The sequence below is a fragment of the Leptodactylus fuscus genome, chromosome 1, assembly GCF_031893055.1.
Source record: "Leptodactylus fuscus isolate aLepFus1 chromosome 1, aLepFus1.hap2, whole genome shotgun sequence".
In the NCBI taxonomy this organism is placed as follows: Eukaryota; Metazoa; Chordata; class Amphibia; order Anura; family Leptodactylidae; genus Leptodactylus; species Leptodactylus fuscus.
In genome coordinates this window covers 369674840-369746928 of record NC_134265.1, presented here as the reverse complement: position 1 = coordinate 369746928, position 72089 = coordinate 369674840, and the positions used below count along the sequence as shown (strand labels likewise).

The window sequence follows — 72089 nt, the reverse complement described above, 5'->3', positions numbered from 1 at the left end:
GCCGAGAAAATACAATCCTGTAACACATGGGGGCGTCATAGTCAGTCAGGTCAGAGGTCAGGGCTGTCTCTTGGTCCCCACTTAACCCTTTCTCAACATGTTTCCATATTCTATCATCGACCGCCAAACACCTCCACTTGATGGACTTTAATTCTTCTTCCTCGTAAAGTAACTGATATTATACTTCGATAGTATCCTTTCTCCAAGTGCCGTCGTATTGGCGTCCTCCGAATTGTGTAACCTACTGTATGTTATACTTGTTTGTCTGTTATTATGAAAATTAATAAAAGAAAGTGAAAAGAAGTCAGAGCTGCACCCCCAGGGGATAATGACACCAAAGATTACAGAAAACACTTGTAAAGATACCTATAGCTGTGAAACCGCCATGTGTGCGCCTCTATGTGTGGAGAAATATTACCGCTATACAGACAATTACCAGACAATACACAATATAAAGACTAGAGATGAGCGAACGCCGTTCCATCGAATATCATGGCGTTCGGTGTATTTGTTCACAATCAAAAATTCGTGTCCCCTCCCACCTTCCCTGGCGCGTTTTTTGCACCAATAACTGTGCAGAGGAGGTGGGAGAGGAACTACGACAACGGAGGCAGTGAAAAAAATGGAAAAAACCCATTGGCTGCCGAAATCAGGTGACCTCCCATTCATAAGAACGGCCGCCGCCCTATTCGTGTCATTTCAGTGTTGCAGTGATAGGGAGAGTGCGGTGTCAGACTGTCAGGGCGATACAGGGCTGCGGTGAGGCCGGAATTGGGAATAATAACAGCTCAATAATCGCTAGCTAGCAAATCATACAGCAGCAGTGGACGTGGACGTGGATACCCAGCTGTATATCCAGTCCACAGTCCAGGTACTGGAGAGGGGCTGCCAGCACCCAATTCACTCTTCCTCCTCCTCCTCCTCCTACAACCCCAGCCCCTTCACCCTAATGTAATAATAAAAAAAACATATTTTTTTTATTACAATGAATTTTTCACCTCAAGGGCCAAAAACTCTGCTGTCTAAAGGCTCCACTCACCCAAAGAACCAACAAATCTCTGCAGGTAGAGGCTGAACTAAGTGACAGGGCCCCAATCTCTGCAGGTAGAGGCTGAAGTCACCTGAAGGGCCCCAATCTCTGCAGGTAGAGGCTGAAGTCACCTGAAGGGCCCCAATCTCTGCAGGTAGAGGCTGAAGTCACCTGAAGGGCCCCAATCTCTGCAGGTAGAGGCTGAAGTCACCTGAGGGGCCCCAATCTCTGCAGGTAGAGGCTGAAGTCACCTGAGGGGCCCCAATCTCTGCAGGTAGAGGCTGAAGTCACCTGAAGGGCCCCAATCTCTGCAGGTAGAGGCTGAAGTCACCTGAAGGGCCCCAATCTCTGCAGGTAGAGGCTGAAGTCACCTGAAGGGCCCCAATCTCTGCAGGTAGAGGCTGAAGTCACCTGAAGGGCCCCAATCTCTGCAGGTAGAGGCTGAAGTCACCTGAGGGGCCCCAATCTCTGCAGGTAGAGGCTGAAGTCACCTGAAGGGCCCCAATCTCTGCAGGTAGAGGCTGAAGTCACCTGAAGGGCCCCAATCTCTGCAGGTAGAGGCTGAAGTCACCTGAAGGGCCCCAATCTCTGCAGGTAGAGGCTGAAGTCACCTGAAGGGCCCCAATCTCTGCAGGTAGAGGCTGAAGTCACCTGAGGGGCCCCAATCTCTGCAGGTAGAGGCTGAAGTCACCTGAAGGGCCCCAATCTCTGCAGGTAGAGGCTGAAGGGCCTCAATCTCTGCTGGTAGCTCAGTTTAAGGGCCTGGAACTTCATTTGTTAGGGCTCATGTTAAGGGCCATAAAAGTGAATTTTGGAAGGTCTCACCACATCACACACATCCACAATGACAGGTCAGGGGGGACGGAAGGATTTCCCATTGTCTATTCCATCTGTGGTTGTCATGCGGAACGTGATATAAAGGGGGGCTTGGTAATGTTTGTGGAGCTTACATTGGGGTTTGTGTCCCTCCATTTGGGGAGTAAAGAAGGTTTCCAGGTATTTCCCCCACTGTGATAGAGGTTGTAGTGAGTGTGTATAGTGTGTAGTTGTTAGGCTGTGATAGTGGGGTAATAGAGGGGCTTTGGTGTGTTAGATGCCCCCAGACATGCGCCCCCTGCTGGCCCAGTTACATTGCAGAGGTGTTGCATCATTTCCTGAGGTGTCATAGTGGACTTGGTGACTCTCCTGTGGTGAATGGTGGGATCCCCTGGAGTGAAGCATTGTCTCCCATAGACTATAATGGGGCTCCATATTCCTTCCAATAGTCACATAGTGAGATGATATTCGGAACGAATAACGGACATGGAATATTTTACTGTTCACTCATCTCTACTCAGTATGTTACAGCAGCCTAGTAATGCAGATACAGGATAATACACAGGAATATATTACAGAAGGAGACACATAATCTCAGAATAGCAGAGAGGAGAAAGATAATAGGAATCAGAGCAGCTAAAGAAGAAGGAAAAAGAAGACTCAGGACCATTTAGTTCTGTGTGCGGAGTGATCTCCCCTTATCCTGATGTAGATTATAAGTAGTGAAGCATCGCTAGGTTTCGTCAAACCGCCCACTTCCTTTGATCTTGACAGGTGGCCACGCCCCTTAGTGCCCAAAACACCTCACGTCAACCCTCCCCTTTCCGCCCCGTTACGCCCCTTTCCTTTGTGCGTTGACAGGCGTCCCCACCCATACACGCCCCTATCCGGCCTACATAGGCAGGTCTGGACAAGTCCCCTCGCACCCCTCCCTTCCGAGGGACCAGATGTGCACGTTCCGGAGCTTGAGGAATGCGATGTGATCAAGAATGTTAATTGGTCCAGGTCTGATAATGTGCGAGGCTTTTATATAAAGGTGTGTAGCTATAGGCTGCTGGAATTAGATGATATGATATACGGAGGCCTCTCTCATATCGCTTATTAGCAGTATACAGAGACAAGGGCCTTATATAGGTCTTATATAGTTTCGCTCACTCGGACTGATGGAATTAGAATGATGATGACAATGTATTTGTTAGTTATTAGGCTGTATACGGATTATACACAGTAAAACAGAGAATGTTTCAATAACTTTATTCACCAAATCCGAGGTACATTATATAATAACATCTACAGGCTGCATAAAGACTTAATAAAGTAATATCACGCGCTAATACATCGCACCAAACAATGAAGGGACAGCGCGCCCCTTCATTGTATCATCCAAACAGATTAGCTAAATCATCCTACATAATACTATCTCACAGCCTGATATCATAAGACTATTGTATTACATTTAGCCATACGCAAAGAGATTCCAATACAGCATTCCAGCACAAGCCAGGAATTCATCCCAAACCGGCGTGTCTACCACATGCACGCGTGTCAACCTGTTTCTCAGATTGACTAAATAGACGCACACGCCGGCCCGAGCGGTCAATGTTTCCAGAGGTTGTCTCGGCCACTCCTCCTGATTACAAGGCGGCGGCCTTTCACAACGTGCTACAGACGTGTTGTGTGTATAAGTGTTTGGTGTGTGTTGATTGTAGCAAACCCGACTATAGTTTGAATTTAAGACTTGTCGCTTACCGGCCTTGTCTTGCGCGGTTCCGCTTTCCTCCACTTCAGAGATCGTCGCTAACGTTGTAGGATTATTATTATTAAAGGGGTTCTCCTCAGGGAACAATTCTTGTGCTAGGGCTGAATCCTCCAGAGTGGTAAGTGTAATGCGCCGCTTGTGGCGTGATTTACGTGTAACGTCATTTTTGGCTCGGGCGCAGGCTCTAGATAAGGGTGTAGAATTGTATCGCTGGTGAAATGGCGTTGGTGTTGTATCACTCTCTTTCATCGGGGTGAATTTGTACGGGTGGTTCGTCTGGTTACGGCGTGCCGGCACTTTACCTTTTACTTTTTTACCTAAAATAGAATTAGACGCTGTATCATGTATGAATTAGAGATGAGCGAACACTAAAATGTTCGAGGTTCGAAATTCGATTCGAACAGCCGCTCAATGTTCGTGTGTTCGAACGGGTTTCGAACCCCATTATAGTCTATGGGGAACAGATACTCGTTAAGGGGGAAACCCAAATCCGTGTCTGGAGGGTCACCAAGTCCACTATGACACCCCAGGAAATGATGCCAACACCTCTGGAATGACACTGGGACAGCAGGGGAAGCATGTCTGGGGGCATCTAACACACCAAAGACCCTCTATTACCCCAACATCACAGCCTAACAACTACACACTTTACACACTCAATACCACCTCTCTGACAGTAGGAAAACACCTTGAAACATGTGTATTTGGCCCTTGGAGTGAGGAGAGCTTGTCACCAGCAGTGAATTTGGCCCTTGTAGTAAGTTGAGGTTGGCACCAACATTTGTTTTGAAAATCAGGGTGGATTGAGCCTCTAACCAGCAGAGTTTGGGCAAATTCATGGTGGAGGGAGCCTCTAAACACCCCAGTTTGGACCAATTCATGGTGGAGGGAGCCTCTAAAACCCCCAGTTTGGACCAATTCATGGTGGAGGGAGCCTCTAAAAACCCCAGTTTGGACCAATTCATGGTGGATTGAGCCTCTAACCAGCAGAGTTTGGGCAAATTCATGGTGGAGGGAGCCTCTAAAAACCCCAGTTTGGACCAATTCATGGTGGAGGGAGCCTGTAAAAACCCCAGTTTGTACCAATTCATGGTGGAGGGAGCCTCTAACCAGCCCAGTTTGGACCAATTCATGGTGGAGGGAGCCTCTGAACAGCCAAGTTTTGGGAAATTCATGGTGGAGGGAGCCTCTAAAAACCCCAGTTTGGACCAATTCATGGTGGAGGGAGCCTCTAAACAGCCAAGTTTTGGGAAATTCATGGTGGAGGGAGCCTCTAAAAACCCCAGTTTGGACCAATTCATGGTGGAGGGAGCCTCTAACCAGCCCAGTTTGGCCAAATTCATGGTGGAGGGAGCCTCTAAAAACCCCAGTTTGGACCAATTCATGGTGGAGGGAGCCTCTAAAAACCCCAGTTTGGCCAAATTCATGGTGGAGGGAGCCTCTAACCAGCCCAGTTTGGACCAATTCATGGTGGAGGGAGCCTCTAACCAGTAGAGTTGTGGGAAATCAGGGTGGAGGGAGCCTCTAACCAGCAGAGTTGTGGGAAATCAGGGTGGAGGGAGCCTCTAACCAGCAGAGTTGTGGGAAAGCAGGGTGGAGGGAGCCTCTAACCAGCAGAGTTGTGGGAAATCAGGGTGGAGGGAGCCTCTAACCAGCAGAGTTGTGGGAAATTCATGGTGGAGAGAGCCTCTAAAAACCCCAGTTTGGACCAATTCATGGTGGAGGGAGCCTCTAAACAGCCCAGTTTGGGCAAATTCATGGTGGAGGGAGCCTCTAACCAGCCCAGTTTGGCCAAATTCATGGTGGAGGGAGCCTCTAAAAACCCCAGTTTGGACCAATTCATGGTGGAGGGAGCCTCTAAAACCCCCAGTTTGGCCAAATTCATGGTGGAGGGAGCCTCTAACCAGCCCAGTTTGGACCAATTCATGGTGGAGGGAGCCTCTAACCAGTAGAGTTGTGGGAAATCAGGGTGGAGGGAGCCTCTAACCAGCAGAGTTGTGGGAAATCAGGGTGGAGGGAGCCTCTAACCAGCAGAGTTGTGGGAAAGCAGGGTGGAGGGAGCCTCTAACCAGCAGAGTTGTGGGAAATCAGGGTGGAGGGAGCCTCTAACCAGCAGAGTTGTGGGAAATTCATGGTGGAGAGAGCCTCTAAAAACCCCAGTTTGGACCAATTCATGGTGGAGGGAGCCTCTAAACAGCCCAGTTTGGGCAAATTCATGGTGGAGGGAGCCTCTAACCAGCCCAGTTTGGCCAAATTCATGGTGGAGGGAGCCTCTAAAAACCCCAGTTTGGACCAATTCATGGTGGAGGGAGCCTCTAAAACCCCCAGTTTGGCCAAATTCATGGTGGAGGGAGCCTCTAACCAGCCCAGTTTGGACCAATTCATGGTGGAGGGAGCCTCTAACCAGTAGAGTTGTGGGAAATCAGGGTGGAGGGAGCCTCTAACCAGCAGAGTTGTGGGAAATCAGGGTGGAGGGAGCCTCTAACCAGCAGAGTTGTGGGAAATCAGGGTGGAGGGAGCCTCTAACCAGCAGAGTTGGGGGAAATCAGGGTGGAGGGAGCCTATAACCAGCAGAGTTGGGGGAAATCAGGGTGGAGGGAGCCTCTAACCAGCAGAGTTGGGGGAAATCAGGGTGGAGGGAGCATCTAACCAGCAGAGTTGGGGGGAAATCAGGGTGGAGGGAGCCTAGTATTAGCAGAATTGTGCAACGCTTATGGTGGATGAGTATGAGGATGCGGAGGAATTGGAGAGGTTGAGCACAGACATGGAGTTTCATGTTGGGGTGCTTTACACAGGTGGGCACAAAAATGAAGGCTCTATCCAGTGGTGGTTCATTTTTATCAAAGTGAGCCGGTCGGCACTCTCAGCTGACAGACGGGTGCGCTTGTCAGTGATGATGCCACCGGCTGCACTGAACACCCTCTCAGATAGGACGCTGGTGGTAGGACAGGACAGCACCTCCAAGGCATATAGGGCAAGTTCAAGCCACAGGTCCAACTTCGACACCCAATACGTGTAGGGCGCAGAGGGGTCGGAGAGGACAGGGCTGTGGTCGGAAAGGTATTCCCGCAACATGCGCCTATACTTCTCACGCCTGGTGACACTAGGACCCTCCGTGGCGGCACTTTGGCGAGGGGGTGCCATCAAGGTGTCCCAGACCTTAGACAGTGTGCCCCTCGTTTGTGTGGACCGGTGAGAACTTGGTCGCCTACTGGAGGAACTGCCCTCCCTGCCGCCAACGTCACATGCTGGAAACATCTCCATCATATTCTGCACCAATTGCCTGTGGCAAGCATTGATGCGATTGGCCCTCCCCTCTACCGGAATAAAAGACGACATGTTGTTTTTATACCGGGGGTCAAGGATAGCAAAGATCCAGTACTGGTTGTCCTCCATGATTTTGACAATACGCTTGTCGGTTGTAAAGCACCCCAACATGAACTCAGCCATGTCTGCCACAGTGTTAGTTGGCATGACTCCTCTGGCCCCACCGGAAAGTTCAATCTCCATTTCCTCCTCATCGTCCATGTCTACCCATCCGCGCTGCAACAATGGGACGATTCGAAGTTGCCCGGAAGCCTCCTGTATCACCATCACATCATCGGACAACTCTTCTTCCTCCTCCTTCTCCTCCTCCTCCTCCTCCATTAAACGCGATGAAGTGGACAGATGTGTGGACCTACTCTCCAGCTGTGACGGATCGGATGCTATCCCTAACTCCTCTGTGTGATCTGAGTTATCCCTGATGTCAATCAGGGATTCTCTCAGAACACACAAGAGCGGGATTGTAAGGCTCACCATCGCATCCTCAGAGCTCACCCTCCTTGTGGACTCCTCAAAGACCCGTAGGATGTCACAAAGGTCTCTCATCCATGGCCACTCATGGATGTGAAACTGAGGCAGCTGACTTTGTGGCACCCTAGGGTTTTGTAGCTGGTATTCCATCAAAGGTCTCTGCTGCTCAACCACTCTATTCAACATCTGAAACGTTGAGTTCCAGCGTGTGGGGACGTCGCACAAAAGCCGGTGTTGTGGCACATGCAGGCGTTGCTGGAGAGATTTTAAGTTAGCAGCGGCTACTGTCGACTTGCGAAAGTGGGCGCACATGCGCCGCACTTTCACCAGTTGCTCTGGAACATTGGGGTAGCTCTTTAGGAAACGTTGCACCACTAGGTTGAAGACGTGGGCCAGGCATGGAACATGTTGGAGTCCGGCAAGCTCCAGAGCTGCTACCAGGTTCCGGCCGTTATCACAAACGACCATGCCTGGGCCCAGGTGCAGCGGCTCAAACCATATTGCCGTCTCATCGAGGAGGGCATCCCTCACCTCGGAGGCAGTGTGCTGTCTGTCCCCCAAGCTGATCAGCTTCAGCACGCCCTGCTGACGTCTACCAACGCCAGTGCTGCAACGTTTCCAACTCGTAGCTGGAGTCAATCTAACAGCGGAGGAGGAAGCGGTGGCGGAGGAGGAGGCGGTGGAGGAGGAGGAGGAGGGGGGTGTTCTTCTCGTGTCCCTGCCAGGAATGTTAGGCGGGGAGACGAGGTACACCGGGCCAGTTTGGGAAGCAGTCCCAGCCTCAACTACATTCACCCAGTGTGCCGTCAGTGAAATGCAGCGTCCCTGTCCGCATGCACTTGTCCACGCGTCGGTGGTCAAGTGGACCTTTGTGCAAAGCGCGGAACTAAGGGCCCGCCTGATGTTGAGTGACACGTGCTGGCACACCGGGAGAAGTAGTGACGGCTAGGGACGGCATAGCGAGGTGCCGCAGTTGCCATCAGGTCCAGGAAGGCGGGAGTTTCAACAAGCCGGAACGCCAACATCTCCTGGGCCAGCAGTTTAGCGATGTTGGCGTTCAAGGCTTGCGCATGTGGGTGGTTAGCGGTGTATTTCTGCCGCCGCTCCAATGTCTGAGAGATGGTGGGTTGTTGTAAAGAAGCGCCTGATGGTGCCTTTGATGGTGCAGGAGAAGGAGATAAGACAGGAACAGGGGAGGATGAGGAAGAAGTCAACAAAGTGGTGGAGGCAGATGAAGTGGTGTCCTGGCTCGTTCTCTGGAGTGCATCGCCAGCACAGTCAGCAGTGGCAGTGGCAGAGGCAGTGGCAGTGGCGTGAACGGCAGGCGGCCTTTGTCCTGCCGTTGCTGCCTGCCACTGATTCCAGTGCTTGGATTCCAAATGACGGCGCATTGAAGTGGTGGACAGGTTGCTCTTCTCAGAGCCCCTAATCAATTTCGAGAGGCAAATTGTGCAAACAACACTATATCTGTCCTCGGCGCATTCCTTGAAAAAACTCCACACCTTCGAGAAACGTGCCCTCGAGGTGGGAGTTTTTCGGGGCTGGGTACGAACTGGAACATCTTGGGAGATTCCGGGTGTGGCCTGGCTTCGCCTAAGCTGCTGACCTCTGCCTCTGCCTCTAGCTACCCTTTTTGGTGCTGCACCTGCCTCAACATCCACACTACTTTCCCCGCTTGACATCCCCCCTGTCCAGGTCAGGTCAGTGTCCTCATCATCCACCACTTCCTCTTCCAACTCCTGTCTCATCTCCTCCTCCCGCACAATGCGCCGGTCAACTGGATGCCCTGACGGCAACTGCGTCACATCGTCGTCGATGAGGGTGGGTTGCTGGTCATCCACCACCAAATCGAACGGAGATGGAGGAGACTCTAGTGTTTGAGCATCTGGACACAGATGCTCCTCTGTTAGGTTCGTGGAATCGCGACATGGAGGGGCAGGTTGAGGGACAATGAAAGGAGCGGAGAACAGCTCTGGGGAGCAGGGACAGTTGGGGTTATTGTTCTGTGAAGCTTGGGAATTTTGGGAGGAAGGAGGACAAGACTGTTGGGTAATAGGAGGAGAGGAGGCAGAGTCTGACTGGCTGCTGGACAATGTGCTGTAAGCGTTATCCGACAGCCATTGCAAGACCTGTTCCTGGTTCTCGGGCCTACTAAGGTTTGTACCCTGCAGTTTAGTTAATGTGGCAAGCAACCCTGGCACTGTGGAGTGGCGCAATGCTTGCTGCCCCACAGGAGTAGGCACGGGACGCCCTGTGGCTTCACTGCTACCTTGCTCCCCAGAACCATTCCCCCGACCTCGCCCACGTCCCTTTCCGGGAGCCTTGCGCATTTTGAATTCCCAGTCAGAAACTGGCACTATATACCAGTAGCGAAAATTGTGGGTGCACGTAACCCCAATATATTCTTTGAATTCCCAGTCAGACAATGGCACTATATACCAGTAGCAAGAAATGAGGGTATTTATAACCCCAATATATTCTTTGAATTACCAGTCAGAAACTGGCACTATATGGCAGTAGCAAGAAATGAGGGTATTTGTAACCCCCATATATTCTTTGAATTCCCAGTCAGAAACTGGCACTGTATACCAGTAGTAAAAATTGTGGGTGCACGTAACCCCAATATATTCTTTGAATTCCCAGTCAGACAATGGCACTATATGGCAGTAGCAAAAATAGTGGGTGTATATAGCCCCAATTCTATTGCTAGGGGACTTGCAGGGTATTTCTGGGGTGAAGGTGGGGGGGCACACCGTTGGAACGGGTATCGGGGGTATATATCGGGTATACGGGAATACACTGACAGTGTATTCCATTCAGGATCCTGGGAAAGCTGGGTTGCGGCGATTGAGCCCGTCAGTGCCACGTTACACTGACAAGCTTCTCCCTGGAATTTAGCTCTTATAAGAGCTGTTGGTTGTCTTCTCCTTCCTATCCTAGCCTGTCCCTGCCTACCCAGAATCTAAGCCCTAGCTAACTGGACGGAAACCTCCGTCCTCGGTGAATTGCAAGCTCAGAATGACGCGAACCTGGGCGGCGCTGTTCTTTTAAATTAGAGGTCACATGTTTTCGGCAGCCAATGGGTTTTTCCTACTTTTTTCAACGTCACCGGTGTCGTAGTTCCTGTCCCACCTACCCTGCGCTGTTATTGGAGCAAAAAAGGCGCCAGGGAAGGTGGGAGGGGAATCGAGTAATGGCGCACTTTACCACGCGGTGTTCGATTCGATTCGAACATGCCGAACAGCCTAATATCCGATCGAACATGAGTTCCATAGAACACTGTTCGCTCATCTCTAATAGTGATGTAATAATAGCGATGTAATAATAGCGATGTAATAATAGTGAGGTAATAATAGTGAGGTAATAATAGCGATGTAATAATAGCGATGTAATAATAGTGATGTAATAATAATGATGTAATAATAGCGATGTAATAATAGTGGTGTAATAGTGAGGTAATAATAGCGATATAATAATAGTGAGGTAATAATAGCGATGTAATAATAGTGATGTAATAATAGCGATGTAATAATAGTGGTGTAATAGTGAGGTAATAATAGCGATATAATAATAGTGAGGTAATAATAGCGATGTAATAATAGTGATGTAATAATAGCGATGTAATAATAGTGATGTAGTAATAGTGATGTAATAATAGCGATGTAATAATAGTGGTGTAATAGTGAGGTAATAATAGCGATGTAATAATAGTGATGTAATAATAGCGATGTAATAATAGCGATGTAATAATAGTAATGTAATAATAGCGATGTAATAATAGTGATGTAATAATAGTGATGTAATAATAGCGATGTAATAATAGTGGTGTAATAGTGAGGTAATAATAGCGATGTAATAATAGCGATGTAATAATAGCGGTGTAATAGTGAGGTAATAATAGCGATGTAATAATAGCGATGTAATAATAGCGATGTAATAATAGTGATGTAATAATAGCGATGTAATAATAGCGATGTAATAATAGCGATGTAATAATAGTGATGTAATAGCGATGTAATAATAGTGATGTTATAATAGTGATGTAATAATAGCGATGTAATAATAGTGGTGTAATAATAGCGATGTAATAATAGTGATGTAATAGCGATGTAATAATAGTGATGTTATAATAGTGATGTAATAATAGTGATGTAATAATAGTGGTGTAATAATAGCGATGTAATAATAGTGATGTAATAATAATGATGTAATAATAGCGATGTAATAATAGTGGTGTAATAGTGAGGTAATAATAGCGATGTAATAATAGTGAGGTAATAGTAGCGATGTAATAATAGTGATGTAATAATAGCGATGTAATAATAGTGATGTAATAATAGTGATGTAATAATAGTGATGTAATAATAGCGATGTAATAATAGTGGTGTAATAATAGTGATGTAATAATAGCGATGTAATAATAGTGATGTAATAATAGCGATGTAATAATAGTGATGTAATAATAGTGATGTAATAATAGCGATGTAATAATACTGGTGTAATAATAGTGAGGTAATAATAGCGATGTAATAATAGCGATGTAATAATAGTGATGTAATAATAATGATGTAATAATAGCGATGTAATAATAGTGGTGTAATAGTGAGGTAATAATAGCGATATAATAATAGTGAGGTAATAATAGCGATGTAATAATAGTGATGTAATAGTGAGGTAATAATAGCGATATAATAATAGCGATGTAATAATAGCGATGTAATAATAGTAATGTAATAATAGCGATGTAATAATAGCGATGTAATAATAGCGATGTAATAATAGTGATGTAATAGCGATGTAATAATAGTGATGTTATAATAGTGATGTAATAATAGCGATGTAATAATAGTGATGCAATAATAGCGATGTAATAATAGTGGTGTAATAGTGAGGAAATAATAGCGATGTAATAATAGTGATGTAATAGCGATGTAATAATAGTGATGTAATAATAGTGATGTAATAATAGTGATGTAATAACAGTGAGGTAATATTAGCGATGTAATAATAGTAATGTAATAATAGTGATGTAATAATAGTGATGTAATAATAGCGATGTAATAATAGTGGTGTAATAATAGTGGTGTAATAGTGAGGTAATAATAGCGATGTAATAATAGTGATGTAATAATAGCGATGTAATAGTGATGTGATAATAGTGAGGTAATAATAGTGATGTAATAATAAAAGGGGGTGGACAAAAGTATTGGCACTGTTTGAAAAATCATGTGATGCTTCTCTAATTTGTGTAATTAACAGCACCTGTTACTTACCTGAGGCACCTAACAGGTGGTGGCAATAACTAAATCCCACTTGCAGCCAGTTGACATGGATTAAAGTTGACTCCACCTCTGTCCTGTGTCCTTGTGTGACCACATTGCGCATGGAGAAAAGAAAGAAGACCAAAGAACTGTCTGAGGACTTGAGAAGCAAAATTGTGAGGAATCCTGAGCAATCCCAAGGCTACAAGTCCATCTCCAAAGACCTGAATGTTCCCGTGTCTACCGTGCGCAGTGTCATCAAGAAGTGTAAAGCCCATAGCCCTGTGGCTAACCTCCCTAGATGTGGACGCAAAAGAAACATTGACCAGAGATTTCACCGCAAGATTGTGCGGATGGCGGATAAAGAACCTCGACTAACATCCAAACAAGTCCAAGCTGCCCTGCAGTCCGAGGGGACAACAGTGTCACCCCGTACTATCCAGTGTCAGCGTCTGAATGAGAAGGGACTGTATGGTAGGAGACCCAGGAAGACCCACTTCTTACCCACAGACAGAAGCCAGGCTGGAGTTTGCCAAAACTTACCTGAGAAAGCCAAAACCGTTCTGGAAGAATGTTCTCTGGTCAGAGGAGACAAAAGTAGGAGAAGGCCTCAACATAGAGATTACAGGAAAAAAGAGAAGAAGACGCCCCCTACAGTCAGACATGGCGGAGGTCCCTGATGTTTGGGGTTGCTTTGCTGCCTCTGGCACTGGACTGCTTGACCGTGTGCATGGCATTATGAAGTCTGAAGATGACCAACACATTGTGCAGCATCATGTAGGGCCCAGTGTGAGAAAGCCGGGTCTCCCTCAGAGGTCAGGGCTCTTCCAGCAGGACAAGGACCCAAAACACACTTCAGGTCAGCACTAGAAAATGGTGGTGAGAGAAAGCCCTGGAGACTTGTAAAGTGGCAGCAATGAGTCCAGCCCTGAATCCCATAGAGCACCTGTGGGGGAGGGGGAGAGATCTCTTGGTGGCAGTTTGGAGAAGGCCCCCTTCACATCTCAGGGGGGACCGCGAGCAGGAGCCAAAGAAGAAGGGTCTAAGATTCCAGCAGAGCCTTGTAAGAAACTCATTGCTGGTTAGCGGAAGCGGTTGTGCGCAGTTATTGTGTCTAAAGGTTGTGCTACCAAGTATTAGGCTGAGGGCGCCAATACTTTTGTCCGCACCAGTTCTGGAGTTTTGTGTAAAATGATCAATGATGTGACTTTTTTTTCATTCTCTTTTGTGTTTTTTCATTGCAAGCAAAATAACTGAAGATATTACCAAAGAGTTTGTGCTGGTAATCATTATCTGGGGGACAGCGAGGATTATCTGACAGGACTGCAGGGGGCGATACTTATACTGTATATACCCTGTGTCACTTATATACTATATAAGAGTTTGTGCTGTGTAATCATTATCTGGGGGACACCGAGGATTATCTGACAGGACTGCAGGGGGCGATACTTATACTGTATATACCCTGTGTCACTTATATACTATATAAGAGTCTGTGCTGTGTAATCATTATCTGGGGGACAGCGAGGATTATCTGACAGAACTGCAGGGGGCGATACTTATACTGTATATACCCTGTGTCACTTATATACTATATAAGAGTCTGTGCTGTGTAATCATTATCTGGGGGACACCGAGGATTATCTGACAGGACTGCAGGGGGCGATACTTATACTGTATATACCCTGTGTCACTTATATACTATATAAGAGTCTGTGCTGTGTAATCATTATCTGGGGGACACCGAGTATTATCTGACAGGACTGCAGGGGGCGATACTTATACTGTATATACCCTGTGTCACTTATATACTATATAAGAGTCTGTGCTGTGTAATCATTATCTGGGCACAGCGAGGATTATCTGACAGGACTGCAGGGGGCAATACTTATACTGTATATACCCTGTGTCACTTATATACTATATAAGAGTCTGTGCTGTGTAATCATTATCTGGGGGACAGCAAGGATTATCTGACAGGACTGCAGGGGGCGATACTTATACTGTATATACCCTGTGTCACTTATATACTATATAAGAGTCTGTGCTGTGCAATCATTATCTGGGGGACAGCAAGGATTATCTGACAGGACTGCAGGGGGCGATACTTATACTGTATATACCCTGTGTCACTTATATACTATATAACAGTTTGAGCTGTGTAATCATAATCTGGGGACAGCGAGGATTATCTGACAGGACTGCAGGGGGCGATACTTATACTGTATATAACCTGTGTCACTTATATACTATATAAGAGTCTGTGCTGTGTAATCATTATCTGGGGACAGTGAGGATTATCTGACAGGACTGCAGGGGGGCGATACTTATACTGTATATACCCTGTGTCACTTATATACTATATAAGAGTCTGTGCTGTGTAATCATTATCTGGGGGACAGCGAGGATTATCTGACAGAACTGCAGGGGGCGATACTTATACTGTATATACCCTGTGTCACTTATATACTATATAAGAGTCTGTGCTGTGTAATCATTATCTGGGGGACACCGAGGATTATCTGACAGGACTGCAGGGGGCGATACTTATACTGTATATACCCTGTGTCACTTATATACTATATAAGAGTCTGTGCTGTGTAATCATTATCTGGGGGACACCGAGTATTATCTGACAGGACTGCAGGGGGCGATACTTATACTGTATATACCCTGTGTCACTTATATACTATATAAGAGTCTGTGCTGTGTAATCATTATCTGGGCACAGCGAGGATTATCTGACAGGACTGCAGGGGGCAATACTTATACTGTATATACCCTGTGTCACTTATATACTATATAAGAGTCTGTGCTGTGTAATCATTATCTGGGGGACAGCAAGGATTATCTGACAGGACTGCAGGGGGCGATACTTATACTGTATATACCCTGTGTCACTTATATACTATATAAGAGTCTGTGCTGTGCAATCATTATCTGGGGGACAGCAAGGATTATCTGACAGAACTGCAGGGGGCGATACTTATACTGTATATACCCTGTGTCACTTATATACTATATAACAGTTTGAGCTGTGTAATCATAATCTGGGGACAGCGAGGATTATCTGACAGGACTGCAGGGGGCGATACTTATACTGTATATACCCTGTGTCACTTATATACTATATAAGAGTCTGTGCTGTGTAATCATTATCTGGGGACAGTGAGGATTATCTGACAGGACTGCAGGGGGGCGATACTTATACTGTATATACCCTGTGTCACTTATATACTATATAAGAGTCTGTGCTGTGTAATCATTATCTGGGGGACAGCGAGGATTATCTGACAGGACTGCAGGGGGCGATACTTATACTGTATATACCCTGTGTCACTTATATACTATATAAGAGTCTGTGCTGTGTAATCATTATCTGGGGGACAGCGAGGATTATTTGACAGGACTGCAGGGGGCGATACTTATACTGTATATACCCTGTGTCACTTATATACTATATAAGAGTCTGTGCTGTGTAATCATTATCTGGGGACAGCGAGGATTATCTGACAGGACTGCAGGGGGCGATACTTATACTGTATATACCCTGTGTCACTTATATACTATATAAGAGTCTGTGCTGTGTAATCATTATCTGGGGGACAGCGAGGATTATCTGACAGGATTGCAGGGGGTGATACTTATACTGTATATACCCTGTGTCACTTATATACTATATAAGAGTCTGTGCTGTGTAATCATTATCTGGGGGACAGCGAGGATTATCTGACAGGATTGCAGGGGGTGATACTTATACTGTATATACCCTGTGTCACTTATATACTATATAAGAGTCTGTGCTGTGTAATCATTATCTGGGGGACAGCGAGGATTATCTGACAGGACTGCAGGGGGCGATACTTATACTGTATATACCCTGTGTCACTTATATACTATATAAGAGTCTGTGCTGTGTAATCATTATCTGGGGGACAGCGAGGATTATTTGACAGGACTGCAGGGGGCGATACTTATACTGTATATACCCTGTGTCACTTATATACTATATAAGAGTCTGTGCTGTGTAATCATTATCTGGGGACAGCGAGGATTATCTGACAGGACTGCAGGGGGCGATACTTATACTGTATATACCCTGTGTCACTTATATACTATATAAGAGTCTGTGCTGTGTAATCATTATCTGGGGGACAGCGAGGATTATCTGACAGGATTGCAGGGGGTGATACTTATACTGTATATACCCTGTGTCACTTACAGTCCTATGAAAAAGTTTGGGCACCCCTATTAATCTTAATCATTTTTAGTTCTAAATATTTTGGTGTTTGCAGCAGCCATTTCAGTTTGATATATCTAATAACTGATGGACACAGTAATATTTCAGGATTGAAATGAGGTTTATTGTACTAACAGAAAATGCGCAATATGCAGTAAACCAAAATTTGACCGGTGCAAAAGTATGGGCACCTCAACAGAAAAGTGACATTAATATTTAGTAGATCCTCCTTTTGCAGAGATAACAGCCTCTAGTCGCTTCCTGTAGCTTTTAATCAGTTCCTGGATCCTGGATAAAGGTATTTTGGACAAACAATTCCAGTTCAGTTAAGTTAGATGGTCGCCGAGCATGGACAGCCCGCTTCCAATCATCCCACAGATGTTCAATGATATTCAGGTCTGGGGACTGGGATGGCCATTCCAGAACATTGTCATTGTTCCTCTGCATGAATGCCTGAGGATTTGGAGCGGTGTTTTGGATCATTGTCTTGCTGAAATATCCATCCCCGGAGTAACTTCAACTTCGTCACTGATTCTTGAACATTATTCTCAAGAATCTGCTGATACTGAGTGGAATCCATGCGACCCTCAACTTTAACAAGATTCCCGATGCCGGCATTGGCCACACAGCCCCAAAGCATGATGGAACCTCCACCAAATCTTACAGTGGGTAGCATGTGTTTTTCTTGGAATGCTGTTTCTTTTTGGACGCCATGCATAACGCCTTTTTTTATAACCAAACAACTCAATCTTTGTTTCCAAAATGAAGCTGCCTTGTCCAAATGTGCTTTTTCATACCTCAGGCAACTCTATTTGTGGCGTACGTGCAGAAACGGCTTCTTTCTCATCAATCTCCCATACAGCTTCTATTTGTGCAAAGTGCGCTGTATAGTTGACCGATGCACAGTGACACCATCTGCAGCAAGATGATGCTGCAGCTCTTTGGAGGTGGTCTGTGGATTGTCCTTGACTGTTCTCACCATTCTTCTTCTCTGCCTTTCTGATATTTTTCTTGGCCTGCCACTTCTGGGCTTAACAAGAACTGTCCCTGTGCTCTTCCATTTCCTTACTATGTTCCTCACAGTGGAAACTGACAGGTTAAATCTCTGAGACAACGTTTTGTATCCTTCCCCTGAACAACTATGTGGAACAATCTTTGTTTTCAGATCATTTGAGAGCGGGCTGTCCATGCTCGGCGACCATCAAACTTAACTGAACTTGAATTGTTTTGTAGAAAGAAATGGTCCAAAATCCCTTCATCCAGGATCCAGGAACTGATTAAAAGCTACAGGAAGCGACTAGAGGCTGTTATCTTTGCAAAAGGAGGATCTACTAAATATTAATGTCACTTTTCTGTTGAGGTGCCCATATTTTTGCACCGGTCAAATCTTGGTTTAATGCATATTGCACATTCTCTGTTAGTACAATAAACCTCATTTCTATCCTGAAATATTACTGTGTCCATCAGTTATTAGATATATCAAACTGAAATGGCTGTTGCAAACACCAAAATATTTAGAACTAAAAATGATTAAGATTAATAGGGGTGCCCAAACTTTTTCATAGGACTGTATATACTATATAAGAGTTTGTGCTGTGTAATTATTATCTGGAGGACAGCGAGGATTATCTGACAGGACTGCAGGGGGCGATACTTATACTGTATATACCCTGTGTCACTTATATACTATATACAGAGTCTGTGCTGTGTAATCATTATCTGGGGAACAGCGAAGATTATCTGACAGGACTGCAGGGGGCGATACTTATACTGTATATACCCTGTGTCACTTATATACTATATAAGAGTTTGTGCTGTGTAATCATTATCTGTGGGACTCCAAGGATTATCTGACAGGACTGCAGGGGGCGATACTTATACTGTATATACCCTGTGTCACTTATATACTATATAAGAGTCTGTGCTGTGTAATCATTATCTGGGGACAGCGAGGATTATCTGACAGGACTGCAGGGGGCGATACTTATACTGTATATACCCTGTGTCACTTATATACTATATAAGAGTTTGTGCTGTGTAATCATTATCTGTGGGACTCCAAGGATTATCTGACAGTACTGCAGGGGGCGATACTTATACTGTATATACCCTGTGTCACTTATATACTATATAAGAGTCTGTGCTGTGTAATCATTATCTGGGGGACACTGAGGATTATCTGACAGGACTGCAGGGGGCGATACTTATACTGTATATACCCTGTGTCACTTATATACTATATAAGAGTTTGTGCTGTGTAATCATTATCTGTGGGACTCCAAGGATTATCTGACAGTACTGCAGGGGGCGATACTTATACTGTATATACCCTGTGTCACTTATATACTATATAAGAGTCTGTGCTGTGTAATCATTATCTGGGGGACACTGAGGATTATCTGACAGGACTGCAGGGGGCGATACTTATACTGTATATACCCTGTGTCACTTATATACTATATAAGAGTCTGTGCTGTGTAATCATTATCTGGGGGACAGCGAGGATTATCTGACAGGACTGCAGGGGGCGATACTTATACTGTATACACCCTGTGTCACTTATATACTATATAAGAGTTTGTGCTTGCAATCATCATGGTCTTCATGGTGGCCCTTGGTCTGGAGCTTCAGCTGAGAGCTCGTTTTGAGAGTGTGCAGAGCTTCCCTGCACCCCAACTGGACTCTGGGCCAATGGTTGGCCATTACAGCCCCAAGGAGGATTACCTTCTACCCCGGCTCATCTAGAGACAGCCCTGCAACAAGGGAAGAGTTTGCCTGGTCTTTTCTCAGCCATGGCAGGTGGAACTACGGAGGACTGTGACAGGAGGAACCTATTTGGGCCGAGTATCCAGGTACCCAGATTCCTGTTAGAGATCCCTGTTCTATTACTAGCCCCAACATCCCTGGCTAGGAGTGGCATGAGAGGAGGAGGAGTGGAGAATTGCCTGAATATCCCTGGGGAATCTCCTGTGACCAAGGCTGGGGTTTGGACAGTGGACTTCTGCCCCCATCGTCAAGCTGCAATTTTGCCTCTGTTCAGTAGCATGAAAATAAACTGCCACCTGGTTTCACAGCACATCTGGACTATCTGGTCCTCTGCGTTACCCCAGAACCTTTCTGAACAGCACCACACCGGCTCAGAGAGGAGAGGTCCCCTCTCCCAACTAGAAGTGCCCTGGGGAAATACAGTCCTATGAAAAAGTTTGGGCACCCCTATTAATCTTAATCATTTTTAGTTCTAAATATTTTGGTATTTGCAGCAGCCATTTCAGTTTGATATATCTAATAACTGATGGACACAGTAATATTTCAGGATAGAAATGAGGTTTATTGTACTAACAGAAAATGCGCAATATGCATTAAACCAAAATTTGACCGGTGCAAAAATATGGGCACCTCAACAGAAAAGTGACATTAATATTTAGTAGATCCTCCTTTTGCAAAGATAACAGCCTCTAGTCGCTTCCTGTAGCTTTTAATCAGTTCCTGGATCCTGGATAAAGGTATTTTGGACAAACAATTCAAGTTCAGTTAAGTTAGATGGTCGCCGAGCATGGACAGCCCGCTTCCAATCATCCCACAGATGTTCAATGATATTCAGGTCTGGGGACTGGGATGGCCATTCCAGAACATTGTCATTGTTCCTCTGCATGAATGCCTGAGGATTTGGAGCGGTGTTTTGGATCATTGTCTTGCTGAAATATCCATCCCCGGCGTAACTTCAACTTCGTCACTGATTCTTGAACATTATTCTCAAGAATCTGCTGATACTGAGTGGAATCCATGCGACCCTCAACTTTACCAAGATTCCCGGTGCCGGCATTGGCCACACAGCCCCAAAGCATGATGGAACCTCCACCAAATCTTACAGTGGGTAGCATGTGTTTTTCTTGGAATGCTGTTTCTTTTTGGACGCCATGCATAACACCTTTTTTTATAACCAAACAACTCAATCTTTGTTTCCAAAATGAAGCTGCCTTGTCCAAATGTGCTTTTTCATACCTCAGGCAACTCTATTTGTGGCGTACGTGCAGAAACGGCTTCTTTCTCATCACTCTCCCATACAGCTTCTCCTTGTGCAAAGTGCGCTGTATAGTTGACCGATGCACAGTGACACCATCTGCAGCAAGATGATGCTGCAGCTCTTTGGAGGTGTCTGTGGATTGTCCTTGACTGTTCTCACCATTCTTCTTCTCTGCCTTTCTGATATTTTTCTTGGCCTGCCACTTCTGGGCTTAACAAGAACTGTCCCTGTGGTCTTCCATTTCCTTACTATGTTCCTCACAGTGGAAACTGACAGGTTAAATCTCTGAGACAACGTTTTGTATCCTTCCGCTGAACAACTATGTGGAACAATCTTTGTTTTCAGATCATTTGAGAGCGGGCTGTCCATGCTCGGCGACCATCAAACTTAACTGAACTTGAATTGTTTTGTAGAAAGAAATGGTCCAAAATACCTTCATCCAGGATCCAGGAACTGATTAAAAGCTACAGGAAGCGACTAGAGGCTGTTATCTCTGCAAAAGGAGGATCTACTAAATATTAATGTCACTTTTCTGTTGAGGTGCCCATACTTTTGCACCGGTCAAATTTTGGTTTACTGCATATTGCACATTCTCTGTTAGTACAATAAACCTCATTTCTATCCTGAAATATTACTGTGTCCATCAGTTATTAGATATATCAAACTGAAATGGCTGCTGCAAACACCAAAATATTTAGAACTAAAAATGATTAAGATTAATAGGGGTGCCCAAACTTTTTCATAGGACTGTATTACTACTGCCCCCCCCCCCCCAGTAGTGCTGCAGGACTCTTCTCCACTGTGTCATGGCCCTGGAGTGGGATTGGGGTGTATGAGGAGTGTCTTCAGCCCTCAGGTGGCACAGCCAATGCCACTACAACTCCCATCCTCCAGTCTCCTCCATCTGGGATACGGCACAACTATTAATAATAAAGATGGTGGAATGATTATTAATGAGGGGGGTCAGTTCCCATAGCTTTATTAGAAATAGATCCTACTCACAAATACCCCCCCCCCCCTCTATATATTTGTATATTTATGAGAAGAGACTATTGCTAATAAGGCTGGAGGATCTATTATATACTGTAGGTGGCTATTAATATAATTGATAGGAAATCTAGTGGGAGAACCCCCCCCCCCCCTTTTTTACTTATATTTCTCATGAAATAATAAAGCTTTTCCATCCCTTACCCCCTTATCCCGCTCCCCCGCCGGGTCCTGGGGTCTCTCTCTGCCCGTGGTCTCCTGACAAGGCGCGATGCAATGATGTTATCGCGTCCCATCCCGTCTTCTACATAGTCATCTATGTCAGGGCAGGGACTGTATAGCTCAACATACACAGCACGACAATAAACTTGTTATTGAGGCTGCCCTGATCTGGGACACCAGACCAAACATCTGCAGATGCTGTGGATCCCGGGGCCCTTAGGAGATGGGGGCCCGGGGCATTTGATCAGTCGCCCCTCCATCTCTGCCCCCAGTTTCATGTCCCTCCATCTCTGCCCCCAGATTCATGTCCCCCCATCTCTGCCCCCAGATTCATGTCCCCCCCATCTCTGCCCCCAGTTTCATGTCCCTCCATCTCTGCCCCCAGATTCATGTCCCCCATCTCTGCCCCCAGATTCATGTCCCCCCCATCTCTGCCCCCAGATTTATGTCCCTCCATCTCTGCCCCCAGTTTCATGTCCCTCCATCTCTGCCCCCAGTTTCATGTCCCTCCATCTCTGCCCCCAGATTCATGTCCCCTCCATCTCTGCCCCCAGATTCATGTCCCCCCCATCTCTGCCCCCAGATTCATGTCTCCACATCTCTGCCCCCAGAATCATGTCCCTCCTCCATCTCTGCCCCCAGATTCATGTCCCCCTTCCATCTCTGCCCCCAGATTCATGTCCCCTCCATCTCTGCCCCCAGATTCATGTCCCTCCATCTCGGCCCCCAGATTCATGTCCTCTCCATCTCTGCCCCCAGATTCATGTCCCCTCCATCTCTGCCCCCAGATTCATGTCTCCTCCATCTCTGCCCCCAGTTTCATGTCCCCTCCATCTCTGCCCCCAGATTCATGTCCCCTCCATCTCTGCCCCCAGTTTCATGTACCCTCCATCTCTGCCCCCAGATTCATGTCTCCTCCATCTCTGCCCCCAGATTCATGTCCCCCATCTCTGCCCTCAGATTTATGTCCCCTCCATCTCTGCCCCCAGATTCATGTCCCTCCATCTCTGCCCCAGATTCATGTCCCCCATCTCTGCCCTCAGATTCATGTCCCCTCCATCTCTGCCCCCAGATTCATGTCCCCTCCATCTCTGCCCCCAGATTCATGTCCCTCCATCTCTGCCCCCAGATTCATGTCCCCCATCTCTGACCTCAGATTCATGTCCCCTCCATCTCTGCCCCCAGATTCATGTCCCTCCATCTCTGCCCCCAGATTCATGTCCCCCATCTCTGACCTCATATTCATGTCCCCTCCATCTCTGCCCCCAGATTCATGTCCCCCATCTCTGACCCCAGATTCATGTCCCCTCCATCTCTGCCCCCAGAGTCATGTCCCCCCTCCATCTCTGCCCCCAGATTCATGTCCTCCATCTCTGACCCCAGATTCATGTCCCTCCATCTCTGCCCCCAGATTCATGTCCATCCATCTCTGCCCCCAGATTCATGTCCCCTCCATCTCTGCCCCCAGATTCATGTCCCTCCATCTCTGCCCCCAGATTCATGTCCCCTCCATCTGTGCCCCCAGATTCATGTCCCCTCCATCTCTGCCCCCAGATTCATGTCCCCACATCTCTGCCACCAGATTCATGTCCCCCATCTCTGCCCTCAGATTCATGTCCCCCCATCTCTGCCCCCAGATTCATGTCCCCATCTCTGCCCTCAGATTCATGTCCTCTCCATCTCTGTCCACAGATTCATGTCCCTCCATCTCTGTCCCCAGATTCATGTCCCTCCATCTCTGCCCCAGCTTCATGTCCCCCATCTCTGCCCCCAGATTCATGTCCCCCCATCTCTGCCCCCAGATTCATGTCCTCTCCATCTCTGCCCCCAGATTCATGTCCCTCCATCTCTGTCCCCAGATTCATGTCCCTCCATCTCTGCCCCAGCTTCATGTCCCCCATCTCTGCCCCCAGATTCATGTCCCCCCATCTCTGCCCCCAGATTCATGTCCTCTCCATCTCTGTCCCCAGATTCATGTCCCCTCCATCTGTCCCCAGATTCATGTCCCTCCATCTCTGCCCCTAGTGTCATGTCCCCTCCATCTCTGCCCCCAGATTCATGTCCCCTCCATCTCTCTCCCCAGATTCATGTCCCCCCATCTCTGCCCCCAGATTCATGTCCTCTCCATCTCTGTCCCCAGATTCATGTCCCCTCCATCTGTCCCCAGATTCATGTCCCTCCATCTCTGCCCCTAGTGTCATGTCCCTCCATCTCTGCCCCCAGATTCATGTCCCCTCCATCTCTGCCCCCAGATTCATGTCCCCTCCATCTCTGCCCCCAGATTCATATCCCTCCATCTTTGTCCCCAGATTCATGTCCCTCCATCTCTGCCCCCAGATTCATGTCCCTCCATCTCTGCCCCCAGATTCATGTCCTCTCCATCTCTGCCCCCAGCTTCATGTCCCCCATCTCTGCCCTCAGATTCATGTCTTCTCCATCTCTGCCCCCAGATTCATGTCCCCTCCATCTCTGTCCCCAGATTCATGTCCCCTCCATCTCTGCCCCCAGATTCATATCCTCTCCATCTCTGCCCCCAGATTCATGTCCCTCCATCTCTGCCCCCAGATTCATGTCCCCCCATCTCTGCCCCCAGATTCATGTCCCCCCATCTCTGCCCCCAGATTCATGTCATCTCCATCTCTGCCCCCAGATTCATGTCCCTCCATCTCTGCTCCCAGATTCATGTCCCCCCATCTCTGCCCTCAGATTCATGTCTTCTCCCTCTCTGCCCCCAGATTCATGTCCCCTCCATTTCTGCCCCCAGATTCATGTCCCCCCCATCTCTGCCCCCAGATTCATGTCCCCCATCTCAGCCCCCAGATTCATGTCCTCTCCATCTGTCCCCAGATTCATGTCCCTCCATCTCTGCCCCTAGTGTCATGTCCCCTCCATCTCTGCCCCAGATTCATGTCCCCACATCTCTGCCCCCAGATTCATGTCCTCTCCATCTCTTCCCCCAGATTCATGTCCCCACATCTCTGCCCCCAGCTTCATGTCCCCTCCATCTCTGCCCCCAGATTCATGTCCTCTCCATCTCTGCCCCCAGATTCATGTCCACTCCATCTCTGCCCCCAGATTCATGTCCACTCCATCTCTGCCCCCAGATTCATGTCCCCCATCTCTGCCCCCAGATTCATGTCCTCTCCATCTCTGCCCCCAGATTCATGTCCCCTCCATCTCTGCCCCCAGATTCATGTCCCCCATCTCTGCCCCCAGATTTATGTCCTCTCCATCTCTGTCCCCAGATTCATGTCCCCACATCTCTGCCCCCAGTGTCATGCCGTCCTCTCCTTCATCTGCCCCCAGTTTCACGTTCCACCCCACATTACACTTACCTTCTTCTCGTTCCCTCGCCACTCTCTGCGCGCCTCTCTCTCGCTGACACAGTTGTAGATGCGTTGTGACGTCATCACATCGTGTCTACAAGCCAGTAGCCGGCGGCAGCGGCGAAGCAAGGAGCTCACCTGTGTCAGCTCCTTGCTTCAGCCGTGTATGTATTCAACTCAGATCTGCGTTCTCTAGACGCAGATCTGAGTTGAAATCGGGACATACCTTCCTCCAACCGGGACCGCGGAACATGTCACCGGAATTGCAAATGTCCTATGAAAATCGGGACGGTTGGGAGGTATGTATACAATAGATATACTATGAAGCTGTATTCACCTATATTATATTTAACCCCTTCCCGACATCCGCCGTAATAGTACGCTGCATGTCGGGTGTGTAAGGGTGTGTAACTATGGCGACCGTTCGGGAGCCAGGCGGCCGCCATTGCCGCTGGGTGTCTACTGCTGTGTACGAAATCGCCCGCTCTACAAATCTATAAGAATATTTCTCCTGTACGGTAAACGCCGTAGCAGGAAAAATAGTCAAAAAAGCCAAACCGCCGTTTCTTCACTGTTTTGATCAAAAGTGAAAGTGATCAAAGCAATAGCATTTTCTGAAAATGGTAGAACTAAAAAGTACACCCGGCCCCGCAAAAAAAGACGCCCTAAGCATCCCCGTACACGGACGTATAAAAAAGTTACGGCTGTCAGAATATGGCGACTTTAAGAAAAAAAAAAATTAACACAGTTTTGGATTTTTTTTAAGGGGTTAAAATGTAAATAAAACCGTATAAATTTGGTATCCCTGGAACGGTACCGAAACACAGAATATAGGGGGCATGTCATTGTGGTTGCACAGTGAACGCCGTAAAACCAAAGAAAGGTGTAAGAAAGTCGCAGAAATGCAGTTTTTTTTCAAATCCACCCCATTCAGAATTTTTTCCCTGCTTCCCAGTACATTATATAGAATGATTCATGGCGGCATCATGAAGAAAAATTTGTCCCACAAAAACTAAGACCTCATATGACTCTGAGAGCGGAGAAATAAAAAAGTGATGGGGTTTAGAAGGAGGGGAGTCAAAAACGAAAAACGAAAATCAAAAAAATGCCATCGGCGGGAAAGGGTTAAAGAAATGTTGAAACTTGATGTTTGTATTTTGTGTAATAAAACGGCTGCTGTGGCCAATTTATCCGACTGCTCTGGTTTGTTTTATTTAGGTAAGAAGCGGAGGGAAGGTGGGGAGGAGAGGGAAGGGGTTAGGGCTGCAGCAGTGGTAAGTATGGAGATCAGGAGAGAGAGCGCGGACATCCTCAGTGCCAATGTCAAGTCAATTCAAAGGAGAGAAAACATTTCCAAATGAAACAGAATCTCCTTGACCTTAAAGAGGGAGAAGTCTTTGATTTCTCTTCCGGAGATGGATGAGTCATCTATAAGCAGAGAGTGGCCTTCAATCTCTGCGCCTTGCTTATCTGGAATAGCTTGATCCGTGTTCTGCTTCAGAGCTGAATTCCACATATGAAACCACGTTGTTACTATTTCCTTCTTCTCCTGTAAAAAGGTGAAATTCTTTGATTTCTTGTAAATCTTCATCACTTGTGCTATTAGGCGAATCCTTCACAAACAGAGTCCATGCAGCCCTGGATTTTTTGGCAGGAGTATTTGCTTTCTCTATTTTAATCTCCCCCCCCCCCCCCGGCCAGTCTAATCGCTTTCTCATCCTCTTCCACAGAAGTGAACTCCACATGGCCAAGTTTCTTTGACGCCCCAATACGGGAATCCTGCAGCGGTAGACTCTTCTTTGTGGACACTCCCTCAGAGCAGGAGCTTTAGCTCATCAAATTCCTTAGTAGAATTCAAGTCGGCAACAAAAACAGTCAAGGCTTCAGATCATTTACTTCGCTGCTTTATTTCTGGAGTAGCTTTATTTTTCGGCATTTCTTCCTCTACAGATTCTTACTCCTCTTCATCCTCGTCCTCATCTTCCTCCTCATCTTCAGATTCTTCCTTTTTAGGAGCAGCTTTCTGTCCTTTAGCTTCAGGAGGTGCCACTTCCATTGGCTCCTCTTCCTCATCTCCATCCTCAGATTCTTCCTTGGATGGTTATTTTGCCGGTGTTTTCTTGGCAATAGGTTTATTAGCAGCAGGCGTTTCCTCTTCAGACTCTTCATCATCCTCTTCTTCCTCCTCTTCTTCAGATGACTCCTTTTTAGCTACAGGTTTCTTGGTAACTGGCTTTTCCTTCTCAGATTCTTCCTCCTCCTTCTTGGCTCCTGCAGGAGTAGCGCCCTTCTTGCCAGGTGTGACTGCTGTTTTGGCTGGAGCGGCAGCTTTCTTTCCTGGTGTTTACCTTCCTATCTGGTGTCTTCCCAGGAACCACAACTTCTTCACTTTCATCCATTTCTTCATCACTTTCTTACACCTCCATGGAGGAAGGGGCCTTCTTGTGCCTTTGCTCCCTTGGCTAGTTTCACCGTGCCTATGGTCGATATGTAGTACCAGTCAATGGATAAATCACGTGTCTGAACTGCTCAGAAGGACACAAGGAAACCTGTAGCTAAAAAGGAGGAATCTGAAGAAGAGGAGGAGGAGGAGGATGACAATGATGATGAAGAGTATGAAGAGGAAAAGCCTGCTGCTAAGAAACCTACTGCCAAGAAAACACCAGAAAAAAAGCCATCCAAGGAAGAATCTGAGGATGAAGATGAGGAAGAGGAGCCAATGGAAGTGGCACCTCCTGTAGCTAAAGGACAGAAAGCTGCTCCTTCTAAAAAGGAAGAATCTGAAGATGAGGAGGAAGATGATGATGAGGATGAGGATGAGGATGAATAGGAGGACGAAGACGAGGAAGAATCTGTAGAGGAATCTGGAAGCGCAAAAAAGAAATGCTCTAGAACTGAAGGATCCGAGACGGATGAGGCAGGATCTTAAGACTGAGCCTTCTTCATCTGAGTGTGAAAGTTCAGATAATGAACAGTCCAGATCAAATAGTAAGAGAAGGGGAAGATATCACACTAATAGGAATATAGATGGGGAGAAGCTGGGGCAGATCCCAAATGGCCCTGGACAATCTAGTGATCACAGATAGACCGGGCTACATCAGGACGTGTACAGCTATACCTGAAGACACTAGATGTTATACAATCTTTCTTAGTGACCCTACTAATGTCTATCTGTTAGAACTTAAGGTAATCTTGATGGTGGCAAAAAATGATCACCTTATCAGTGAGAGTGAAGTGTCTTTCATGTTACCGCAACACCCGACTAGGGTAACATTTTATTCATTGGACAAGATACATGAAAGGTTGTTACTAGAGATGAGCGAATAGTGAAATATTCAACATTTCAAAATTCAATTCGAATAGACCTCAATATTTGACCAAATATTGAATCCGATTATAGTCTATGGGGGAAAAAAAAAGCTTGCTTCAGGGAAATCAAAATTCAACCAATTGGAGTCACCAAGTCCACTATGACACCCCAGGAAATGATGCCAACACCTCTGGAAACAGCTGGGACAGCAGGGGGAGCATGTCTGGGGGCATCTAACAAGCCCAAGTCACTGTATTACCCCACTATCACAGCCTAACAACTACACACTCCACACTCAATAGAACCTCTATGGAAAGTGGAAAAATACCTGGAAACCTTCTTTCCTCTACATTAGGAACACAAATTTGAAGCTGAAGAAACATTAACAAGCACCCCTTTAAATCACGTTGCCCATCAAAACCACAGATGGCATAGACAATGGGAAATCCAATAGCCCCCACCCTTAACTGTCATTGTGTATGTGTGTGATGTGGCGAGACCTCCAAAAATTACTTTTCTGGCCCTTCTCGTGATCCCTCCAAATTAAGTTAGAGCTATTATTTTTATACCAGTGGTCGAGGATTGCAAAAATGCAGTATTGTTTGCTCTCCATGATGTGTACAATGTGTTTGTCACTAGAAAAGCAACCCAACATGAGGTCAGCCATGTGTGCCAGAGTGTTACTTGGCATGACTTCGCTGCACCCACTGGAAGGCTCACTCTCCATTTCCTCCTCTTCCTCCTCATCCCCTTCGCCCCATGCGCGATGAAGCAATGGGACGCACTGAACTTCCCCGCTAGCCTCCTGTGTGACAATGACATCATATGCCACTTCATCCTCCTCCTCTCCTCTTCCTCCGTCATTCCACACTGAGAAGCGGACAGGAATGTGCTCTGACTATCTAGCTGTGATGGATCTGCTGCTGTCCCTGACTCCTCAGTGTGATCTGCACTATCCCTGATAGCAATGAGGGATTCTCGCATCACACACAAGATTGTGATTGTGACACTCACTAATGCGTTGTCACAGCTGACCCTCTTGGTGGACTCCTCAAAGATGCGTAGGATTTCACATAAGTCTCCCATCCATGGCCATTCATGGTGCAGAAACTGCGGGTGCTGACTCTGAGGAACCCTTGGGTTTTGGAGATGGTACTCCATCAAGGTTCTCTGCTGCTCATACACCCTGCTCAACATATGGTATGTTGAGTGGCAGCATGTGGTGACCTCGCACAACAGCTGGTGCTTCAGGCAGATGGAGGCATTGCTGGAGGGTTTTCAGGCTAGCAGCAGCTACTGTGGACTTGTAAAAGTGGGCGCACAAGCGCCGCACTTTGACCGGTATCTCGTGCACATTGGGGTATGTTTTTTAAAACCGTTACACCACTAAGTTGAAAACATGGGCCAGGCATGGAACATATTGGAGGCTGGCAAGCTCCAGAGCCGCTACCAGGTTCCAGCCATTATCACACACGACCATGCGTGGGCCCAGGTGCAGCGCCGAAAACCACATTGCCATCTCCTCTAGGATGGCATCCCTCACCTCGGGGGCAGTGTGTTTTCTGTTGCCCAAGCTGACGAGCTTCAGCATGGCCTGCGGATGTCTCCCCACACCAGTGCTGCAGCGTTTCCAGATCACAGCTTGGGTTTATGTTACAATGGCGGAGGAAGAGTAGGAGGGTGGTTCAGAACCCCTGCCAGGAAACTTGGGCGGGGAGAGGAGGTAGGCCGCTCCAGTTTGTGACCCTGTCCCAGCTTACACTAAATTCACCCAGTGTGCCGTCAGTGAGATGTAGAGTCCCTGTCCGCATGCACTTGTCCACGCATTGGTGGTCAAGTGGATCTTTGTGCAAAGTGCGGAACTCAGGGCCCGACTGATGTGATGGGACACGTGCTGGTGCAAGGCAGGGATGGCACACAAGGAGTAGTGATGGCTAAGGATGGCATTGCGAAGTGCAGCAGCTGCCATCAGGTCACAGAAGGCCTGACTCTCCACGAGCCTAAATGGCAACATCTCCAGGGCCAGCAGTTTGGAGATGTGGCTGTTTAAGGCTTGGACATGTGGGTGGCTTGCGCTGTACTTCTGCCTACGATCAAACGCCTGAGAGATGTTGAGTTGCTGGGAAGAGGCGCATGATGGTGCAAGCCCAAAGGGCGGATGAGGGTAAACTCCACAAACTGTCAGAGGCAGATGTTGGTCTGGACTGGCTGGTGGTCTGGACTGCAGCACCAGCACTGGAAACAGTGGGAGAGGCAGTGGCGGCAACGCCGGATGACGCTTGTCCTGTGTTTGCTCTTTCCCATTGAGCCCAGTGCTTGCCTTTCAAATGACGGCGCATGGCTGAGGGGGTAAGGTTGCTCTTCTCAGAGCCCCTACTCAGTTTTGAGTTGCACAGTGTGAAAACTGCATTCAGTTTGTCCTGCGCGCATACCTTGAAAAATCTCCACACCATTGAGGAACGTGGTCTCAATGGGGGAGTATTTCGCGAGTGGCTAGGACAGGGAACATCTTGAGCCTTGCTGGCTCTGGCCTGGCTTCTCTAAAGCAATTGTCCTCTGCCTCTGGACATGCCTCTGCCTCTAGCCACATTTTTTGGTGCTACGCTTGCCTCCACATCTACACTGCTTTCCCCACTAGACATCACTCCTTGTTGTCCACCAACTCCTCTTCCAATTGCTCCTCCTCCTGCACACCGCACATAACCACAGCTTGCCCTGATGGCAACTGTGTATCGTCATCATCACTGTAGGTGAGAAATGCTGGTCGCAGGTCCACAATCACGAAATCGCTAGGAGATGGCGGATGCTCCAATGTTTGGGCATCAGGACACACAAAGTTTTGTTAGCTCCTGGGATTCAGGAAGTGGTTGAATAGAGTCGAAGAGTGGAAAAAAGACCCGAAAACAGCTCCTGGCTGGGGGCAAGGGTGGGATGACTCTGCTGGGAAGAATCTGCATGTTGGGAGGAAGGAGGGGCAGACTCTTGGGTAGGAACACGACTGGAGGTAGTGGCTGACTGCTGGTGGAAAAGCAGCTGTAAGCATTATCCGCTAGCCATTGTAAGGCCAGGTTCACACGGAGTTACGTGCCGCGAGATTTGGCACGTAGACGCCGCGTGACCCTTTGCGTGCCGTACACGCTCCCATTCATTTCAATGGGAGCGGGGAGCGTATGCGCCGCGCTAGTTTGCGGCCGTGAATAAATGCACGGCCGCAAACTAGCGCGGCGCATACGCTCCCCGCTCCCATTGAAATGAATGGGAGCGTGTACGGCACGCAAAGGGTCACGCGGCGTCTACGTGCCAAATCACGCGGCACGTAACTCCGTGTGAACCCGGCCTAACACCTGTTCCTGGTGCCTCGGCCTCGTCAGCGTTGTACCCTGCACCCTGCTTAACATTGCCATCAAGCCCGGGATTGTGGATGAGCGCAATGCTGGCTGCCCCTCACCAGTAGCCATTGGATCTGCAGTAGCTTGACCGCGGCCTTGGCCCCCAGCTGCATTTCCACGCTCCGTCCTCGTCCCTTTGCACTAGGCTTACGCATTTCTAGTATATAACAGGAGATGGGCAAATACCTCTGTATGTTAGAAGTATATACTGAGCTGAAAACACGTATATAACCGGAGATGGGAAATGTAGATTGGGGGAAAAGTGGTACGGAATTGGAGCCCTAACAAGGACTATTGGGAAAATTAATTGCAAAAAGATTGTATATACAGATGGAGTACAGATGGTGTATATACAGATGGTGTATATATACTGATGGTGTATATACAATCTTCAAGCAGTGGTAGATGTAGGTTTATCTCCTATAAGAGCTGTTGGTGTGATATTCCTGCCTGTATACTGCTATTCGTCGCTCCCCCTGCAGAGCGTCTCTCCCTGTCTATTTCACAATCACATCTGAGCCGAAACTGACTAAGGAGAGAACTAAGTGTCATAAATTAATGAGTAGTAAGAATCAGTTCTTGGAGGTCAAGCAGAGGTTAAATAGCGGTGAGTCAGAGGTGGCCGTAGCCTTCCATGTAACAGTATGAGATCACCATCATTACACTGGCGAGCCTGCCATATACACAGTTATCCGTCTTCTCATTATATTGCAGTGCACTGATACGGGTTATGGTTTCTGATTTCTCAGCATTGCCTCAGATCTGCATAACTTGACCTAACAAGGACCTTTCACCACCTGGGCACACGCGGTTTTATGCACCTCTAGAAAGCTGAATTCAGGGCACTATTGGCTTTGCCGCTGTATGACCCCGTGAAGAGCCATCGGTGCCAGTACTGCAGCTCTTCTCTGTTAGAAGGACGTTCCTCACAGCAGTGTCTATAGGCCTGTACTGTGAGAGCGGTCATTGCTTACCGCCCAGGGATGAGGCTGAGCGGTGAGGACCCCCCCCAGTACTCATCTATGGAGGAGTATTATTAGGAGGGGTTGGGTCGTTCCTCCCCGCTCTCACAGTACAGCGCTATAGGCACGGTTGTTAGGAAGGGCGTTCCTGACTGACAGTGCAGAGCTATGGTACCGGCACCGATAGCTCTTCACCGGGGGCACAGAACAGGAATAGTGCGCTGAATTCAGTGCACTGTCGTCTTTCCAGCGGTATATAATACCGCATGTGCCGCAGGTGGTGAGAGCTCCTCTTTAAGTCATTGTTGGTGGATATACCTACCTGTGGACCGGTTCCCCTGTGATTATTGCAGATCAGCTCATCATTGTATACTGCACTAGCTGACCGAGTGACGTCCTCTGAGAGGGGTCTCTTGTAATATCCCAAATAAGCCCTGGTAATAGGACAGTGCTGCGCATGCACAATACACTTATGGCTAATGGAAATGCCCTTCCTCCGATAGTTGGATCAAGGGAGCGGCTTTAGCTTGTATATACGGCGTCTTTGCTCTCCCTCATGGATGTGTATCAGTGCCAAGGGACAGTAGAAAATACTGAAGATCTCTACTTTTTAAGGCAATTGTTTTCTAAAATGGTGATGTAATAGTCGTTGCTCCGTGTGGAAACACATCAAGCTGCAGGGCCGCTCGCACCAGTCGCTGCACCTTCTAAGATATAGGCTCTCTGACGTATGAGCTGTATCAGCATGTCAGATGACCTCTATGAAAGGAGATTTAGCCCTTGTGTGCCATAACACAGACAGGCAGCAGCACAAGCACATGTCATCTGAAGCCCTCTCCTTTTATGTGAATCATCATTTCCTGGCTGCAGAGACCTGTATGGTGATGTAAAACACTGGGAGGAAGCCATGCAGTGACCCAGAGGCAGAGTGTGGAGGTTGCAGCAGGGTGTGGAGGCCATACAGTGACCCAGAGGCAGAGAGTGGAGGTTGCAGCAGGGTGTGGAGGCCATACAGTGACCCAAAGGCAGAGTGTGGAGGTTGCAGGCGCCATATGAGGCCATACAGTGACCCAGTGGCAGAGTGTGGAGGTTGCAGGCGCCATATGAGGCCATACAGTGACCCAGTGGAAGAGAGTGGAGGTTGCAGGCGCCATATGAGGCCATACAGTGATCCAGCGGCAGAGTGTGGAGGTTGCAGGAGGGTGTGGAGGCCATACAGTGATCCAGCGGCAGAGTGTGGAGGTTGCAGGAGGGTGTGGAGGCCATACACTGACCCAGTGGCAGAGTGTGGAGGTTTCAGCAGCCTTATGAGCGGCAGCGAGCACTGCAATGTGTATTAAGTTTCTTTCTGCTAACAACGCTGCAGCACCTCCCCCATGCTCCTCCCTATACTTTCCCTTCACTATCAATCCTCTTTCCCTAGATTTCTATTTGTTTTCTATCACATGGCGCTGAGCGGTGAGGAAGGCCCCCTCCCATCCTGATAGTACTCGCCCATAGATGAGTAATGGGGAGGCATTCCTCACCGCTCAGTATCATGGCTGGGTAGTAAGCCCCCCCATCACAGTACAGTGCAATAGACCCTACTGTGAGGAGGGGCTCCTAACTGTCTGTCAGAAACACCCTTCTGACAATGAAGAGCTGCGGTACCGGCACCAATCGCTCCTCAGCGGGGGCACAGATCAGGAAAGTCGATAGTGTGTTGAATTTAGCGCATTGTCGGCTTTCTAGCAGTGTATAAAACCACATGTGCCCCAAACCATGAAAGATCCTCTTTAAGGCAGCGAAGACATGGAGACCGCTCTACTGGCTGTAAATGTCCCCACCAACAATTGCTCACGGATAAGAGAAGGTCCACCACATAGCAAAATTCGAGGAATTAATTAGCTGGACGGAGAGAAGACATGACAGATACCTCCAATTGTGGTCAACCTGGCGGCGCTACTGCACATACAGCGCCTTGTGACAGTATTCGCCCCCTGGAACCTTTTGCCACACTTCAGGCTTCAAACATAAAGATATCACATTATAATTTTAGGGGGAAGAATCAACAATAAGTGGGACACAATTGTGAAGTGGAATGAAGTGTATTGGATATTTGAAACTTTATTAACAAATAAAAAACTGAAGCGTGGGCGTGCAATATTATTCAGCCCCTTTCCTTTCACTCTGTTCTGTTCAGTTCCGATCTCTGACTGATCCAATGTCGTCTTAAATGACTGATGATGAGAAATAGAATCCCCCGGTGTAACCAAGTCTCCGTATAATGCACCTGCTCTGTGATAGGCTCAGGATCTGTATAAAGTGTAGAGAGCATCATGAAGACCAAGGAACACGCCAGGCAGCTCCCAGATACTGTTGTGGCGAAGGTTAAAGCTGGATTTGGATACAAAAAGATTTCCCAGGCTTTAAACATCCCAAGGAGCGCTGTGCAAACAATCCTATTGTAATGGAAGGAGGATCAGACCACTGCAAATCTACCAAGACCCGGCCGTCCCTCTAAACAAGGAGAAGACTGATCAGAGATGGAGCCAAGAGGCCCAGGATCACTCTGGAGGACCTGCAGAGATCTACAGCTGGTGTAGAGGGAGAGTCTGTCCATAGGAGAACAATCAGTCCCTGTAAACTGCACAGATCTGCCCTTTATGGAAGAGCGGCAAGAAGAAGTCATTACTCACAGATATCCATAAAATGTCTAAAACTTTGCCACAAGCCCCCGGGGAGACCCCAATCATGTAGAAGAAGGGGCTCTGCTCAGAGGAAACCAAAATACAACTTTCTGGCCACAATGCAAAACAATATGTTTGGCGTAAAAGCAGCGCAGCCCATCCCCCTGAACACCCTCTGATCCCCACTGTCACACATGGTGGGGGCGGCATCAGGGTTTGGGCTTTTCTTCAGCAGGGACAGGGAAGACGGTTAAGATTGATGAGAAGATGGAGCCAAATCCAGGAGCATTCTGGAAGAAAACCTGAGACTGGAGTCTGCAAAAGACCTGAGACTGGGACGCAGATTTATCTCCAACAAGACAATGATCCCAAACATAAAGCAAAATCTACAATGGAACGGTTCCCAAATAATCGTCTCCAGGTGTGAGAACGGCCAAGTCACAGTCCAGACCTGAATCCCATCGAGAATCTGTGGAAAGAGCTGATGCTGCTGCTGCACAAACGTCTCCATCCAACCTCACTGAGCGAGAGCTGTTCTGCAAGGAGGAAGGGGCAAGAATGTCAGTCTGTGCAAAAGTGATAGAGACAAAGCCCGAGCGACTTGTAATCACAGCAACAGGGGGCGCTACAACGTATTACCACAAGGGGGCGCTACAAAGAATTACCACAAGGGGGCACTACAAAGTATTACCACAAGGGGGCGCTCCAACGTATTACCACAAGGGGGCACTAAAGAGTATTACCACAAGGGGGCGCTACAAAATATTACCACAAGGGGGCGCTACAAAGTATTAACATAAGGGGGCGCTACAAAGTATTAACACAAGGGGGCGCTACAAAGTATTACCACAAGGGGGCGCTACAAAGTATTACCACAAGGGGGCGCTACAACGTATTACCACAAGGGGGCGCTACAAAGTATTAACACAAGGGGGCGCTACAAAGTATTACCACAAGGGGGCGCTCCAACGTATTACCACAAGGGGGCACTAAAGAGTATTACCACAAGGGGGAGCTACAAAGTATTAACACAAGGGGGCGCTACAAAGTATTAACACAAGGGGGCGCTACAAAGTATTACCACAAGGGGGAGCTACAAAGTATTAATGCAAGGGGGCGCTACAAAGTATTAACACAAGGGGGTGCTACAAAGTATTACCACAAGGGGGCGCTACAAAGTATTAACACAAGGGGGCGCTACAAAGTATTAGCACAAGGGGGCGCTACAAAGTATTAACACAAGGGGGAGCTACAAAGTATTACCACAAGGGGGCGCTACAAAGTATTACCACAAGGGGGCGCTACAAAGTATTACCACAAGGGGGCGCTACAAAGTATTACCACAAGGGGGAGCTACAAAGTATTAATGCAAGGGGGAGCTACAAAGTATTACCACAAGGGGGTACTACAAAGTATTACCACAAGGGGGAGCTACAAAGTATTAATGCAAGGGGGCGCTACAAAGTATTACCACAAGGGGGCGCTACAAAGTATTAATGCAAGGGGGCACTACAAAGTATTACCACAAGGGGGCGCTACAAAGTATTACCACAAGGGGGAGCTACAAAGTATTAATGCAAGGGGGCGCTACAAAGTATTACCACAAGGGGGCGCTACAAAGTATTAATGCAAGGGGGCGCTACAAAGTATTAACACAAGGGGGTGCTACAAAGTATTACCACAAGGGGGCACTACAAAGTATTACCACAAGGGGGCGCTACAAAGTATTACCACAAGGGGGTACTACAAAGTATTAACACAAGGGTGCGCTACAAAGTATTACCACAAGGGGGAGCTACAAAGTATTAATGCAAGGGGGCGCTACAAAGTATTAACACAAGGGGGTGCTACAAAGTATTACCACAAGGGGGCACTACAAAGTATTACCACAAGGGGGCGCTACAAAGTATTAACACAAGGGGGCGCTACAAAGTATTACCACAAGGGGGCGCTACAAAGTATTACCACAAGGGGGCGCTACAAAGTATTACCACAAGGGGGTACTACAAAGTATTAACACAAGGGGGCGCTACAAAGTATTAACACAAGGGTGCGCTACAAAGTATTACCACAAGGGGGCACTACAAAGTATTACCACAAGGGGGCGCTACAAAGTATTACCACAAGGGGGTACTACAAAGTATTAACACAAGGGGGCGCTACAAAGTATTAACACAAGGGGGTGCTACAAAGTATTACCACAAGGGGGTGCTACAAAGTATTACCACAAGGGGGCACTACAAAGTATTACCACAAGGGGGCACTACAAAGTATTACCACAAGGGGGCGCTACAAAGTATTACCACAAGGGGGTACTACAAAGTATTAACACAAGGGGGCGCTACAAAGTATTAACACAAGGGGGTGCTACAAAGTATTACCACAAGGGTGCGCTACAAAGTATTAACACAAGGGGGTGCTACAAAGTATTACCACAAGGGGGTGCTACAAAGTATTACCACAAGGGGGTGCTACAAAGTATTACCACAAGGGGGCACTACAAAGTATTACCACAAGGGGGCGCTACAAAGTATTACCACAAGGGGGCGCTACAAAGTATTACCACAAGGGGGCGCTACAAAGTATTACCACAAGGGGGTGCTACAAAGTATTAATACAAGGGGGAGCTACAAAGTATTACCACAAGGGGGCGCTACAAAGTATTACCACAAGGGGGTGCTACAAAGTATTACCACAAGGGGGCGCTACAAAGTATTACCACAAGGGGGTGCTACAAAGTATTACCACAAGGGGGCACTACAAAGTATTACCACAAGGGGGTGCTACAAAGTATTAATACAAGGGGGCACTACAAAGTATTACCACAAGGGGGCGCTACAAAGTATTACCACAAGGGGGCGCTACAAAGTATTACCACAAGGGGGCGCTACAAAGTATTACCACAAGGGGGACCAATCATTCTGCAGGCTCAATTTTTCAGTTTTTTATTTGTTAAAAAAGTTTAAAATAGCCAATACATTTCGCTCCACCTCACAGTTGTCTCCCACTTATTGTTAATTTTTTCCCCCCAAAATTTAAATTTTATACCTTTATGTTTGAAGCCTGAAATGTGGCAAAAGATTGAAAAGTTCTAAGGGGGCGAATACTTTCGCCAGGCGCTGTAGGTGGGGGTAGACGCAGCTGCCCTGGACCTCTGATCACCTCCTCATACAATACCAAATAAATACTTATACCCTGAATATCACACGTACGCTCAGTCTCATCTTACCTGAAGATCTTTAGGCTCGAAGGAACTGACTGATATCTCATCTCGTTTTATGCAAAAATGTTTACTTTGTAAATCTGTGGAAATCTCAAACGAAAAAATGGAGAATGAAAAAAAAAACTGTGGGAAGAGGTAAAAATAAACTGGATTGAAGAATTTGCTAGAATTTGTTTTTTACATTATTTTAATATATTATTAGTTTCATAGACTTATAGTATTATTATTATTATTATTATTATTAGTAGTTACTAGCAGGAGGACGCGGCTTCGCACGGGTATATTACATGTTATGTTTGTGTAGTGGCCCCATAAGAATTGTCCAGTTTTGCACTGGTGTATTTTGTATGTTGTTTGTGTGTATGTCCATAAGCGTCATGTCATTATGTGTATCTCATTTTGGATATCAGTGAAAAACCTGTGATCAGTTGTTATGGATACCTGGAGTAAAGCTGTATCTAATCCTTCCCTGTGTAGTACTGTGTTTAGACACAAGTATCTAATCCTTGTTGCTGTGGTACTGTGTGCAGACGCAGGTATCTAATCCTCACCTATGTGGTATTGTGTGTAGTGGCGCGTATCTAATACTCTGGCATGTGGTACTGTGTGCAGAGGCACATATCTAATCCTCCCCTGTGTGGTATTGTGTTCAGTGGCGTGTATCTAATCTTCCGGTGTGTGGTTTTGTGTAAAGACGCATGTATCTAATCCTCTGCCGTGTAGAACTGTTTGCAGGTGCACGTATCTAATCCTCCCCCATATGGTACTGTGTGCTGAGACGCAAATCTAATTCTCTGGCTTGTGGTACTGTGTGCAGAGGCATGTATCTAATCCTCCAAAGTGTGGTACTGTGTGCAGACACACATATCTAATCCTCCCCTGTGTGGTATTGTGTGAAGAGGTGCGTATCTAATCCTACGGCGTGTGGAACTGTGTGTAGACGCATGTATCTAATCCTACGGCATGTGGTACTGTGTGCAGACATGCATATCTAATCCTCCCTGTGTGGTACTGTGTGCAGACATGCATATTAGAGATGAGCGAACACTAAAATGTTCGAGGTTCGAAATTCGATTCGAACAGCCGCTCACTGTTCGAGTGTTCGAACGGGTTTCGAACCCCATTATAGTCTATGGGGAACATAAACTCGTTAAGGGGGAAACCCAAATTCGTGTCTGGAGGGTCACCAAGTCCACTATGACACCACAGGAAATGATGCCAACACCTCTGGAATGACACTGGGACAGCAGGGGAAGCATGTCTGGGGGCATAAAAGTCACTTTATTTCATGGAAATCCCTGTCAGTTTGCGATTTTCGCAAGCTAACTTTTCCCCATAGAAATGCATTGGCCAGCGCTGATTGGCCAGAGTACGGAACTCGACCAATCAGCGCTGGCTCTGCTGGAGGAGGCGGAGTCTAAGATCGCTCCACACCAGTCTCCATTCAGGTCCGACCTTAGACTCCGCCTCCTCCGGCAGAGCCAGCGCTGATTGGCCGAAGGCTGGCCAATGCATTCCTATGTGAATGCAGAGACTTAGCAGTGCTGAGTCAGTTTTGCTCAACTACACATCTGATGCACACTCGGCACTGCTACATCAGATGTAGCAATCTGATGTAGCAGAGCCGAGGGTGCACTAGAACCCCTGTGCAAACTCAGTTCACGCTAATAGAATGCATTGGCCAGCGCTGATTGGCCAATGCATTCTATTAGCCCGATGAAGTAGAGCTGAATGTGTGTGCTAAGCACACACATTCAGCACTGCTTCATCACGCCAATACAATGCATTAGCCAGTGCTGATTGGCCAGAGTACGGAATTCGGCCAATCAGCGCTGGCTCTGCTGGAGGAGGCGGAGTCTAAGGTCGGACCTGAATGGAGACTGGTGTGGAGCGATCTTAGACTCCGCCTCCTCCAGCAGAGCCAGCGCTGATTGGCCGAATTCCGTACTCTGGCCAATCAGCGCTGGCCAATGCATTCTATTAGCTTGATGAAGCAGAGTGTGCACAAGGGTTCAAGCGCACCCTCGGCTCTGATGTAGCAGAGCCGAGGGTGCACAAGGGTTCAAGTGCACCCTCGGCTCTCCTACATCAGAGCCGAGGGTGCGCTTGAACCCTTGTGCAGCCTCGGCTCTGCTACATCAGAGCCGAGGGTGCGCTTGAACCCTTGTGCACACTCTGCTTCATCAAGCTAATAGAATGCATTGGCCAGCACTGATTGGCCAGAGTACGGAATTCGGCCAATCAGCGCTGTCCAATGCATCCCTATGGGAAAAAGTTTATCTCACAAAAATCACAATTACACACCCGATAGAGCCCCAAAAAGTTATTTTTAATAACATTCCCCCCTAAATAAAGGTTCTCCCTAGCTATCCCTGCCTGTACAGCTATCCCTGTCTCATAGTCACAAAGTTCACATTCTCATATGACCCGGATTTGAAATCCACTATTCGTCTAAAATGGAGGTCACCTGATTTCGGCAGCCAATGACTTTTTCCAATTTTTTTCAATGCCCCCGGTGTCGTAGTTCCTGTCCCACCTCCCCTGCGCTGTTATTGGTGCAAAAAAGGCGCCAGGGAAGGTGGGAGGGGAATCGAATTTTGGCGCACTTTACCACGCGGTGTTCGATTCGATTCGAACATGGCGAACACCCTGATATCCGATCGAACATGTGTTCGATAGAACACTGTTCGCTCATCTCTAATGCATATCTAATCCTCCCTGTGTGGTACTGTGTGCAGACGCGTATCTAATTCTCTGGCTTGTGGTACTGTGTGCAGACACACGTATCTAATCCTCCCCCGTGTGGTATTGTGCGAAGAGGCACGTATCTAATCCTGCGGTGTAACATCTCTGCCTGTTCGGGCCTCTGCACCACCCTCTGCTCGCATGCTGCAGCGCCGGAGGCGTGTGCAGTTTGATAATCTGCTTAAAGTTTTTAGTTGCACTGTGTGAACACGGCTCTAGTCCTTAATTGGATTTGCACCACACCCGTCTTCTGCCAAGGTTGCCTCTGTTCATTTAGTGTTTGATTTTGTCTTGCCTGTGATTGACAGCTTTCCTTCCTATCAGGTTCAGGGCGGGTTCTTCCTCCCCTATTTAGTCTTGGTTCACAGTCACACTGGTGCCAGTTATTGCCCTTGCTTTCTGGTTTTTCTTGCTGTTATATTACTTGTATGCTAATCCTTGACCTCTGGCTTCCCTACTGACTATTCTCTTGACTCCGTTTTGGCACTGCATCGCTCTCCTGTTACCGAACCCTGGCTACCTGACCTCCCTTTGTTGTTGTACGTCTTGTCTGCGTTTTGTGTTTCACGTATTCAGGGAGGGATTGTCTTCGTGGTTGTCGCCTATTACCTAGGATAGGGTCTGGCAATAGGAAGGGCAAGCGGGGGGCTTCAGTTTAGGGCTCACTGTCCCTTGTGCCCCTCCCTCCAGGGTTCACCAGCAGCTTCTGGGGAATTATCATCTGGTTTTTCTTTAACAGAATAACTGGCCCAAAACCTACATCCATTGCTTCCCTACAGATAGCATGGATCCTATTCAGTGTTTTGCAGCCAAGTTGGAGGGATTGACCGGCCTGGTAGCTGAGCTTGCTAAACAGGTTCAGACCCTAATTGAGGCTGCTGCACCATCCCCAGCTGTTTTGGCACCTTATAAGGTCAAGATGCTACTCCCAGACCGTTTCTCAGGGGACCGTGCAAAATTTGAGACGTTCAGGGAGTCTTGTCGCTTGTACTTTCGTGTTAATCCACATGTGACTCAGGCCCAAATGGTGGGAGTGGTTATATCTCTTTTACAGGGGGACCCACAAGCTTGGGCCCTTAAACTCCCTGCTGAGGCTGAGGAGTGGGTTGATCTGGAAAATTTTTTTAAGTCCCTGGGCTCTATTTATGCTGAGCCAGACCACACTGCGCTTGCGGAAACTCAACTCCTCACCATGCGGCAGGGCAAACGCTCTGCAGAGGAGTATTGCTCTGAGTTCCGTAAGTACAGTGTAACCGCAGGTTGGTGTGAGTCCGCGCTAAAGGCTCACTTTAAACAAGGGCTATGTGATCGTGTTAAGGAGCTCTGGGTTGGTCACCCAGATCCCCCGACTCTTGAGCAGGCCATGACTTTGGCGGTCCGTATTGACCGTAAGATTTGGGAAAATTTAAAAGAGAGAGTAGGGCCTGTTGCCTCCAAGTTTTCTGTCTCTTCCTCTCTCTCCTCTGATAAACCTACCTTTCCTCCCATCACTTCTGGTGAGGAACCCATGCAACTGGGAGCTATAGACGCCAAGACACGACGAGAGCATCGTCTCAGGAATAACCTGTGCCTGTACTGTGGTTCCTCTGGTCATGTCATCCGAGACTGCTCTATCAGACCATGGTCACCTGCGCAAAAACTTCAGTGCCTGAGTGGTAATCAGAAGAACCACTCAGGCAACCAGGTATTTGGTGGGAATAACTATAAGATGATCTTATCTGTCTCTCTGTCCTCTGGGGACAGATCTGTTTCTGGCAAGGCCCTAGTTGACTCTGGGTCTGCAGCAAATTTTATTAAATATTCAGTTGTTGAATCTTTGGGCATTGAGCTTTTGCCACTTGATACCCCTCTGTCTGTTACTGGAGCGGACTTTGCCCCACTGGCCAGGGGTAAAGTCAGTTTTAAAACCCCCTTGATCTCTTTGCAAGTGGGTTCTACACATTCAGAGGTCATAAGCCTTTTTGTTATGGAGAATCTCTCTGCTGATGTTATTTTGGGGTTCCCCTGGCTGAAGCTCCATAACCCTATTTTGGATTGGGGTAAAAAGGAGTTGGTAAAGTGGGGAGATCAGTGCTCGTCCCACTGTATTGCTTTACATTCTGTAGATTGTGTCAGTGAGGAGAAGGTCTCAGCTACTAAAAGTTGGGAACGCCCCTCCGGTATTAAAACCTGGTGGTATCAGAAACGTCGGATGAATAAAAAATGTTTTCATAGTTCTCAAGCGTCTGTGGTTCAAGTAGAACCAAAAAACAAGGCAGGGAAAACTCAGAATCCCTCTAGAACTGGTTTGTCTGGTGAGGGTCCGGTGGCCCCTCATAAAAGGGGGGGTACTGTAACATCTCTGCCTGTTCGGGGCTCTGCGCCACCCTCTGCTCGCATGCTGCGGCGCAGGAGGCGTGTGCAGTTTGATAATCTGCTTAAAGTTTTTAGTTGCACTGTGTGAACACGGCTCTAGTCCTTAATTGGATTTGCACCACACCCGTCTTCTGCCAAGGTTGCCTCTGTTCATTTAGTGTTTGATTTTGTCTTGCCTGTGATTGACAGCTTTTCTTCCTATCAGGTTCTTGGCTCACAGTCACACTGGTGCCAGTTATTGCCCTTGCTTTCTGGTATCTCTTGCTGTTATATTACTTGTATGCTAATCCTTGACCTCTGGCTTTCCTACTGACTATTCTCTTGACACCGATTTGGCACTGCATTGCTCTCCTGTTACCGAACCCTGGCTACCTGACCTCCCTTTGTTGTTGTACGTCTTGTCTGCGTTTTGTGTTTCACATATTCAGGGAGGGATTGTCATCGTGGTTGTCGCCTATTACCTAGAATAGGGTCTGGCAATAGGAAGGGCAAGCGGGGGGCTTCAGTTTAGGGCTCACTGTCCCTTGTGCCCCTCCCTCCAGGGTTCACCAGCAGCTTCTGGGGGAATTATCATCTGGCTATTACCTAACATGCAGCGTGTGGAATTGTGTGTAGACGCCCGTATCTAATCCTACGCCATGTGGTACTGTGTGCAAATGCGCGTATCTAATCCTCTGGCGTGTGGTACTGTGTGCAGATGCGCAAATCTAATTCTCCCCTGTGTGGTACTGTGTGCTGAGACGCGTATCTAATTCTCTGGCTTGTGGTACAGTGTGCAGAGGCATGTATCTAATCCTCCCCCGTGTGGTATTGTTTGAAGAGGCGCGTATCTAATCCTACGGCGTGTGGAACTGTGTGTAGACGCGCGTATCTAATCCTACGGCATGTGGTACTGTGTGCAGACGCGCGTATCTAATCCTCCCTGTGTGGTACTTTGTGCTGAGACGCGTATCTAATTCTCTGGCTTGTGGTTCTGTGTGCAGAGGCATGTATCTAATCTTCCAAAGTGTGGTACTGTATGCAGACACACATATCTAATCCTCCCCGTGTGGTATTGTGTGAAGAGGCACGTATCTAATCCTACGGCATGTGGAACTGGGTGTAGACGCATGTATCTAATCCTACGGCATGTGGTACTGTGTGCAGACATGCATATCTAATCCTCTGGCATGTGGTACTGATTGCAGATGTGCATATCTAATCCTCTGGCATGTGGTACTGTGTGCAGATGCGCGTATCTAATCCTCTCCCGTGTGGTACTGTGTGCATCTAATTCTCTGGCTTGTGGTACTGTGTGCAGAGGCATGTATCTAATCCTCCCCTGTGTGGTATTGTGTGAAGAGGCGCGTATCTAATCCTACGGCATGTGTAACTGTGTGTAGATGCACATATCTAATCCTACGGCATGTGATACTGTGTGCAGATGTGCATATCTTATGCTCTGGTGTGTGGAACTGTGTGCAGACGCATGTATCCAATCCCCCGCCGTGTGGTACTTTGTGCAGACGTGTGTATCTAATCCTTTGGCATGTAGAACTGTGTGCAGGCGTGTGTATCTAATCCTCTGGCGTGTGGTACTTTGTGCTGAGACGCGTATCTAATTCTCTGGCTTGTGGTTCTGTGTGCAGAGGCATGTATCTAATCTTCCAAAGTGTGGTACTGTATGCAGACACACATATCTAATCCTCCCCTGTGTGGTATTGTGTGAAGAGGCGCGTATCTAATCCTATGGCATGTGGTACTGTGTGCAGATGTGCATATCTTATGCTCTGGTGTGTGGAACTGTGTGCAGACGCATGTATCCAATCCCCCGGCGTGTGGTACTTTGTGCAGATGCGTGTATCTAATCCTTTGGCATGTGGAACTGTGTGCAGGCATGTGTATCTAATCCTCTGATGCGTGTATCTCAATTTGGATATCAGTGTTCGGTTGTGTATGTGGAGTGACCGTGTGTATTTCAGTTGGAATATGAGTGAAAGTCTTGCAGGTTTGTATTGGCTAAGGGGGGGGGCATTGTATTTGGAATGCTGTATCTCAGCAACGGTACGTCCGAGTGAGTTGGAGTCATGTCTTAAACCTTCCCGTATACCTGAAGTATCTCTGTACCAAATTTAGTGAAGATCGGTCCAGCCGTTTGGTTCGCATTAGAGAACAGACAGACAGACAAGAATTCATTTTTATAATATAGGGAGATTATTATTATTATTAATTACTAGAGGGAGGACCCGGCTTCGCACGGGTATATTACATGTTATGTTTGTGTAGTGGCCCCATAACAATTGTCCAATTTTGCACTGAAGTATTTTGTATGTTGTTTGTGTGTATGTCCATAAGCGTCATGTGATTATGTGTATCTCATTTTGAATGTCAGTGAAAAACCTGTGATTAGTTGTTATGGATACCTGGAGTAAAGCTGTATCTAATCCTTCCCCGTGTAGTACTGTGTTTAGATGCAAGTATCCAATCCTTGTTGGTGTGGTACTTTGTGCAGATGCACATATCTAATCCTCCCTGTGTGGTATTGTGTGAAGAGGCGCGTATCTAATCCTCCAGTAAGTGAAACTGTGTGCAGACGCGCGTATCTAATGACTCTGGCATGTGGTACTGTATGTAGATGCGCATATCTAATCCTCCCCCATGTGGAACTGTGTGCTGAGACGCATATCTAATTCTCTGGCATGTGGTACTGTATGCAGAGGCCTGTATCTAATCCTCCCCTGTGTGGTACTGTGTTCAGATGCACGTATCTAATCCTCCCCTGTGTGGTATTGTGTGAAGAGGCGCGTAGCTAATCCTACGGCGTGTGGAACTGTGTGTAGACGCGCGTGTCCAATCCCCCGGCATGTGGTACTTTGTGTAAACGCGCGTATATAATCCTCCCTCGTGTGGTACTGTGTGCAGACGCGCGTATCTAATCCTCCCCCCGTGTGATACTGTGTGCTGAGATGCGTATCTAATTCTCTGGCTTGTGGTACTGTGTGCAGAGGCATGTATCTAATCCTCCAAAGTGTGATACTGTGTGCACACACGTATCTAATCCTCCCCTGTGTGGTACTGTGTGAAGAGGCGCGTATCTAATCCTACTGCATGTGGTACTGTGTGCAGACGCGTGTATCTAATTCTATGGCGTGTACAACTGTGTGCAGACGCACGTATCTAATCCTCTGGAGTGTGTAACTGTGTGTAGACGTGTGTATCTAATTCTACGGCATGTGGTACTGTGTGCAGACGCGCGTATCTAATCCTCCCCATGTGGTACTGTGTGTAGACGCGCGTATCTAATCCTACGGCATGTGGTACTGTGTGCAGACGCGTGTATCTAATCCTATGGCGTGTACAACTGTGTGAAGACACGTGTATGTAATCCTCCCCTGTGTGATATTGTGTGAAGAGGTGCATATCTAATCCTACAGTGTGTGGAACTGTGTGTAGAAGCATGTATCCAATCCCCTGGCATGTGGTACTGTGTGCAGACGTGCGTATATAATCCTATGGCATGTGGTACTGTGTGCAGACGCGTGTATCTAATCCTCTCTGTGTGGTACTGTGTGCTGAGACGCATATCTAATTCTCTGGCTTGTGGTACTGTGTGCAGAGGCATGTATCTAATCCTCCAAAGTGTGGTACTGTGTGCACACACACATATCTAATCCTCCCCTGTGTGGTATTGTGTGAAGAGGCGCGTATCTAATCCTTCGGCGTGTGGAACTGTGTGTAGATGCGCGTATCTAATCCTACTGCATGTGGTACTGTGTGAAGACGCGTGTATCTAATCCTATGGCGTGTACAACTGTGTGAAGACACGTGTATCTAATCCTCCCCTGTGTGGTATTGTGTGCAGACGCGCGTATCTAATCCTCTGGAGTGTGGAACTGTGTGTAGACGCGTGTATCTAATCCTAAGGCATGTGGTACTCTGTGCAGATGCGTGTATCTAATCCTATGGCGTGTACAAATGTGTGCAGACACGCGTATCTAATCCTCTGGAGTGTGGAACTGTGTGTAGATGCCTGTATCTAATCCTTCGGTATGTGGAACCGTGTGCAGACGCACGTATCAAATCCTTCAGTGTGTGGTACTGTGTGCAGTAGCGCGTATTTAATTCTATGGTTTGTGGGACTGTGTGCAGACGCGTGTATCTAATCCTCTGGCGTGTGATACTGTGTACTGATCTGTGTATCTAATCCTCTGATGCGTGTATCTCAGTTTGGATATCAGTGTTCGGTTGTGCATGTGGAGTGACCGTGTGTATTGCAGTAGGAATATGAGTGAAACTCTTGCAGGTTTGTATTGGCTAAGGGGGGGGGGCACTGTGTTTGAAATGCTGTATCTCAGCAACGGTACATCCGAGTGAGTTGGAGTCTTGTCGTAAACCTTCCCGGATACCTGAAGTATCTCTGTACCAAATTTGGTGAAGATTGGTCCAGTCGTTTGGTTCGCATTAGAGTACAGACAGACAGACAGACAGACAGAAATTCATTTTTATAATATAGGGAGATTATTATTATTATCATTATATTATTAATATTATTATTAATTATTATTATTACTATTATATTATTACTATATTATTATGATTATTATCATCATCATTTTATTATTATTATTATTATTATGATTATTATCATCATCATATTATTATTATTATTATTAATTATATTATTATTATTATTATTATTATTATTATCATCATCATTATATTATTATTATTATTATTATTATTATTATTATTATTATTATTATTATTATTATTATTCCTGCACGCACTCCGCTGATTCTGTGACTCCGGGGATATTTGCCCTCCTCTCTGGACGTGATGTTACAACTGATAAAGCAGCAAATAAAAGATAATAAATAACTCTTACGTAATCACTTTCACATTTTATATTCCGAAGAAACTTAATAAGTGATTACTTCCGAAATACTGATTCATTTATAATCATTTACTACCTAGTTAGTGCTGATAAGATAAAGAGAAACAGTTTCCAAAGAAGTTTTGACTAATCTGATGTTATCCCCCTCCTCTGCTGTATACAGTATATATACATGGCGCCACTACCATCTCTATAACACCAGGTGAAGGAATCAGAACTGCAGGAGCGGTGAGTATTATATTACAGTGATATATGATTATTATACAGTATTATATATCTCATCTATCACACATCTATTACATGTATACATCACAGCCCAGTATTACAGTGATATATATGATTATTATACAGTATTATATATCTCATCTATCACACAACTATTACATGTATACATCACAGCCCAGTATTACAGTCATATATATGATTAGTATACAGTATTATATATCTCATCTATCACACATCTATTACATGTATACATCACAGCCCAGTATTACAGTGATATATATGATTATAATACAGTATTATATATCTCATCTATCACACATCTATTACATGTATACATCACAGCCCAGTATTACAGTGATATATATGATTATAATACAGTATTATATATCTCATCTATCACACATCTATTACATGTATACATCACAGCCCAGTATTACAGTGATATATATGATTATTACACAGTATTATATATCTCATCTATCACACATCTATTACATGTATACATCACAGCCCAGTATTACAGTCATATATATGATTATTACACAGTATTATATATCTCATCTATCACACATCTGTTACATGTATACATCACAGCCCAGTATTACAGTCATATATATGATTATTACACAGTATTATATATCTCATCTATCACACATCTATTACATGTATACATCACAGCCCAGTATTACAGTCATATATATGATTATTACACAGTATTATATATCTCATCTATCACACATCTATTACATGTATACATCACAGCCCAGTATTACAGTCATATATATGATTATTACACAGTATTATATATCTCATCTATCACACATCTATTACATGTATACATCACAGCCCAGTATTACAGTCATATATATGATTATTACACAGTATTATATATCTCATCTATCACACATCTGTTACATGTATACATCACAGCCCAGTATTACAGTCATATATATGATTATTACACAGTATTATATATCTCATCTATCACACATCTGTTACATGTATACATCACAGCCCAGTATTACAGTCATATATATGATTATTACACAGTATTATATATCTCATCTATCACACATCTATTACATGTATACATCACAGCCCAGTATTACAGTCATATATATGATTATTACACAGTATTATATATCTCATCTATCACACATCTATTACATGTATACATCACAGCCCAGTATTACAGTCATATATATGATTATTACACAGTATTATATATCTCATCTATCACACATCTATTACATGTATACATCACAGCCCAGTATTACAGTGATATATATGATTATTACACAGTATTATATATCTCATCTATCACACATCTATTACATGTATACATCACAGCCCAGTATTACAGTCATATATATGATTATTACACAGTATTATATATCTCATCTATCACACATCTGTCACGGAGCAAAGGTATACGTCTTCCTCCGGATGGTCTTTTGAATCAACACGGACGCAAGAGGTCGGGAGACAACAGCAATTTATTGTAATCCACAAAGTTAGTAGCCGGCGGCGGTCACATCAACCGTAATAACAATAAGTCCACAGAAGTCACAATCCAATGATAACTTTGGTTCCTTGGTCCTGTAACTAAGTCCTGGCTCTCTGCAGAGCTGTGCACAGGCCGGCTAACACATACTAACTCCAGCTACAACTATATACTAAACTGTTACTTCTTATATCTGTGGGTGGGAAGGGCTGAGTCACAGATCCTTCCCCCCTCACCTATACCAAGGAGAGCAGACTCCCTGTCTACTATGGACAATGCACCATCCAACATCTTCTTGGAGACACTGATCAGATTATCTCCACCCATTGTCCTCACTAGTTAGAGGTATTTGCATACAATGGGCTAACACACTAGACCCGAATCAGCCAACTACACACTGATGTTTACAACAGGTTAGATAATACATTCCACATGAAATATATATTACACATTGCCTATTGCCGGACTCTAACCATCCCGTGACAACCCCTCCCCCTCTCAAAACATGTGCATGACACAATTGGCCTACACAGGTAAATTGGGGAATGCACATCAGTCTCTATAGCTCATATGTCCTCCTGCCGGGATAACCCATCTGTGTTCTGGTGTTGGTTCCCTCGGCGGTGCTGAATGGTAAAGTTGTAGGTTTGAAGGGCTGGCATCTGGCAGAAAATCCGGTGGATCCATGTTGGCGTCTCTCTGAGCTTGGCTTCGGGTCACTGCTCCCACAAAGTGGCACTGTAGATTTCCAACATCGTTGCCTAACAGAACATCGGCCGGCAGCCCGCTCATCACACCAATTGTGCATCGTTTTGGTCCATAACCATAGTCGAGTTCCACGGTAGCTTTAGGAATACGTTTCCGAGTACCTCCTGCCAACTTGATAGAAATGCCAGGGCCCTCCTCTAGGGCCTCGGGTCGCACAACTCGGGGGTCCGCTACCGTTAGGAAAGCTCCCGAGTCCCGGAATCCAACAACTGTTCGGCCATCCAGTAGGACCTCCTGCAAGTGCTTCCTCTGAAGGTTTGCGGGATGTGTGGCGGAAGGCTGAATCCCATAGACCCCTGGAGGTGGAACAGATGTGTCATTCATGGAGTCATCTGGAAATGGGGCCAAACTTTCTGTCCTAGGAGTGGTTCCCAGGTAGTGAATAGGCCGGGATGCCACGGTGGCCCGTGCCCCCATGTTAACAGGGCAACTAGCTTGCAAATGTCCAGGCCGCCCGCACCCAAAACATCTGCGCTCTAGCATTCTTCCAGTGGGTCGTTGTCTAGGGACAGGGTTGTTCATAGCTGGAGGCCGATGGGCTGGGGCAGGGGTAGAGGGGGAATTGTAATCCTGAGGCCGGGCACGAAAGGTGGGTGGCTGGATGAAGGGTGTCTGGCGGACTGTGGTAGTTTTCCGCTCCTCTGCAAACAACCTCTTCCACTGCGGCTTGATGGTCAGGCCCTCATCTGCAAGGGAAGCAGCTTGCTCCACTGTGGCTGGGTTCCGTTCCAGCACCCACTCACGGATCTCAGCGGGGCACTGGGAAAAGAACTGTTCCTTAAGTATGACTTGGAGGATCTTATCGACTGTGACAGCCTCCTCTCCTTCTAGCCAGCGCTTGCATGCTTGCTTCAACTTGTGGGCGAACATGTGGAAGGAGCTTCCCCCATTGTAAGACAAAGAGCGGAACTGAACTCGGTAGGTCTCTGGAGTGACTGCATAATACTTCTGCACCGCTCTTTTAATGGCCTCATAGTCCCGCTGATCACTAGGGTCCATGGCTCTGAGAGCTTCCGCAGCCCCATCTCGTAGGTGCCCCACCAGATACCGGACCCAATCCTTCTCTGGGACTTCCATCAGGTGGCACTGGTGTTCGAAGTCCTGAAAATATCCATCAACATCCCCAGCCGCTTCATCAAAGGTCTTGAAGTGTTTATGGGAGACATATGGTGGTTCTCTCACTGTTGGGCTGGGGGTCGGCGTTTGATTATAATTCCTCGTAGTTATCTCAGCCATTCGCCTTTCATGCGCCATTCTTTCCTTTTCATGCGCCATTCTCTGTTCCTCCTTCTCCGTTTCCTGAGCCCTCTGTAATGCTCTACTCCTTTGCTCTGCAGTTGCTCCTAGCCCCAGCACTGCCAACTCCTCCTCATACAAAACAACCCATCTGCTCTTTTGGGTCTGTACCTGCCACTCCCGTATCTCTCCAGTCTCCTGGGGGCAGCCCTCCTCATGGTCGCTTTGCAGGGTCATCTCCTCCAGTGCCTCGATCAGTTGATCTTTCGTTCTTCCCTGGTAACTCAGGTTTAGTTCCCGGGCCCTTACTTGTAGACTTGCCATAGTCCAGTTCCTGTATTCTGAGGTTGTGGCTCCATTAATCGCTGGGCTGCTGTAGTCCATCTCGCTGTCCTCTGTTGATCCCACCGCTGCCACCAGTTGTCACGGAGCAAAGGTATACGTCTTCCTCCGGATGGTCTTTTGAATCAACACGGACGCAAGAGGTCGGGAGACAACAGCAATTTATTGTAATCCACAAAGTTAGTAGCCGGCGGCGGTCACATCAACCGTAATAACAATAAGTCCACAGAAGTCACAATCCAATGATAACTTTGGTTCCTTGGTCCTGTAACTAAGTCCTGGCTCTCTGCAGAGCTGTGCACAGGCCGGCTAACACATACTAACTCCAGCTACAACTATATACTAAACTGTTACTTCTTATATCTGTGGGTGGGAAGGGCTGAGTCACAGATCCTTCCCCCCTCACCTATGCCAAGGAGAGCAGACTCCCTGTCTACTATGGACAATGCACCATCCAACATCTTCTTGGAGACACTGATCAGATTATCTCCACCCATTGTCCTCACTAGTTAGAGGTATTTGCATACAATGGGCTAACACACTAGACCCGAATCAGCCAACTACACACTGATGTTTACAACAGGTTAGATAATACATTCCACATGAAATATATATTACACATTGCCTATTGCCGGACTCTAACCATCCCGTGACAACATCTATTACATGTATACATCACAGCCCAGTATTACAGTCATATATATGATTATTACACAGTATTATATATCTCATCTATTACATGTATACATCACAGCCCAGTATTACAGTGATATATATGATTATTACACAGTATTATATATCTCATCTAAGTTGATCTCATTGTTTTTCACATCCACCATTTGAGTGTTCGCTCCCCATGCTGTAGTCACATAGAACCAGTGATTGATATTCAGTATCTCACTACACACCTTGAGGATTACAGCTGACCTCAATAGACTACTTGCACACTTCTTATTCACTTTTTCAGCCTTGAGTCTCTTATTTGTTGTCCCGGTGTGTGCCCGAGTACTTGTAGGGTGTTATAAGGGTTGTCTACTTTCAGACCTATATTGAGAGATCAGTGTTCTTGTTTGCACAATATAACTTTATACAATTTTCCCCTGTAATTTCTGTATGACTTCCTCACAGTTTTCTAGATCTCTGCTTGCTGTCTTTCTTTCTGTTTACTGCGAGTGGATATCGATGGGTCAATGATCATGTGATATATGATCTATGGTGATTGGAAACAAACTCCATAGTCATGTGATCAATAGAGATGAGCGAACTGTGAAATATTCGGTATTCATGTCAAATAGCTCCTCAATATTGGACTATTCGAACGAATATGGAACCCCATTATAGTCTATGGGAGAAAATGCTTCGCTACAGGGGATCCCACCATTCACCTCAGGGGAGTCACCAAGTCCACTATGACACCCCAGGAAATGATGCCAACACCTCTGCAATGTAACTGGGCCAGCAGGGGGAGCATGTCTGGGGGCATCTAACACACCAAAGCCCCTCTATTACCCCACTAATAATGCGATAATAAGAGTTGAGCGGGAGCTTTTTCCCTTAGGAATGCATTGACCAGCATTGATTGGCTGAATGCCATACAAAGTACATCATTCGGCCAATCAATGATGGCTCTACCGGAGGCTCGTCTGTGAGGAGGCGGAGTCTAAGATCGGTCCACAGCAGTCTCCATTGTGGTCTGGTCTCAGGTATAGCAGAGTTGACACAGCTCTGCTACACCTGAGATGCAGCAGATCTGGCCGTGCACATGCTGAGCTCTGCTATACCTGAGATGTAGCAAAACTGACTGTGCGCTGAACCCTGCTACATCTGAGATGCAGTAGAGCTGACTGTGCGCTGAACCCTGCTACATCTGAGATGCAGTAGAGCTGACTGTGCGCTGAACCCTGCTACATCTGAGATACAGTAGAGCTGACTGTGCGCTGAACCCTGCTACATCTGAGATGCAGTAGAGCTGAATGTGCGCTGAACCCTGCTACATCTGAGATGCAGTAGAGCTGACTGTGCGCTGAACCCTGCTACATCTGAGATACAGTAGAGCTGACTGTGCGCTGAAACCTGCTACATCTGAGATGCAGTAGAGCTGACTGTGCGCTGAACCCTGCTACATCTGAGATGCAGTAGAGCTGACTGTGCGCTGAACCCTGCTACATCTGAGATGTAGCAAAACTGACTGTGCGCTGAACCCTGCTACATCTGAGATGCAGTAGAGCTGACTGTGCGCTGAACCCTGCTACATCTGAGATGTAGCAAAACTGACTGTGCGCTGAACCCTGCTACATCTGAGATGCAGTAGAGCTGACTGTGCGCTGAACCCTGCTACATCTGAGATGTAGCAAAACTGACTGTGCGCTGAACCCTGCTACATCTGAGATGCAGTAGAGCTGACTGTGCGCTGAACCCTGCTACATCTGAGATGCAGTAGAGCTGACTATGCGCTGAACCCTGCTACATCTGAGATACAGTAGAGCTGACTGTGCGCTGAACCCTGCTGCATTTGAGATGTAGTAGAGCTGACTGTGCACTGAACCCTGCTACATCTGAGATGCAGTAGAGCTGACTGTGCGCTGAACCCTGCTACATCTGAGATGTAGCAAAACTGACTGTGCGCTGAACCCTGCTACATCTGAGATGCAGTAGAGCTGACTGTGCGCTGAACCCTGCTACATCTGAGATGTAGCAAAACTGACTGTGCGCTGAACCCTGCTACATCTGAGATGCAGTAGAGCTGACTGTGCGCTGAACCCTGCTACATCTGAGATGCAGTAGAGCTGACTGTGCGCTGAACCCTGCTACATCTGAGATACAGTAGAGCTGACTGTGCGCTGAACCCTGCTGCATTTGAGATGTAGTAGAGCTGACTGTGCACTGAACCCTGCTACATCTGAGATGCAGTAGAGCTGACTGTGCGCTGAACCCTGCTACATCTGAGATACAGTAGAGCTGACTGTGTGCTGAACCCTGCTACAACTGAGATACAGTAGAGCTGACTGTGCGCTGAACCCTGGCGGCACCACTTCACTCAGCTCTATCTCCAGCTCTAATGTGAATAGAGCAATAGAGATTCTTGGCTGTAAAACACGAGTCACATTGCGGCACTAATCCCTGTGCTAGCTGGAGTTAAGGGCTTTGTATTAATCGATCTGCAGTCACATAGCCCGACCTTAGCGCCATACACTGTGTGTGGACTGTGAAGACCCCCAATAGTCAGATATTGATCCTCATCCTATGGATAAGTCATCAACGTCTGGTCTTGGACAACCCCTTTATTGTCTAGACAGACACCAAGTGTTACAATGAGGTGAGGAGACATATATAGGAGAGAGTATGCAGGTCTCCATGTTCTCACATGTTCTCTGTTACAGACTTACAATATCCAGAATAATCCGCTTTTATAGGACTCTACTGATCCAGTCTGAAGTACAGGAGATCGGCAGGGAATATTCCAGAAGACCAAGTGATCTCCACCACAACCTACAAGAAGTTGATGGCCCAACCAAGTAAAATTATTCTCTAATGTTTCCTTGTAGTTGGGAAGGACTTATGAATGACTAGCCTGTGCCTGCGACTTCTTCTGCGGGTTGTTAGCGCCGATAATCCACCTATATTCAAAAAAATGCTGCCATTGATGGTTTACCTGCTCCGGCATTTCGGCAGCTCTCAAGCTGTCCTGCTGCTGAACTTGTTCCTCGCACCCTGCTTGTGATTGTTCTGGCATCTCAGCAGCTCGCTGGGACACCATATATTGAGTGTATTGTTGGTCCAGGGCTTATTACTTGGCCTATAATGGTAATCCAATGCAGATCCATGGAGTGAAAGGAGTTGTGTGGTTCTGTCCTGTAACCCTGAGTCCGTTGAGACAAAGTTGCTTTGTTCATGTGGCCGGTAGTAAGCCACATGTATAGTTAGGTTCACATTACTGTTTAGTTAGTTGCTCAGACGAGCAGGATTTTTTATTTTATTTTGTGTTTGCCTGAAGTTAAGGCTGTGTTTTTTTTTGTTTGTTTTTTTCTCATTTTGGGCTTGAAGTAAAGGTTCATTTATTTTCCTAAATAAACCAGTTTGCTGCACATTTTGTCAAGAACTCTAGAAATGATCCCTGAAAGTATAGTCTTCAGTTTGCAGCAGATTTTGTGTCCCTGTCTTGTCTGATTTTGTCCGCACCACTGCTTGTACCGAGCTAACGTCCCCACTGTTTACAGATGTAACAATCCCACTGAATAGACATATCCATATCCTACACTATAGATTGGGTCACTCTTCATTTTTTGTATTCTAGGGACTCTCTTACTGACCGTCAGTAACGATGGCACCATGAGAATTGGTCTGATGCCAAAACATCATCAAGACAGCTATTATGACCGGGCTGTAGTGATAGGAAAACTGGAGAATGTCAGCCATGTTATCTGCAGTCCAGAAGGAGAAATGTTCTGTGTCTGGGGCGCAGATCTCTACAGGGGGCCACTGCCATCAACGGAAGGTGTCGACTGGTTTTCTAAGGCCAAAAGAGTTGGAAAAGGTGTATGGAACAAATTTAGTTTTCTTTTCTTTCACCCAAATGGAGAATTGTACGGTATAACCTACCAGGGAGAGTTCTACAAAGGTCCACAACCGGACAATGAAAACATACCTTGGATGTATGAAGAAGCCACACAAATTGGGGTCACTACGCATGGTAAGCAGTAGTTTGTTCTGGATCATGCATTACATAGTGTAGGACCTCATGTCCAGTCCTTGTCCACTCCCTGTTAGGACACATGTAGCAAACCCTAAAGAAGGTACCAGAAACTAACAATTGTTGACCGCATTAATTTACGTTCCAACACCCATGTCTTGCACCAATCAGCTGTTTTTATGCACAATATATGGCGCTGTAGGCCGGAGTTATGCAAATGGAAGAAAGTGATTTCTGCTCCTCCAAAACGGTGCTAAAAATGGTTTATTGGTAAGGGTTGGGGAGTCTGATCTCCATAATCTCAAAATATAAACCTATCCTAAGTAGAGATCATTCCCTGTCAGCCTTAGACATCCCCTTAACATGACTCAGGAGATGTCACCTTGACAGATAACGTTTTACTTACCATTTAATTTGATGGGATTTAAGGTGATAAATATCAGGTTAAGATTTGCTGTACTTGTATCTGACTCTTAGCACGTCAATCTACCGTCATGTCTACTGGCCCAGGCGCTCAGCCCACCGATATAGAGGACGACGTTGTCTCAATAACCACATTGATATGTTTTATTCCGATAGGTTGGGCAACACTTGAAGCCTTATGCTTCGATCCCAATGGGGTTCTCTATGCGATCACTACTGATGACAAACTTGTCAAAGGAAAACCTCCAACAAAACAGTCCTATGATGAGTGGCTGAAGACGACTACGATGCTTGGAGAAGGCGGCTGGAAAGATCTCAGCTATTTCATGTCGTTTTCTTCTAAGGGGAAATTGTGGTGTATAGATAAGAAGAAAGGAAACATCTACAAAGGATTCATCCCGGACGACGGGAGATATATAGACAACGCGGAGCATCTGGGGTGGGACTACAATCTGTTTAGATTCCTCTGCTTCACAAAAGACAAGACCATCCGCAATATCATAAGCTTTGACTTTCTCCCTGAACAAGGACAAAGAGTTTCCGAGACTCCGGAAGTGATCGAGGAGAAAATCTATGACAACAGAGAAAGCAGCACCATATTAAAGCACACCTTCATGTGAGTAGGACAATGTGTCGGTTACTAGCAAAAAACCGCTTGTACATATTTCAGAGTGACCCCAATCCATGGTCCACAAAGTCAAGGGGCAATCTATAATCAGAGGCCTTCTCCTTAGCTTGGAGCCACCATGACAATACTCTGCTTGTCTCACGTCTGGCCCTGGCACCTCCTGTAAACCAGAGAATCACAAAAGTTTCCAATTCTATGGATTCCAGAACTTGTGGCCAAACCATTGCAGTGGCATTGATCATAAAATGTGTTTACAATCCCCCTAAATAGAGATGAGCGAGTACCAGTCGCTATTCGAATGTAAAAGTTCAATGCAGAACCAGCATTGATTGGCCGAATGCTATACAGTCAGCCAATCAACGCTGGTTCTTCTCCTACCTTTAGAAGTCTTCTCCGTGCAGCTTCCCCGCGGCGTCTTCCGGCTCTTCATTCACTCTGCCAGGCATCGGACCTGGGCAGAGCCGACTGCGCATGTCCTCTTGTAGTGCGGGCATGTGCACTCGGCTCTGCCCAGGTCCGATGCCTGGCAGAGTGAATGAAGAGCCGGAAGACGCCGCGGGGAAGCTGCACGGAGAAGACTTCTCGGAGGATCCAGCCCGACCCTCACTCGTGGACTTGGTAAGTATAATTTGATCGAATGTTGCCTACCCCTAGGGCCACATGGTGGCTCAGTGGTTAGCACTGCAGCCTTGCAGCGCTGGAGTCCTGGTGTTCAAGTCCCACCAAGGGCAAAAAACCATCTGCAAGGAGTTTGTATGTTCTCCCCGTGTTTGCATGGTTTTCCATCCCATATTCCAAAAAAGACATGCTGATAGGGAAAAATGTACATTGTGAGCACAATCTACATAAAGAAAAAAAATGTTGCCTACCCTTGAAACGAGCATTTTCCCCCCATAGACTATAATAGGGTTCGATATTCAATTCGAGTAGTCAAATATTGAGGGGCTACTCGAAAAGAATATCGACCCGCGGACATTTTACTGTTTGCTCATCTCTACCCCTAAACCTAAGACCACGTACCGAAGACAAGATGCAGAATTTCCTGAGGGAGTTTTCAGTGGCTAAGCCATTACAATGAACCTTGTTATAGTCCCCATAAACCCAACACATTCGGATTGAAAACTAGATGTGTAAAAATACCCTTAGTACTGTAGAGGCTACCACTGGAAGTTCTAGCCATGTAACTTGCCAAGATCTGCTGCCATCATAACAAGTCCATCAGATCAGGAGAGGCTTCATGTTCAGGTGCAGTAGACCTTATACAGGATTTATCTCTTCTCTCCCTTGTGGCAGGTTTGATAAAACAGTGAAGGCTTCCAGCTCCTTCTCCCATGAACATGGATTTACATTTGCGGTTGGGGCTTCGCTCACATTTAAAGCCGGGATACCATGTATTTCTGAGACTGAGGCGAGAGTGTCAATGAATCTGAGCACCACCAACACCTGGAAATTCACAGAAACCAATGAGACTGAGGTAAGTGAGTGTTGTCTGTCACTGTCTTCCCAGTCTAGCACCTCTCTGCCTGGTGTCTCACAATGTCCTCTTTATGGTTTTGGTTAGCAAGGCCAGCTTCACATGGGTGGATTACTCCATTATTTTGCTTCCCCCCTTCCTGCTCCTCCATTACTTCTTACCCTCCAAGTCTCCCTTTCCTCATCTTGGCTTATATTCTTGTGTCTTTGTTCCTTCCTTGGTTGTCAGTCTTGTTTCTGTCCCTGGTAAACACTGAGATGTTCCTGGGCTATGAATTAACCATTTATGATCCTTGTATCTTCATACAGGTGAAATTCTCATCGAAGTCAGACGTGGAGGTCTCTTCTGGCAAAGCCATACGAGTGGTGGCATCAGTGGTCAAAGCAGATCTTATTGTGCCGTACCGGGCCAGGGTCAGGACCCTCTTTGGGGCTGAGACCGAAGTTACTGGCACCTGGAATGGAGCTACACATTATAATCTGATGGTCAAACAGAAGGATTATAACAAATAGCAGATCCTCCATGTAATGTGAGAGCAGATATAGGAGCTGGCCATAGAGAGGAGATTCTGCTCCATAAATAATAAGACTTGGCTTAGATTAGAGAATGCAATAATTATTATATTAGACTATTATTATATCGCTTCTGCACTGAATCTAATATGCATACAATGCAGTAGTAGTAAAAGTTGGATTATATTATTTGTTTAATTCAGCCAGGAATCTAATAGGGTGATGGATTTCTCTGGAGAACCTTTCATCAGAAGAAGACTATCTAAGGGAACCTCATTAAGTAGCAGAGATGGTACAAACCCTCTGATAGTCCTTCATCCAGGTGATACAGATATTTCTACTCCATATGTGAGGCCATCTATAGACAGAACTAGATATAGGGTAGAGCCAGATTATCCAAAGCTTTATAATATCTGCAGGGATGTAGTGACCTGGTGCTCTGTGGTCCTGGTGTTATATCAGTAATGTCCGCTTGTTCAATGATCTGATCATTATATAATGTATACAAATTATCTGCCATCGCTAAACTTACAATAATCTAATAAAATGTTCCCATTCTCTGAGCCTTGTGTTCTTCAATATCTGTGGAAATTCCAAAATTTATATCACTTGTTAGCACAAGGGGCAGGGAACTCTGGGCACGCAGGATCACCCACAGCCAATCATCAGCCGCCCCGGTCACAGCCCTATAAAAACCAGCAGCCATTTTTAAGTGTAGTCATGTCACATCACTCTCACTGCAGGGACAAACATCAGCTGGAGCTCGGGACAGGGAAAGAAAATGGAGAGAAGTTGGAGGAAAGAGGATTCCTAGTGAAGGGAAAGTATAGGGAGATAATAGAAGAATTTGGGGCGGTTGTAGAGTCTTTAACAGAAAAAAACTTAATCCACATTGCAGCGCGCACTGCCGTTATACCGCTGCTCATTACTCATACCTGCGTGCACAAGGTGGAACACAACAAGCCTGTTCTAAGTCTAACATTTCAGGACTTTTGGCTCTGCATTAATTTCCTGTATTAACCCCTTAAGGACCAGGCCATTTTTTGGTTTCGCATTTTCGTTTTTCCCTCCTCACATTTCAAGAGCCATAACTTTTTCATTTTTCAGCTCACAGAGTCACATGATAGCTTATTGTTTGCGGGACAAATTGTACTTTGTAATGGCACCATTCAATATGCTGTGCAATGTACTGGGAAGCTGGAAAAAAATTCAGAATGAGGCGCAATTGGAGAAAAAATGCATTTGCGCCATTTTCTTATGGGTTTAATTTTTACAGCGTTCATTGTTTGGTACAAATGACATGTTACCTGTGTTCTACGTGTCAGTACAAACGCGGTGATACCAAATTTATAGAGTATTTGAAATTTTTTGATACTTTTAAAAAAATGATAAACTTTGCAAAATAGAAAAAAAATTTTGTGTCATCATGTTGTAACACCTGTAACTTTTTCATATTTCCATGTATGGAGCTGGTTGTGGTGTCTTTTTATGCGGGACAAGATGACGTTTCTATTGATACCATTTGGGGAAAGATCTGATGGTTTGATCACTTTTTATTCAATTTTTTATAGGAGGCAAAGTGTTGAAAAAAACGCTTTTTGGCTGTTTTTATTTTTTTTGCCGCTACGCCGTTCGCAGTACGGGATAAATGTTTTAATATTCTAATAGTTCGGGCATTTTGGAGCGCGGGGATACCTAATATGTTTATGTTTAATGTTCTTTAATTACTTTTATAGCTGATCTAGGGAAAGGGGGGTGATTTGAACTTTTATATTTTTTTTATTTTTTTAATACTTTTAAAAACTTTTTTTTTTCTTCTGTTACATTTATGATCAGACCCCTTAGGTACCTTGAAACCTAGGGGGTCTGATCGCTCATACTATTCACTGCAATACTACAGTACTGCAGTGAATAGGAAAATCGCAGGACTTCTATTAGAGGCTGCCTCTGGCATCGTCTAATAGATCTAGTGCAGAGACAAGCCTGGAAGCCTTCAATAGTCACAGGCTGTCATAGCAACCGATCACCGCCCTCTTGTGACGTTCAGGAGGGCGGCGATCGGCGAAACATGGCGGCGCCCATGCCGCCGGCGCCGTTTACACACTGCGGTCACGTTTGACCGCAGTGTGTAAAGGGTTAACAGCAGCGATCGGCTCGGGCACCGACCGCTGCTGTTAGTGGCAGGTCCTGGCTGTATGATACAGCCGGCATCTGCCGTGTATGGAGCGAGCTCAGCGTGTGAGCTCGCTCCATACATCCCCATGTGACCCATGACGTACAGTTACGTCAAGGGTCGCTAAGGGGTTAATTAACAGTCTGTCAGACAGAGAAGCAGCAGGCCATGCATGGGGAGGGCCACAGGCCTAAATGTTTCTGGTCCTAGCAGAGTAAGGGACCTTCACGCTACTGCAACCTCCACACTCTGCCACTGGATCACTGTATGGCCTCATAAGGCTACTGCAACCTCTACACTCTGCCACTGGATCACTGTATGGCCTCATAAGGCTACTGCAACCTCTACACTCTGCCACTGGATCACTGTATGGCCTCATAAGGCTACTGCAACCTCCACACTCTGCCACTGTGTCCAAATAAGTGATTTGTGCGGCAGTTCTAAGAGTGAGTCCTGTCATGTGAGCAGCATAACGTGTCAACATAAGGAACACAGAAGACATTCATGGCATCACAATTTACAAGCTCCAAAAGAGTATAGAATACTCCAGATAAGTGAAGCGTAAACTGGGGAATATAATGCGCACTGGTAACATTAACATTCAGACTTACTGATGGGTCGCCAGACTTAGCAGAATATCATGTAAAAGTATTAGTCAAATCGTGGCCATGAGGGGGAGGGGAGAAATCAGAACAAGCGGGAAAAAGAAGAGTAAACAGACCTAAGGAATGGAGGGGAATCAAATCACTCTATAACAACCCATAAGGCTGATGGTCTACCATGCAAACATGTGGGCAGATCTGCCCCTGCCAGGTATCAAAAACAGCAGAAACGTAGAAATAGTTTAAAGAGTATCCTAATAATAGTCAGATATTCAGATATAATGTCCCAGAGGGGAGAAGGAAACCAACATTATCAGGAAAGCCAAGATGCACGGCCTGTCATCGAGCACTGAATGGGGGGGGGGGGGGGTGACAAGGACCATAACTCCCAATTGGTAATTCAATGACACCACGGTGATCAGTTCTGATAGTGACAGACAGGTGGTGGATTTCCATCTCTGCGCAATAAGTCGGCAAGGAGCCCCAAGTACCGGCATGAAACCGTTCTAGATCTGCTTAGTATCATGTGAAGGACCAGTAGCAGTAACACCATCTCAGGTGCAGATCCCACCACCACACAGGTTATTACGCAATGAAATAACAGATAACCAGAAGGGTTGTATAAGTGGGCAGTCCCAAAATATATGGAACAATGAGCCAATCCCTCTGCATTCTCTACAACAGCAAGAGGGACATGAAGGAAAGAACTTCGCTAGGTGAGGGTGGGGGTGGGGGTGGGGTAATACCAATGTAAGAGTAGTCTGCCGTGTGAGGCACACACTGGGGATTGCTTTGCCATCTATTCGCTTCCCACCAACAATCAGTCTGAAATCAGCAGCCCAGTCCAGTTTTCCTATCACTACAGCCTGGTCGGGAGAGTCGTCTAGACGATGTTTTGGCGGCAGACCGATCCTCATGGTGCCATCGCTACTGATGACCAGTAAGAGTCTCTAGAATACAAATAATGAAGCGTGACCCAATCTATACTGTAGGATATGGATATGTCTATTCAGTGGGTTTGTTACATCTGTACACTCATCCACAGAATACAAGACCGTGGTTTTCTCATGACCTTATGACCTTATGACACGTTCTCCTTATTGTCTTTGTAGTTGCTCCTGTCACTGTTGTTAACTTATTATTGTTTAGGACAAAAGCGATATTTCCCCCGAGGGCTCGTACCCGCTGCGCTCATCCTCTCCTCTTTTCTATGGGAAATTGCTGACTGCCGGCCGGGCTTACCCCCCCCCCCCCTCCCGCCCGCCCCCCCCCCCCCCCCGATGGCTAGGGCGGCTGATCTGATTTGTTCTTTTAATGTACAGGGATTAAAAATTATTACAAATCATTACACACCTCCGGAAACAAAGGCCTTCTGTTGTGAGGTTTCTGGAGACTCATTTTAAGCCAGGGAGGTGCCTAATCTCCCCATATGGGACTACAATTTGTGGTATCCCAGCACGTAAACCTCGCCAGCAAAGGGGGTTGGTATAGCAGATTCTCGACACATTCCCTTCACGTTCCCAGCACAACTCTGCGATCCGGAGGGATGCTACAATATTGTCAAGGCCCTTATTGGGGAAGTACCTTACAACTTGGCTAACTTGTATTCCCCGAACCAATCTCAGGTACCCTGGAATAACCAGACCACCAAGGTCCTTAGCCACTTTACAGAGACATATCTGTGTACAGGAGATATATTATGTATACATGGAGTAACATCTATGTACAGGGGATATATTATGTGCACATGGAGTAACATCTATGTACAGGGGATATATTATGTATACATGGAGTAATATCTGTGTACAGGGGATATATTATGTACACATGGAGTAATATCTGTGTACAGGGGATATATTATGTATACATGGAGTAATATCTGTGTACAGGGGATATATTATGTATACATGGAGTAATATCTGTGTACAGGGGATATATTATGTATACATGGAGTAATATCTATGTACAGGGGATATATTATGTATACATGGAGTAATATCTGTGTACAGGGGATATATTATGTACACATGGAGTAATATCTGTGTACAGGGGATATATTATGTATACATGGAGTAATATCTATGTACAGGGGATATATTATGTATACATGGAGTAATATCTGTGTACAGGGGATATATTATGTATACATGGAGTAATATCTATGTACAGGGGATATATTATGTATACATGGAGTAATATCTATGTACAGGGGATATATTATGTATACATGGAGTAATATCTATATACAGGGGATATATTATGTACACATGGAGTAATATCTATGTACAGGGGATATATTATGTATACATGGAGTAATATCTATGTACAGGGGATATATTATGTATACATGGAGTAATATCTATGTACAGGGGATATATTATGTATACATGGAGTAATATCTGTGTACAGGGGATATATTATGTATACATGGAGTAATATCTAGGTACAGGGGATATATTATGTGCACATGGAGTAATATCTAGGTACAGGGGATAAATTATGTGCACATGGAGTAATATCTGTGTACAGGGGATATATTATGTACACATGGAGTAATATCTATGTACAGGGGATATATTATGTATACATGGAATAATACCTATGTACAGGGGATATATTATGTATACATGGAGTAATATCTATGTACAGGGGATATATTATGTACACATGGAGTAATATCTATGTACAGGGGATATATTATGTATACATGGAATAATATCTATGTACAGGGGATATATTATGTATACATGGAGTAATATCTATGTACAGGGGATATATTATGTATACATGGGAGTAATATCTATGTACAGGGGATATATTATGTATACATGGAGTAATATCTATGTACAGGGGATATATTATATACACATGGAGTAAAATCTATGTACAGGGGATATATTATGTACACATGGAGTAATATCTATGTACAGGGGATATATTATGTATACATGGAGTAATATCTGTGTACAGGGGATATATTATGTATACATGGAGTAATATCTATGTACAGGGGATATATTATGTATATATGGAGTAATATCTGTGTACAGGGGATATATTATGTATACATGGAGTAATATCTATGTACAGGGGATATATTATGTACACATGGAGTAATATCTATGTACAGGGGATATATTATATACACATGGAGTAATATCTATGTACAGGGGATATATTATGTACACATGGAGTAATATCTATGCACAGGGGATATATTATGTATACATGGAGTAATATCTATGTACAGGGGATATATTATGTATACATGGAGTAATATCTATGTACAGGGGATATATTATGTATACATGGAGTAATATCTGTGTACAGAGGATATATTATGTATACATGGAGTAATATCTAGGTACAGGGGATATATTATGTGCACATGGAGTAATATCTATGTACATGGAATATATTATGTATAGATGGAGTAACATCTATGTACAGGGGATATATTATGTACACATGGAGTAATATCTATGTACAGGGGATATATTATGTACACATGGAGTAATATCTATGTACAGGGGATATATTATGTATACATGGAATAATATCTATGTACAGGGGATATATTATGTATACATGGAATAATATCTATGTACAGGGGATATATTATGTATACATGGAGTAATATCTATGTACAGGGGATATATTATGTATACATGGAGTAATATCTATGTACAGGGGATATATTATATATACATGGAGTAATATCTATGTACAGGGGATATATTATGTATACATGGAGTAATATCTATGTACAGGGGATATATTATGTATACATGGAGTAATATCTATGTACAGGGGATATATTATGTATACATGGAGTAATATCTATGTACAGGAGATATATTATGTGCACATGGAGTAATATCTGTGTACAGGGGATATATTATGTATACATGGAGTAATATCTAGGTACAGGGGATATATTAAGTGCACATGGAGTAACATCTATGTACAGGAGATATATTATGTATACATGGAGTAATATCTGTATACAGGGGATATATTATGTATACATGGAGTAACATCTAAGTACAGGAGATATATTATGTATACATGGAGTAATATCTGTGTACAGGGGATATATTATGTACACATGGAGTAATATCTGTGTACAGGGGATATATTATGTACACATGGAGTAATATCTATGTACAGGGGATATATTATGTATACATGGAGTAATATCTATGTACAGGGGATATATTATGTATACATGGAGTAATATCTATGTACAGGGGATATATTATGTATACATGGAATAATATCTATGTACAGGGGATATATTATGTATACATGGAGTAATATCTGTGTACAGGGGATATATTATGTATACATGGAGTAATATCTATGTACAGGGGATATATTATGTATACACGGAGTAATATCTAGGTACAGGGGATATATTATGTGCACATGGAGTAATATCTATGTACAGGGGATATATTATGTATACATGGAGTAATATCTGTGTACAGGGGATATATTATGTATACATGGAGTAATATCTGTGTACAGGGGATATATTATGTATACACGGAGTAATATCTAGGTACAGGGGATATATTATGTGCACATGGAGTAATATCTATGTACAGGGGATATATTATGTATAGATGGAGTAACATCTATGTACAGGGGATATATTATGTACAGATGGAGTAACATCTATGTACAGGGGATATATTATGTATACATGGAGTAATATCTATGTACAGGGGATATATTATGTACACATGGAGTAATATCTATGTACAGGGGATATATTATGTATAGATGGAGTAATATCTATGTACTGGGGATATATTATGTACATATGGAGTATTATCTATGTACAGGGGATATATTATGTGCACATGGAGTAACATCTATGTACAGGAGATATATTATGTATACATGGAGTAATATCTAGGTAAAGGGGTTATATTAAGTGCACATGGAGTAACATCTATGTACAGGAGATATATTATGTATACATGGAGTAATATCTGTGTACAGGGGATATATTATGTATACATGGAGTAATATCTGTGTACAGGGGATATGTTATGTACACATGGAGTAATATCTGTGTACAGGGGATATATTATGTACACATGGAGTAATATCTATGTACAGGGGATATATTATGTATACATGGAGTAATATCTATGTACAGGGGATATATTATATACATGGAGTAATATCTATGTACAGGGGATATATTATGTATACATGGAGTAATATCTGTGTACAGGGGATATATTATGTATACATGGAGTAATATCTAGGTACAGGGGATATATTATGTGCACATGGAGTAATATCTAGGTACAGGGGATATATTATGTGCACATGGAGTAATATCTATGTACAGGGGATATATTATGTGCACATGGAGTAATATCTATGTACAGGGGATATATTATGTATAGATGGAGTAACATCTATGTCCAGGGGATATATTATGTATACATGGAGTAATATCTGTGTACAGGGGATATATTATGTGCACATGGAGTAATATCTATGTACAGGGGATATATTATGTATATATGGAGTAATATCTATGTACTGGGGATATATTATGTACATATGGAGTATTATCTATGTACAGGGGATATATTATGTGCACATGGAGTAATATCTATGTACAGGGGATATATTATATACATGGAGTAATATCTATGTACAGGGGATATATTATGTACACATGGAGTAATATCTATGTACAGGGGATATATTATGTATAGATGGAGTAACATCTATATACAGGGGATATATTATGTATACATGGAGTAATATCTATGTACAGGGGATATATTATGTGCACATGGAGTAATATCTATGTACAGGGGATATATTATGTACACATGGAGTAATATCTGTGTACAGGGGATATATTATGTATACATGGAGTAATATCTATGTACAGGGGATATAATATGTATACATGGAGTAATATCTATGTACAGGGGATATATTATGTATACATGGGAGTAATATCTATGTACAGGGGATATATTATGTATACATGGAGTAATATCTATGTACAGGGGATATATTATATACACATGGAGTAAAATCTATGTACAGGGGATATATTATGTATACATGGAGTAAAATCTGTGTACAGGGGATATATTATGTATACATGGAGTAATATCTATGTACAGGGGATATATTATGTACACATGGAGTAATATCTATGTACAGGGGATATATTATGTACACATGGAGTAATATCTATGTACAGGGGATATATTATGTACATGGAGTAATATCTATGTACAGGGGATATATTATGTATACATGGAGTAATATCTATATACAGGGGATATATTATATACGTGGAGTAATATCTCTGTACAGGGGATATATTATGTATACATGGAGTAATATCTATGTACAGGGGATATATTATGTACATGGAGTAATATCTCTGTACAGGGGATATATTATTTATACATGGAGTAATATCTATGTACAGGGGATATATTATATACATGGAGTAATATCTATGTACAGGGGATATATTATGTACATGGAGTTATATCTATGTACAGGGGATATATTATATACATGGAGTAATATCTATGTACAGGGGATATATTATGTACACATGGAGTAATATCTATGTACAGGGGATATATTATGTACACATGGAGTAATATCTATGTACAGGGGATATATTATATACATGCAGTAATATCTATGTACAGGGGATATATTATGTATACATTGAGTAATATCTATGTACAGGGGATATATTATGTATACATGGAGTAATATCTATGTAGAGGGGATATATTATGTGCACATGGAGTTATATCTGTGTACAGGGGATATATTATATACACATGGAGTAATATTTATGTACAGGGGATATATTATGTATACATGGAGTAATATCTATGTACAGGGGATATATTATGTATACATGGAGTAATATCTATGTACAGGGGATATATTATGTATATATGGAGTAATATCTATGTACTGGGGATATATTATGTACATATGGAGTATTATCTATGTACAGGGGATATATTATGTATACATGGAGTAATATCTGTGTACAGGGGATATATTATGTGCACATGGAGTAATATCTATGTACAGGGGATATATTATGTATATATGGAGTAATATCTATGTACTGGGGATATATTATGTACATATGGAGTATTATCTATATACAGGGGATATATTATGTATACATGGAGTAATATCTGTGTACAGGGGATATATTATGTGCACATGGAGTAATATCTATGTACAGTGGATATATTATATACATGGAGTAATATCTATGTACAGGGGATATATTATGTACACATGGAGTAATATCTATGTACAGGGGATATATTATGTATAGATGGAGTAACATCTATATACAGGGGATATATTATGTGCACATGGAGTAATATCTATGTACAGTGGATATATTATATACATGGAGTAATATCTATGTACAGGGGATATATTATGTACACATGGAGTAATATCTGTGTACAGGGATATATTATGTATCCATGGAGTAATATCTATGTACAGGGGATATATTATGTGCACATGGAGTAATATCTATGTACAGTGGATATAGTTATATACATGGAGTAATATCTATGTACAGGGGATATATTATGTATACATGGAGTAATATCTATGTACAGGGGATATATTATGTATACATGGGAGTAATATCTATGTACAGGGGATATATTATGTATACATGGAGTAATATCTATGTACAGGGGATATATTATATACACATGGAGTAAAATCTATGTACAGGGGATATATTATGTATACATGGAGTAATATCTATGTACAGGGGATATATCATGTACACATGGAGTAATATCTATGTACAGGGGATATATTATGTACACATGGAGTAATATCTATGTACAGGGGATATATCATGTACACATGGAGTAATATCTATGTACAGGGGATATATTATGTACACATGGAGTAATATCTATGTACAGGGGATATATTATGTATAGATGGAGTAACATCTATGTACAGGGGATATATTATGTACATGGAGTAATATCTATTTACAGGGGATATATTATGTATACATGGAGTAAAATCTGTGTACAGGGGATATATTATGTACACATGGAGTAATATCTATGTACAGGGGATATATTATGTACACATGGAGTAATATCTATGTACAGGGGATATATTATGTATACATGGAGTAATATCTATGTACAGGGGATATATTATGTACACATGGAGTAATATCTATGTACAGGGGATATATTATGTATACATGAGTAATATCTATGTATAGGGGATGTATTATGTATACATGGAGTAATATCTATGTACAGGGGATATATTATATACGTGGAGTAATATCTCTGTACAGGGGATATATTATGTATACATGGAGTAATATCTATGTACAGGGGATATATTATGTATACCTGGAGTAATATCTATGTACAGGGGATATATTATGTACACATGGAGTAATATCTATGTACAGGGGATATATTATGTACATGGAGT

General features: G+C 45.1%; 1 protein-coding gene and 1 pseudogene across 1 annotated transcript; one reads left to right on the top strand and one right to left on the bottom strand.

The window, feature by feature from the left end:
* Positions 1-26793: 26793 nt before the first annotated feature.
* On the bottom strand, positions 26794-27941 carry LOC142189548 (uncharacterized; annotated as a pseudogene).
* Positions 27942-28372: 431 nt separating this feature from the next.
* Positions 28373-60788, top strand: LOC142189468 (uncharacterized). The gene is made up of 5 exons (XM_075262151.1): positions 28373-28448; positions 57356-57751; positions 58331-58790; positions 60096-60276; positions 60585-60788. The coding sequence occupies exons 1-5, from the start codon at positions 28373-28375 to the stop codon at positions 60786-60788; spliced, it is 1317 nt and encodes a 438-aa protein (XP_075118252.1).
* Positions 60789-72089: the final 11301 nt, after the last annotated feature.

What these genes read in the sequence shown, in the direction of transcription:
- LOC142189468 (XM_075262151.1), top strand. Translation starts at nt 28,373, where the DNA reads ATGAGGCAGGATCTTAAGACTGAGCCTTCTTCATCTGAGTGTGAAAGT. An exon ending in TGAACAGTCCAGATCAAATA is followed by an intron (nt 28,449 to 57,355) that starts GTAAGAGAAGGG and finishes TTTGTATTCTAG; the next exon opens with GGACTCTCTTACTGACCGTC. An exon ending in CAGAAACCAATGAGACTGAG is followed by an intron (nt 60,277 to 60,584) that starts GTAAGTGAGTGT and finishes ATCTTCATACAG; the next exon opens with GTGAAATTCTCATCGAAGTC.